Below are 69410 nucleotides of genomic sequence, written 5' to 3'. Positions count from 1 at the left end.
AATCTGCTAGAAGAGTTAATCTTCAAAGATTGCTTTGTATACTTAGATGACATCATTATATTTTCCACTTCATTGGAAGAACACTTGTTGTCACTAAGGAGAGTATTTTGAAAGTTGAGAGACGCCAACTTGAAGCTACAAATGGATAAATGTGAATTCATGAAAAAGGAAACTGAATTCCTAGGTCATGTAGTCACTACTGAAGGAATAGTACCAAATCCAGGCAAAATCTCTGCCATTGTCAAATTTCCAATACCAGAAACGACTAAACAAATAAGGTCATTCTTAGGTCTGTGCGGGTTCTACAGGAAATTCATTCCTAATTTTGCAAACATAGCAAAACCCATGACACTCAAACTAAAGAAAGGAGCTGTCATAGACCCCAAGGAAGAAAAGTACGTCGAGGCATTTGAGAGACTAAAAGTACTCATCACCTCAGACCCTATCCTTGCGTTCCCAGACTTTGACAAAATGTTCACGGTAACAACCGACGCTAGTAACATAGCATTGGGAGCGGTTTTGTCACAAGAACACAAACCGATCTGCTACGCTAGCAGAACCCTAAATGAACATGAAATAAACTATTCAGCCATCGAAAAGGAATTATTAGCGATCGTATGGGCAACCAAGTATTTCCGTTCATACCTGTTCGGTAGAACATTCGAGATACAAAGCGATCATAAACCCTTGATTTGGTTGAACAACCTCAAGGAGCCAAATATGAAATTACAAAGGTGGAAAATAAAACTAAATGAGTTTGATTTTAAAATGAAATATCTACTAGGCAAAGAAAATCATGTAGCTGATGCCTTATCAAGGGTAAAGATTAATGAAAATCTCCTTGGAGAAGCTTCCAATAGCGTTGGTGCAACTGTACATAGCGCACAGGAAGACAATCTAAATCACATTGCTATCACGGAAAGACCAATTAACTATTACAATCGGCAAATTGAGCTAATAAAAGGCAATGAAGATAAGGTAGAAACAATTCGTTATTTTCACAAGCTAATCATCAAGATCACGTATAAGGAAATGACTAACACCTTAGCGAAGGATATAATAAAGGAATATCTATGCACCAAAAAGAGCGCATTATATTTCCATAACGAAATAGATTTTCCTCCATTCCAAAAAGCCTATTTAGAAATCATTAATTCTAACAATATAACCAAAGCTATTAAATCAAGCACGAAACTCCTAGATATTCAGAATTACGCTGAATTTAAAGAAACCATATTAAAGAATCATAAAGGCTTACTCCATCCAGGGATAGAGAAAACCGTCAATTGGTTTAGGGGAAATACTATTACCCGGATTATCAAAAACTAATCCAAAACATCATAAACGAATGTCCTACTTGTAATATTGCCAAAACAGAGCATAGAAATACGAAGTTGGCATTCGAAACTACACCGGAAATACTGAACATCAGAGAGAAATACGTCATAGATTTCTATATGGTTGGTAACCAACAGTTCCTATCATGTATTGACGTATACTCGAAGTTTGCCACTCTTGTAGAAGTAACGAGGGGGAACGTTGTGAGTTGCTGCGGAGACCGCAGCTCTACAGTTATACCCGATACTAAGTCAGTATGACTCTCCTCCGGCAGACGCCGCTAATATTAAACGACACGACAAGGAGTGCGTGCGAGAGAGACAGAAAATCAGTCTGAGCGTGACGTCGGGGGCTGCGTAGCCAGTGAAAATTGATTTGTTCCTATTGGCTATAAAAATGATCTGATCTGATAGATATGGTCATTATCTATGATTCTGCGTTTTTAGTTTTCTCGAATGTGCAATATTGTGGATGCAACCGATTTTCGTCCTTTGCGGGGGCGGAAGGGGGTGTGGCGAAATTTGGACACGAAACGGTCAAGGTCCGATATCACAGGAGTGTGGATAACAAATTTGGTTGCTCTGGCTCTTATAGGTTCTGAGATCCTTGAACTCATATTTTGCAATTGACAAAACCGACCATGAAACCTGTGTGTTAGAGAGAGACAGAGCGAGAAAGAATGAAATTGTTTTCTTGATTCTGGATAAAATCATTATACGATCTGGTTCAGATTTTGCACTGTAGAAGATATGGTCATCCTCACCGATTCTGCGTTTTTGGTTTTATCGTATCTTTAAAAATGTGGATGCCACAGATTTTCGTTCTTTGTGGGGGCGGAAGTGGGCGGGGCGAAGTTTTGAAATATTTTTGTAGCAGTGACATATCACAGAAGTCTGGTTCCAAAACATCGTTGCTCTAGCTCTTATAGTCTTTGAGCACTAGGCGCTGAAGGGGACGGATACTCATTTTGAGTATCGGGTATAAAAAGTCGTGACTGGTTAGAAGCAAAAAGAGCCATAATAAAAGTTTTTAACGGGATGGGCAAACCAATTGAAATCAAAGCCGATAAAGATTCAGCTTTTATGTGCACAGCATTGCAAGCATGGCTGAATGCGGAAAACGTCAAAATAGAGATCACTTCCAGCAAAAATGGAATATCTGACGTAGAAATATTTCATAAAACAGTAAATGAAAAATTAAGAATAATATCTAGCGAGGATAACCCAGAAGATAAATTCACGAAGTTTGAATTAATTCTTTATACTTATAATCATAAAACCAAACATTATACCACAAATAGGACACCAGCTGATATATTCATTTATGCAGGCTCACCTGATTATGACACCCAACTAAATAAAGTGACTAAAATCACTCAATTAAATAAAAACCGCATAGAGTATGAAGTAGATACCCGCTATAAACTATCACCTCTAGTTAAGTCTAAGGTAACAAATCCTTTCAAAAGGACGGGCGAAATTAGACAGGTAGACGAAAAACATTATGAAGAAAAGAATAGGGGTAGGAAAATAACTCATTATAAATCAAAATTCAAGGAAAAGAAGAAATCTAATAGAAGCAAATATAATAATTCCAGAGAAACCGAGGAAGTTAATGGAATCGGCGAACTTCAACACAATTAAAATCCTCATCTTCCTCATAATTACCATCGTAATGGCACAGGGCCAAAACATAGAAATAAATCCTATAAAATCCCAAAACGGATATATGATATTCAAAACTGGATCGATTAACATACCTATCAATTACGAATACCATTATCTAACTGTTAATGTAACTAAAACCGAAGAACTATACCAAAATTTATTAATGCAAGCCACTAAATTCCAGGACATAATCCAAATAAAATATCTAGTAGACAAATTGCAAAGAGAAATGAACGGGCTAAAAATAACCAAAAGAAATAAAAGGAGGCCTAATCAATATAGTAGGAACAGCCAACAAATATCTCTTTGGAACACTAGATCAAGAAGATAAAGTCGATTTGGAACAAAAAATATAACATTTAGCCAGCCATAGCATTCAAATGAATGAACTAAATTTGGTAATAGATGCAGTTAATAGCGGAATAAACGTTATAAACAAACTAAATGAAGAAAAAGACAGGAATCAACAAATAGAAATTTTGATATTCAATCTACAACATTTCACAGAATATATCGAAGATATAGAACTAGGTATGCAATTAACTAGGCTCGGTATATTTAATCCAAAATTATTAAAACAAGACTACCTGGAACAAATAAATTCTGAGAAAATACTAAATATAAAAACCTCCACATGGCTAAAATCCGATACCAACGAAATTCTAATAATTTCCAACATTCACAAAGACATTACAAAAGTACCAATCTATAAAATCGTTCCGTATCCAGACGAATTAAATAACATGTTAACAGATATGACATACGACAAGTACCACATAAAAAATGAAGAAGTATTTGTTAAAGAAACTAGCTTGAAAACCAATGACAATTGTATAAAAGGAATTTTAATGCAATTTCCCACTAAATGTCCATATTCCAAAACTTTTCAAAACTTTCAAATAAACTTTATTGAACCCAATATACTAATCACATGGAATCTTCCAAAAACAACGCTAAACCAGAATTGTGTAAACCAAGAAATCATAGCGGAAGGAAATACCATTATAAAAATCTAAAACTGTTCAATCCAATTAAATGAATTTACAATATCAAACACAATGTTAGATTTTGCCCAGAATGTTTATGTCAACAACAACATAACTAAAATAAAACCACTGTCGTATGTCCAAACTAATGAAATAATTATGCAATACACCAAATATAGTAACCTATTACAAATAAGTCTACTAATTTCATTTGTCATAATTATATTAGTACTACTAAGTTATGTAGCTGTTAAATTTAAGAAAACTTCTAAAAGAGTCACGGTTAAATGTATTAACCCTATAATAGAAGCAGAAGAGGAACCAACCTCAGCCACCGCACTTGACACCCCGTCACTATACCCGAGGGTAATCGCCTAGGGACAGGCTAATAACAAACGTTGGGGGAGTGACATATCCATAATTCCCCACATCCCATACACATTATGTTTATGTACAATTCATCCACCCCATCCACACAAGTAACAGGTCCCCACTCAAGAGTCAATAACTGTTTCTTCCCATACTCCAAGCTAGGGCCCCCATAATATAAACAATGGACCACATTGTTTCATCAACATTAGAATCACGCCACTCTCGAGAAATCGATTCTTTAGAATCACGCCACTCATGAGGACCAATCAAAGCTAGACATAAAACCAAGGAGTATCACATTCCTAGCTCCGTCATGTAATGCAACACCGATCGCCAGCAGTGGATGCCTTTCATCAAAGCCGACGCATCCCCAAATATCGATCCAGGCACGTACGCCACCGACACGAAGATGCAGCCGAGGAAAGCAACGCCCGAAGCCAGAGTCGGGAGTTCCAAGAGAAGGGCTCATGGAAACTAGCCAGCAGCAGAGAGATCAGTTCCGTTTGAGACAAGCAGACGTAAAGTTAAGTCGGGGAATTCAACCAATCTTGTGACATAAAGAAATTAAGTACTAAAAATAAAATCTTTTTTAAAAACTAAATTTCGAGTTGCGGATATTTAACTGGCGCAGTCGGTAGGATTTCGTTTAAAATTAACCCCTGTATTTCGGTAATGGTCAGCTTGTGTAATTTCTAATTACTGTGATCACGTAATCCCGGAATCGTTAATAAAATTGTGAAATCCGCCAAAGAACCTATGTGTTACGAGCACATACGATTTGCAAAACTAAAATTAAGTGAACTGAAGTAAGCGGAGATGGTGATCCACCAAGAACAGTGAAACACTAAATACAAAATCAAAAAAATTACAAGTGAACCAAAATAAAGTTAAAAACTACTGAAAACAAAACAAAACCCAATCAACACCAACAACATGGCGTTACCACCACTATCATTGAGCGAAATCCACTTGAACCAGGCACTGCTGTCGATCAGACAAATACCTGCCTATGACGGTTCATCTGGACAGCTAAGCTCATTTATCAAACGAATCGAATATGTATGCGGATTATATCCAACTGAAGATCTTCGCCAACAAAGGATCCTATTTGGAGCGACCGAGATCCAACTGTCAGGAGAGGCACAACGCATATCGCAAATGATACAACCCAACACGTGGCTCGAACTGAAGACGGCGCTGATCAACGAGTTCAAAAATCACACACCATATGAAGAACTCTTACGACAACTATACACCACCAGATTCAACGGCAGTCTTCGTAAGTTTATAGAAGAATTAGAGATAAAAGCATTATTAATAAACAATAAGCTAAACTTAGAAAACATACCAGAGAATAATGTCATTTATAAAAACGCTTTGAACAACACAATTAAAGATGTCATTACTCGAAAACTTCCTGACAGAATGTTCATGACCTTAGCAAGAAAAGATATTACCACATTGTCTAATCTTAAGAAGGCAGCACAAGAAGAAGGATTGTACGAAGCTAGTACAACAGATTCAGGTACAAATAAAGATCAATCGAAATCGTCTCAATCAAATCGAAAGAATGTTGGAAACTATTATCCAAATTATAATACTACTAACTATCACAATCAAACTCAGAGTTCATCTGGAACAGGTCAGACTAATCGAACAAAATCAAAATTCCCAAAATCCTGGATTATACAATGAGTTCAAAAATTCCTTGAATCAAGGTAGGGCTCAGAATCCATTCAATCAGCAAATATCTCAAAACCAAGCTAGTGGGAGTGGACCCAACCAACCTACTAAAAGAGGGAGGGAGAGCCAGAGTGGCCAAACGAAGATGGACGTAAATTTTCATCAAGCCGCCTCGGAAGAAACCGAGGAGGACCCTATATAAACATTACCATTAATAAAAGAATATTAAGGTGTATCGCTGACTCGGGATCATCGATCAACATCATGAAAGAAAATTATCCGAGATAAAAGACGATAACCTTACGGTCCATACCATTAATGGACCTGTCCGTTTAACTTAGAGTATAATGAGGAATGCGAACAAAACTTGTCCGTCCGAACAAAAGTTCTACATACATAACTTTTCCGAAAATTATGATATTTTATTAGGAAGAGAATACTTGATGGCAAGTAAAGCCGTCATCGATTACAGAAATGACACTGTAACACTAGGAGCTAGGTCGTACCCAATCATTCAGAGTGGAGAAGCTATTGAAGCCGGCAAGACCGCACAGAAGTGCACTGATCCCTCTACAAAAGAAGAGAAGATCGCACCTAAGTGCCTTGACCCATCTCCAGAGGGAGATCAATACTTCGCTTCCGCTCTAGACAGTGAATTAAGGGAATGTAATTAATTAAGATTGGAACACTTAAACGACGAAGAGAGGGAAGAGTTAAAGAAGGTCTTATATGAGTTTAAGGATGTGCAGTACAGAGAAGGTGACAATTTGACTTTCACAAGTACAATCAAGCACGAGATCAAAACCCCAACATGAAGACCCGGTCTACAGACGACCATACAAATATGCCCAGATACATGATCAGGAGGTAAACCAGCAAATCAAAGATATGATCAGGCAGGGAATAATTCGAAAGTCGAATTCTCCTTACTGCTCGCCCATATCTATTATTCCGAAGAAGATAGATGCTTCAGGAAAGCAAAAATATCGAATGGTAGTAGACTATAGAAGTCTAAATGAAATAACAGTTAAGGACAAATTCCCAACTCCACGAATGGATGAAATCCTAGACAAACTAGGTAAATGTCAGTATTTTACGACAATCGATTTAGCAAAAGGTTTCCATCAAATACCCATGGAACCTAGCTTAATCCCCAAAACTGCGTTCTCCACTAAGCATGGACATTACGAGTTCATTCGTATGCCCTTTGGGCTAACCACTGCCCCAGCTACCTTCCAAAGATGTATGAGCAATCTGCTAGAAGAGTTAATCTTCAAAGATTGCTTTGTATACTTAGATGACATCATTATATTTTCCACTTCATTGGAAGAACACTTGTTGTCACTAAGGAGAGTATTTTGAAAGTTGAGAGACGCCAACTTGAAGCTAAAAAATAAATACAGTGAATTCATGAAAAAGGAAACTGAATTCCTAGGTCATGTAGTCACTACTGAAGGAATAGTACCAAATCCAGGCAAAATCTCTGCCATTGTCAAATTTCCAATACCAGAAACGACTAAACAAATAAGGTCATTCTTAGGTCTGTGCGGGTTCTACAGGAAATTCATTCCTAATTTTGCAAACATAGCAAAACCCATGACACTCAAACTAAAGAAAGGAGCTGTCATAGACCCCAAGGAAGAAAAGTACGTCGAGGCATTTGAGAGACTAAAAGTACTCATCACCTCAGACCCTATCCTTGCGTTCCCAGACTTTGACAAAATGTTCACGGTAACAACCGACGCTAGTAACATAGCATTGGGAGCGGTTTTGTCACAAGAACACAAACCGATCTGCTACGCTAGCAGAACCCTAAATGAACATGAAATAAACTTTTCAGCCATCGAAAAGGAATTATTAGCGATCGTATGGGCAACCAAGTATTTCCGTTCATACCTGTTCGGTAGAACATTCGAGATACAAAGCGATCATAAACCCTTGATTTGGTTGAACAACCTCAAGGAGCCAAATATGAAATTACAAAGGTGGAAAATAAAACTGAATGAGTTTGATTTTAAAATGAAATATCTACGAGGCAAAGAAAATCATGTAGCTGATGCCTTATCAAGGGTAAAGATTAATGAAAATCTCCTTGGAGAAGCTTCCAATAGCGTTGGTGCAACTGTACATAGCGCACAGGAAGACAATCTAAATCACATTGCTATCACGGAAAGACCAATTAACTATTACAATCGGCAAATTGAGCTAATAAAAGGCAATGAAGATAAGGTAGAAACAATTCGTTATTTTCACAAGCAATCATCAAGATCACGTATAAGGAAATGACTAACACCTTAGCGAAGGATATAATAAAGGAATATCTATGCACCAAAAAGAGCGCATTATATTTCCATAACGAAATAGATTTTCCTCCATTCCAAAAAGCCTATTTAGAAATCATTAATTCTAACAATATAACCAAAGCTATTAAATCAAGCACGAAACTCCTAGATATTCAGAATTACGCTGAATTTAAAGAAACCATATTAAAGAATCATAAAGGCTTACTCCATCCAGGGATAGAGAAAACCGTCAATTGGTTTAGGGGAAATACTATTACCCGGATTATCAAAAACTAATCCAAAACATCATAAACGAATGTCCTACTTGTAATATTGCCAAAACAGAGCATAGAAATACGAAGTTGGCATTCGAAACTACACCGGAAATACTGAACATCAGAGAGAAATACGTCATAGATTTCTATATGGTTGGTAACCCAACAGTTCCTATCATGTATTGACGTATACTCGTAGTTTGCCACTCTTGTAGAAGTAACGAGGGGGAACGTTGTTAGTTGCTGCGGAGACCGCAACTCTACAGTTATACCCGATACTAAGTCAGTATGACTCTCCTCCGGCAGACGCCGCTAATATTAAACGACACGACAAGGAGTGCGTGCGAGAGAGACAGAAAATCAGTCTGAGCGTGACGTCGGGGGCTGCGTAGCCAGTGAAAATTGATTTGTTCCTATTGGCTATAAAAATGATCTGATCTGATCCAGATTCAGCAATCTGATAGATATAGTCATTATCTATGATTCTGCGTTTTTAGTTTTCTCGAATGTGCAATATTGTGGATGCAACCGATTTTCGTCCTTTGCGGGGGCGGAAGGGGGTGTGGCGAAATTTGGACACGAAACGGTCAAGGTCCGATATCACAGGAGTGTGGATAACAAATTTGGTTGCTCTGGCTCTTATAGGTTCTGAGATCCTTGAACTCATATTTTGCAATTGACAAAACCGACCATGAAACCTGTGTGTTAGAGAGAGACAGAGCGAGAAAGAATGAAATTGTTTTCTTGATTCTGGATAAAATCATTATACGATCTGGTTCAGATTTTGCACTGTAGAAGATATGGTCATCCTCACCGATTCTGCGTTTTTGGTTTTATCGTATCTTTAAAAATGTGGATGCCACAGATTTTCGTTCTTTGTGGGGGCGGAAGTGGGCGGGGCGAAGTTTTGAAATATTTTTGTAGCAGTGACATATCACAGAAGTCTGGTTCCAAAACATCGTTGCTCTAGCTCTTATAGTCTTTGAGCACTAGGCGCTGAAGGGGACGGACGGACAGACAGACAGGGCTCAATCGACTCGGCTATTGATGCTGATCAAGAATATATATACTTTATGGGGTCGGAAACGATTCCTTCTGGACGTTACACACATCCACTTTTACCACAAATCTAATATACCCCAATACTCATTTTGAGTATCGGGTATAAAAAGTCGTGACTGGTTAGAAGCAAAAAGAGCCATAATGAAAGTTTTTAACGGGATGGGCAAACCAATTGAAATCAAAGCCGATAAAGATTCAGCTTTTATGTGCACAGCATTGCAAGCATGGCTGAATGCGGAAAACGTCAAAATAGAGATCACTTCCAGCAAAAATGGAATATCTGACGTAGAAATATTTCATAAAACAGTAAATGAAAAATTAAGAATAATATCTAGCGAGGATAACCCAGAAGATAGATTCACGAAGCTTGAATTAATTCTTTATACTTATAATCATAAAACCAAACATAATACCACAAATAGGACACCAGCTGATATATTCATTTATGCAGGCTCACCTGATTATGACACCCAACTAAATAAAGTGAATAAAATCACTCAATTAAATAAAAACCGCATAGAGTATGAAGTAGATACCCGCTATAAACTATCACCTCTAGTTAAGTCTAAGGTAACAAATCCTTTCAAAAGGACGGGCGAAATTAGACAGGTAGACGAAAAACATTATGAAGAAAAGAATAGGGGTAGGAAAATAACTCATTATAAATCAAAATTCAAGGAAAAGAAGAAATCTAATAGAAGCAAATATAATAATTCCAGAGAAACCGAGGAAGTTAATGGAATCGGCGAACTTCAACACAATTAAAATCCTCATCTTCCTCATAATTACCATCGTAATGGCACAGGGCCAAAACATAGAAATAAATCCTATAAAATCCCAAAACGGATATATGATATTCAAAACAGGATCGATAAACATACCTATCAATTACGAATACCATTATCTAACTGTTAATGTAACTAAAACCGAAGAACTATACCAAAATTTATTAATGCAAGCCACTAAATTCCAGGACATAATCCAAATAAAATATCTAGTAGACAAATTGCAAAGAGAAATGAACGGGCTAAAAATAACCAAAAGAAATAAAAGAGGCCTAATCAATACAGTAGGAACAGCCTACAAATATCTCTTTGGAACACTAGATCAGGAAGATAAAGTCGATTTGGAACAAAAAATAGAAAATTTAGCCAGCCATAGCATTCAAATGAATGAACTAAATTTGGTAATAGATGCAGTTAATAGCGGAATAAACGTCATAAACAAACTAAATGAAGAAAAAGACAGGAATCAACAAATAGAAATTTTGATATTCAATCTACAACATTTCACAGAATATATCGAAGATATAGAACTAGGTATGCAATTAACTAGGCTCGGTATATTTAATCCAAAATTATTAAAACAAGACTACCTGGAACAAATAAATTCTGAGAAAATACTAAATATAAAAACCTCCACATGGCTAAAATCCGATACCAACGAAATTCTAATAATTTCCAACATTCACAAAGACATTACAAAAGTACCAATTTAATAGATCGTTCCGTATCCAGACGAGTTAAATAACATGTTAACAGATATGACATACGACAAGTACTACATAAAAAATGAAGAAGTATTTGTTAAAGAAACTAGCTTGAAAACCAATGACAATTGTATAAAAGGAATTTTAATGCAAATTCCCACTAAATGTCCATATTCCAAAACTTTTCAAAACTTTCAAATAAACTTTATTGAACCCAATATACTAATCACATGGAATCTTCCAAAAACAACGCTAAACCAGAATTGTGTAAACCAAGAAATCATAGCGGAAGGAAATAACATTATAAAAATCTACAACTGTTCAATCCAATTAAATGAATTTACAATATCAAACACAATGTTAGATTTTGCCCAGAATGTTTATGTCAACAACAACATAACTAAAATAAAACCACTGTCGTATGTCCAAACTAATGAAATAATTATGCAATACACCAAATATAGTAACCTATTACAAATAAGTCTACTAATTTCATTTGTCATAATTATATTAGTACTACTAAGTTATGTAGCTGTTAAATTTAAGAAAACTTCTAAAAGAGTCACGGTTAAATGTATTAACCCTATAATAGAAGCAGAAGAGGAACCAACCTCAGCCACCGCACTTGACACCCCGTCACTATACCCGAGGGTAATCGCCTAGGGACAGGCTAATAACAAACGTTGGGGGAGTGACATCCATAATTCCCCACATCCCATACACATTATGTTTATGTACAATTCATCCACCCCATCCACACAAGTAACAGGACCCCACTCAAGAATCAATAACTGTTTCTTCCCATACTCCAAGCTAGGGCCCCCATAATATAAACAATGGACCACATTGTTTCATCAACATTAGAATCACGCCACTCTCGAGAAATCGATTCTTTAGAAACACGCCACTCATGAGGACCAATCAAAGCTAGACATAAAACCAAGGAGTATCACATTCCTAGCTCCGTCATGTAATGCAACACCGACCGCCAGCAGTGGATGCCTTTCATCAAAGCCGACGAATCCCCAAATATCGATCCAGGCACGTACGCCACCGACACGAAGATGCAGCCGAGGAAAGCAACACCCGAAGCCAGAGTCGGGAGTTCCAAGAGAAGGGCTCATGGAAACTAGCCAGCAGCAGAGAGATCAGTTCCGTTTGAGACAAGCAGACGTAAAGTTAAGTCGGGGAATTCAACCAATCTTGTGACATAAAGAAATTAAGTACTAAAAATAAAATCTTTTTTAAAAACTAAATTTCGAGCTGCGGATATTTAACTGGCGCAGTCGGTAGGATTTCGTTTAAAATTAACCCCTGTATTTCGGTAATGGTCAGCTTGTGTAATTTCTAATTACTGTGATCACGTAATCCCGGAATCGTTAATAAAATTGTGAAATCCGCCAAAGAACCTATGTGTTACGAGCACATACGATTTGCAAAACTAAAATTAAGTGAACTGAAGTAAGCGGAGATGGTGATCCACCAAGAACAGTGAAACACTAAATACAAAATCAAAAAAATTACAAGTGAACCAAAATAAAGTTAAAAACTACTGAAAACAAAACAAAACCCAATCAACACCAACAACATGGCGTTACCACCACTATCATTGAGCGAAATCCACTTGAACCAGGCACTGCTGTCGATCAGACAAATACCTGCCTATGACGGTTCATCTGGACAGCTAAGCTCATTTATCAAACGAATCGAATATGTATGCGGATTATATCCAACTGAAGATCTTCGCCAACAAAGGATCCTATTTGGAGCGACCGAGATCCAACTGTCAGGAGAGGCACAACGCATATCGCAAATGATACAACCCAACACGTGGCTCGAACTGAAGACGGCGCTGATCAACGAGTTCAAAAATCACACACCATATGAAGAACTCTTACGACAACTATACACCACCAGATTCAACGGCAGTCTTCGTAAGTTTATAGAAGAATTAGAGATAAAAGCATTATTAATAAACAATAAGCTAAACTTAGAAAACATACCAGAGAATAATGTCATTTATAAAAACGCTTTGAACAACACAATTAAAGATGTCATTACTCGAAAACTTCCTGACAGAATGTTCATGACCTTAGCAAGAAAAGATATTACCACATTGTCTAATCTTAAGAAGGCAGCACAAGAAGAAGGATTGTACGAAGCTAGTACAACAGATTCAGGTACAAATAAAGATCAATCGAAATCGTCTCAATCAAATCGAAAGAATGTTGGAAACTATTATCCAAATTATAATACTACTAACTATCACAATCAAACTCAGAGTTCATCTGGAACAGGTCAGACTAATCGAACAAAATCAAAATTCCCAAAATCCTGGATTATACAATGAGTTCAAAAATTCCTTGAATCAAGGTAGGGCTCAGAATCCATTCAATCAGCAAATATCTCAAAACCAAGCTAGTGGGAGTGGACCCAACCAACCTACTAAAAGAGGGAGGGAGAGCCAGAGTGGCCAAACGAAGATGGACGTAAATTTTCATCAAGCCGCCTCGGAAGAAACCGAGGAGGACCCTATATAAACATTACCATTAATAAAAGAATATTAAGGTGTATCGCTGACTCGGGATCATCGATCAACATCATGAAAGAAAATTATCCGAGATAAAAGACGATAACCTTACGGTCCATACCATTAATGGACCTGTCCGTTTAACTTAGAGTATAATGAGGAATGCGAACAAAACTTGTCCGTCCGAACAAAAGTTCTACATACATAACTTTTCCGAAAATTATGATATTTTATTAGGAAGAGAATACTTGATGGCAAGTAAAGCCGTCATCGATTACAGAAATGACACTGTAACACTAGGAGCTAGGTCGTACCCAATCATTCAGAGTGGAGAAGCTATTGAAGCCGGCAAGACCGCACAGAAGTGCACTGATCCCTCTACAAAAGAAGAGAAGATCGCACCTAAGTGCCTTGACCCATCTCCAGAGGGAGATCAATACTTCGCTTCCGCTCTAGACAGTGAATTAAGGGAATGTAATTAATTAAGATTGGAACACTTAAACGACGAAGAGAGGGAAGAGTTAAAGAAGGTCTTATATGAGTTTAAGGATGTGCAGTACAGAGAAGGTGACAATTTGACTTTCACAAGTACAATCAAGCACGAGATCAAAACCCCAACATGAAGACCCGGTCTACAGACGACCATACAAATATGCCCAGATACATGATCAGGAGGTAAACCAGCAAATCAAAGATATGATCAGGCAGGGAATAATTCGAAAGTCGAATTCTCCTTACTGCTCGCCCATATCTATTATTCCGAAGAAGATAGATGCTTCAGGAAAGCAAAAATATCGAATGGTAGTAGACTATAGAAGTCTAAATGAAATAACAGTTAAGGACAAATTCCCAACTCCACGAATGGATGAAATCCTAGACAAACTAGGTAAATGTCAGTATTTTACGACAATCGATTTAGCAAAAGGTTTCCATCAAATACCCATGGAACCTAGCTTAATCCCCAAAACTGCGTTCTCCACTAAGCATGGACATTACGAGTTCATTCGTATGCCCTTTGGGCTAACCACTGCCCCAGCTACCTTCCAAAGATGTATGAGCAATCTGCTAGAAGAGTTAATCTTCAAAGATTGCTTTGTATACTTAGATGACATCATTATATTTTCCACTTCATTGGAAGAACACTTGTTGTCACTAAGGAGAGTATTTTGAAAGTTGAGAGACGCCAACTTGAAGCTACAAATGGATAAATGTGAATTCATGAAAAAGGAAACTGAATTCCTAGGTCATGTAGTCACTACTGAAGGAATAGTACCAAATCCAGGCAAAATCTCTGCCATTGTCAAATTTCCAATACCAGAAACGACTAAACAAATAAGGTCATTCTTAGGTCTGTGCGGGTTCTACAGGAAATTCATTCCTAATTTTGCAAACATAGCAAAACCCATGACACTCAAACTAAAGAAAGGAGCTGTCATAGACCCCAAGGAAGAAAAGTACGTCGAGGCATTTGAGAGACTAAAAGTACTCATCACCTCAGACCCTATCCTTGCGTTCCCAGACTTTGACAAAATGTTCACGGTAACAACCGACGCTAGTAACATAGCATTGGGAGCGGTTTTGTCACAAGAACACAAACCGATCTGCTACGCTAGCAGAACCCTAAATGAACATGAAATAAACTATTCAGCCATCGAAAAGGAATTATTAGCGATCGTATGGGCAACCAAGTATTTCCGTTCATACCTGTTCGGTAGAACATTCGAGATACAAAGCGATCATAAACCCTTGATTTGGTTGAACAACCTCAAGGAGCCAAATATGAAATTACAAAGGTGGAAAATAAAACTAAATGAGTTTGATTTTAAAATGAAATATCTACCAGGCAAAGAAAATCATGTAGCTGTACTATTACCCGGATTATCAAAAACTAATCCAAAACATCATAAACGAATGTCCTACTTGTAATATTGCCAAAACAGAGCATAGAAATACGAAGTTGGCATTCGAAACTACACCGGAAATACTGAACATCAGAGAGAAATACGTCATAGATTTCTATATGGTTGGTAACCAACAGTTCCTATCATGTATTGACGTATACTCGAAGTTTGCCACTCTTGTAGAAGTAACGAGGGGGAACGTTGTGAGTTGCTGCGGAGACCGCAACTCTACAGTTATACCCGATACTAAGTCAGTATGACTCTCCTCCGGCAGACGCCGCTAATATTAAACGACACGACAAGAAGTGCGTGCGAGAGAGACAGAAAATCAGTCTGAGCGTGACGTCGGGGGCTGCGTAGCCAGTGCAAATTGATTTGTTCCTATTGGCTATAAAAATGATCTGATCTGATCCAGATTCAGCAATCTGATAGATATGGTCATTATCTATGATTCTGCGTTTTTAGTTTTCTCGAATGTGCAATATTGTGGATGCAACAGATTTTCGTCCTTTGTGGGGGCGAAAAAGGGTGGAGCGAAATTCTGAGATATACGTTTTATAGTAAGATCTAACAGAAGTGCGGATACCAAATTTGGTTACTCTAGCCTTAATAGTCTCAGATTTGTGGATGCCCAAGATTTTCGTCCTTTGCGGGGGCGGAAGGGGGTGTGGCGAAATTTGGACACGAAACGGTCAATGTCCGATATCACAGGAGTGTGGATAACAAATTTGGTTGCTCTGGCTCTTAAAGGTTCTGAGATCCTTGAACTCATATTTTGCAATTGACAAAACCGACCATGAAACCTGTGTGTTAGAGAGAGACAGAGCGAGAAAGATGAAATTGTTTTCTTGATTCTGGCTAAAATCATTATACGATCTGGTTCAGATTTTGCACTGTAGAAGATATGGTCATCCTCACCGATTCTGCGTTTTTGGTTTTATCGTATCTTTAAAAATGTGGATGCCACAGATTTTCGTTCTTTGTGGGGGCGGAAGTGGCGGGGCGAAGTTTTGAAATATTTTTGTAGCAGTGACATATCACAGAAGTCTGAATCCAAAACATCGTTGCTCTAGCTCTTATAGTCTTTGAGCACTAGGCGCTGAAGGGGATGGACGGACGGACAGACAGACAGGGCTCAATCGACTCGGCTATTGATGCTGATCAAGAATATATATACTTTATGGGGTCGGAAACGATTCCTTCTGGACGTTACACACATCCACTTTTACCACAAATCTAATATACCCCAATACTCATTTTGAGTATCGGGTATAAAAAGTCGTGACTGGTTAGAAGCAAAAAGAGCCATAATGAAAGTTTTTAACGGGATGGGCAAACCAATTGAAATCAAAGCCGATAAAGATTCAGCTTTTATGTGCACAGCATTGCAAGCATGGCTGAATGCGGAAAACGTCAAAATAGAGATCACTTCCAGCAAAAATGGAATATCTGACGTAGAAATATTTCATAAAACAGTAAATGAAAAATTAAGAATAATATCTAGCGAGGATAACCCAGAAGATAGATTCACGAAGTTTGAATTAATTCTTTATACTTATAATCATAAAACCAAACATAATACCACAAATAGGACACCAGCTGATATATTCATTTATGCAGGCTCACCTGATTATGACACCCAACTAAATAAAGTGAATAAAATCACTCAATTAAATAAAAACCGCATAGAGTATGAAGTAGATACCCGCTATAAACTATCACCTCTAGTTAAGTCTAAGGTAACAAATCCTTTCAAAAGGACGGGCGAAATTAGACAGGTAGACGAAAAACATTATGAAGAAAAGAATAGGGGTAGGAAAATAACTCATTATAAATCAAAATTCAAGGAAAAGAAGAAATCTAATAGAAGCAAATATAATAATTCCAGAGAAACCGAGGAAGTTAATGGAATCGGCGAACTTCAACACAATTAAAATCCTCATCTTCCTCATAATTACCATCGTAATGGCACAGGGCCAAAACATAGAAATAAATCCTATAAAATCCCAAAACGGATATATGATATTCAAAACAGGATCGATTAACATACCTATCAATTACGAATACCATTATCTAACTGTTAATGTAACTAAAACCGAAGAACTATACCAAAATTTATTAATGCAAGCCACTAAATTCCAGGACATAATCCAAATAAAATATCTAGTAGACAAATTGCAAAGAGAAATGAACGGGCTAAAAATAACCAAAAGAAATAAAAGAGGCCTAATCAATACAGTAGGAACAGCCTACAAATATCTCTTTGGAACACTAGATCAGGAAGATAAAGTCGATTTGGAACAAAAAATAGAAAATTTAGCCAGCCATAGCATTCAAATGAATGAACTAAATTTGGTAATAGATGCAGTTAATAGCGGAATAAACGTCATAAACAAACTAAATGAAGAAAAAGACAGGAATCAACAAATAGAAATTTTGATATTCAATCTACAACATTTCACAGAATATATCGAAGATATAGAACTAGGTATGCAATTAACTAGGCTCGGTATATTTAATCCAAAATTATTAAAACAAGACTACCTGGAACAAATAAATTCTGAGAAAATACTAAATATAAAAACCTCCACATGGCTAAAATCTGATACCAACGAAATTCTAATAATTTCCAACATTCACAAAGACATTACAAAAGTACCAATCTATTAAATCGTTCCGTATCCAGACGAATTAAATAACATGTTAACAGATATGACATACGACAAGTACTACATAAAAAATGAAGAAGTATTTGTTAAAGAAACTAGCTTGAAAACCAATGACAATTGTATAAAAGGAATTTTAATGCAAATTCCCACTAAATGTCCATATTCCAAAACTTTTCAAAACTTTCAAATAAACTTTATTGAACCCAATATACTAATCACATGGAATCTTCCAAAAACAACGCTAAACCAGAATTGTGTAAACCAAGAAATCATAGCGGAAGGAAATACCATTATAAAAATCTACAACTGTTCAATCCAATTAAATGAATTTACAATATCAAACACAATATTAGATTTTGCCCAGAATGTTTATGTCAACAACAACATAACTAAAATAAAACCACTGTCGTATGTCCAAACTAATGAAATAATTATGCAATACACCAAATATAGTAACCTATTACAAATAAGTCTACTAATTTCATTTGTCATAATTATATTAGTACTACTAAGTTATGTAGCTGTTAAATTTAAGAAAACTTCTAAAGGAGTCACGGTTAAATGTATTAACCCTATAATAGAAGCAGAAGAGGAACCAACCTCAGCCACCGCACTTGACACCCCGTCACTATACCCGAGGGTAATCGCCTAGGGACAGGCTAATAACAAACGTTGGGGGAGTGACATCCATAATTCCCCACATCCCATACACATTATGTTTATGTACAATTCATCCACCCCATCCACACAAGTAACAGGACCCCACTCAAGAATCAATAACTGTTTCTTCCCATACTCCAAGCTAGGGCCCCCCATAATATAAACAATGGACCACATTGTTTCATCAACATTAGAATCACGCCACTCTCGAGAAATCGATTCTTTAGAAACACGCCACTCATGAGGACCAATCAAAGCTAGACATAAAACCAAGGAGTATCACATTCCTAGCTCCGTCATGTAATGCAACACCGACCGCCAGCAGTGGATGCCTTTCATCAAAGCCGACGCATCCCCAAATATCGATCCAGCCGAGGAAAGCAACGCCCGAAGCCAGAGTCGGGAGTTCCAAGAGAAGGGCTCATGGAAACTAGCCAGCAGCAGAGAGATCAGTTCCGCTTGAGACAAGCAGACGTAAAGTTAAGTCGGGGAATTCAACCAATCTTGTGACATAAAGAAATTAAGTACTAAAAATAAAATCTTTTTTAAAAACTAAATTTCGAGTTGCGGATATTTAACTATATGTATACACCCACAAATTTAAAAGCTGTAAATGTGCAACCCAAATAACAATTGTTTTATTTGTGTTGGGACCCCTGGGACAGAATTCTATGGAACCATACCGCTAAGCCACTACGAAATAAGGGTATGGAGGGAACTGCAAAGCAAGTTCCTTGAGCAGAAGTTGGCTCAAATGGACAGGTTCCTATCCGGTTACATACCGTAAATCTACGATGTTAAGCCATAAGCCTGGAGAACGTGAAGATGACCCTGAGTCGTATCGGCTAATAAGTCTGCAGTTCTTCCTTATCTAAGGTGTCAGAGAGGCTTATTGTCAATCGACTTGGTGATATTATAAATAATGCCGATACTAGCCGGATCACCATTCGGGAGAGATACGGGACCGTGGAGCTGGTCCACAGATTGGCAAAGCACATCCTACAGGCCTTTAATGATATAGAATACTGCCTTGCAGTCTTCATTGATTTATTCGATGAAATTTGGCATGCATGCCGGTCTACTGAACAAAAGTAAAAAGCTCTTTCCAGCATAATATTACTGTGTCCTATGATCATACTAGGAAGCAATCCCTGCTGAAGCCTGAAAGCACTCATCGAACACACCCTACCTATACAGTTGGGAGGGAATATTTGTGAATATTTTTAAGTCCTCTTGCGCAAAGCATGAGATTTGGTTTTGTGCTTTATCATTTTTAACTATTTAACAAAAGTTAAGATACATTTAAAAAGCGCGCCAAGTCAGTGCTGTGCAATGGGGTTTCACTGTGCATTTTTGAACACTACTCATCGCTGGAACAGCTGTTTGACTTATCATCTGCAAAAAGGAAAATTTGGGAGACAATTTAATTTAATAATATAAAAAGTCTACACGCACAACGCACACGCTTAACGCACAATAAGAACGGATTGAAGATGATTGTGTTGCGCTTGACATTTCCACTCCAGGCTGCAAAGCAGGTTGCCCGCAAAGCTGCAGGCAATCCTAGCAACAGCATCATCCAGCGTCGCCACATGTCGGGTGTGTATTTCCGCAGTGGGGCCCTCAAGCCAAAGCCCGACGAGATGCCCTTTTGTGCCGTTATACCAGGACTCTTCATTGGCGCCACTATAAGCAAGAATGTGGCCAACTTTTTGGAGGAGAACGATCTGTTTGTGCCCTCCGATGACGACGACGATGAGGACTAATCAAACCAAGCTCACCTCACCGACTGACGAATTCTGACGGGAGTCTGCCCTAGGCGTGATGAACAACTATAACCAATGGTGGTTCTTCCTCCTTTTGCACTAAGCCAAATGTTTATTCATTTATTAGCTATTTATTCAATGTAAATCTCCACTCTTAAGATCCCAAAGCTCTCACATTTTATACTCTTGTTTGTATGTACTTACCACATCCTGCTTTAAAATGTTTCGATGTTAGTTCAATAAATAAAAAGTTTATTTGCCTATCGTAATGTGATATTCCCCCAATATGTTTGACAATCTCCAATTACATAATGGCCAGCTGGACTGGACCAATTTGTGGGCTGACTAAAATTTAGTATATAAATATACATACATACATACATATGTATATGTTTTCAGCCCACATTTGTTATTCCCATTCCCCAAAAAAGCAAACATGCCGAAGTGGAATTTTATTGTAATTAAATTTGGGTGTACAAAGGTTTTTCTCTTTACTGAATTTTGCTCTCTGGCGACTATTACATTTTTCTGAGATTGCTTCAAATTTTAACAATTCTATTTTCTGAATTAAACAAATTGTGGTTTATATCGCTTGAATACATATATATCTGCTATATATATAATTGTGTGGTTTGCTTTTCTTTTCTGAAAAGTAAGAGTTCCATCTCGCAATTTGGATAACTCCAATCTTCAGCAAATCACTGAAATATCCTCCAGTTCGGATTTTTGGGTTTTTTTTATAGTTTGTTTTCCTTTCTTGTTCTTGGTTTTGTTGTTTGCGTTTTTTAAATATTTTGCATTTATTGCGTATAAATGTTTTTTGTATTTTGCAATTTTTTCAAAGATTTTTTGTTTTTAGTTTGTTTAATAAAAAAATATGAATTTCACATCCCCGACAGACACTTGGAGGCGTGGTGACCTATCTGTTTGCATTAATATATCGTATGAATGGTGTAAAAACAGTATTTATTTATATTCAATAATCTTTTTTCTCGCTATACCAGAAGTCTGACCGCAATTAGGGACCTTGGCGATCGCCTGGCCCGTTTTCGTTCGTTAAATATTTTTTGCAAATTGTAATAAAGGTGTGTGGTGTGGGTGGGGGGGTCCCCTTTTCTCGGATAAACACAAAATCCGGCTTGCAATGGATTTATTTTGCCTCTACTTCTACTTGTAGTCTCTTTCATCCCCATCAGTATGCTCTCCCTCCGTACGGGGGTTGCGCTTTAGCGATTTTCTTTATTTTTCTTTGTTTTTGTTTCCGTATATGTTTTGTTTTAATATGTGTGTTTGTGTCTGTGTTGGTTGTGTTGGTTTGTGTATGTGTGTATATAAATTTTCTTTTTTTTGTGCTTTTACATAGTTTTGCAATTTTTTTTGTTGGTTTTTCCACTTATTTTATACGTGTCGCGTTCATTTTTCAACATATGTTCTCTCTTCTCTGCTGTTGGTATTTGTATTTTTCTATCTTTTTCAAAGTAGCAAAAACTTGTCTCTCATATTCTTGCGGCTTGCGTTTTTCCCTTTTCTTCGCTTCTTTCTTTACATTTCTGTTCTGTTCTGCTCGCAGTTTTCTTTCACATTTTTTCGTTTTTTATTTTAACATTTTTTGCAATTTTTTTGTGTTGTTTTTCTTTACTTTTTTAAAAGTGTGTGTGGGTCTTTTGCTTTGCTTCTTTCGCTTTTTCTAAACACAAAGCTTTTTTAAAGTTTTGATTTTTGAGTGGGAAATAAAGAAAAAATTACATTTCGCTTTCGTGTTGTTTTTGTTGTTGAAGTGTTGACGAAAAAGTGTACGACAAAAAAAGGTTTTGAAAAAGCTAGAAACTGGTCTGAATTTTCACACGTATCTTGCCACAATCTTTTTGCTTGAATTGTGTTTATTTTTCATTTATTTATTTACGCATATACAGAATAAAATTGAAACAATTTAAGCAATGCCAAAAAATAAATGTTCAATTCGCCTTTTGTTCTCTTTTCTTCTTTGTTGTTCTATAAAATTGCAAAAATTGATTTTGGGGATATTCAAATCGATTTGCGGAATACGTGTTTCTTGCTTTTCTTCCTTTTTCTTCGTGTACTTGCGTAAATGCGTTCGAAATTAAATGATTCTTTTAAGTGGTTTCTGGGATTGAGAAAAAAGGCTGTAGCTCTTTGCGACGTGCCAACCCATAAGTTGTTCTGTGTGTTCATTTTTTGTCCTTGGAAGCCGTGCATTCTTTGCACGAGAATTATTGAATGCGAATTGTTGCTGTTAATGAATTGAAAGTAAAGAGGAAAACTGCAAGAGAATGAAGTGAACATTATAAACCACGGCCCAAGGCTTTCAAATGCGGAAATACATACTTTTTTGGGTGTCGAGTGTTCTGTGTAAAATTTTCATCCGCTTTTTGGTGTTCGAGCTTAGTTGGCGGGCTCGCTAACGCGATGCACCTGGAGCACGGCCACGGCTTCCTCCACCTTGGCCTTGAGGGCCTCCTTATCCTCCAACATGTGCAATAGCTCAGAGTTCTCAATCTCCAGCAACATGCCAGTGATCTTTCCGGCCAGGGCTGCGTGCATGCGCTCAATCATCGGGTACAGACGCTCGCCCAGGATCTGTTTCTGCTCCTGGGGATTGGCATTAGCCAACAATGAGGCAATGAGCTTCTCAGAGTCTGAAAGAAGTGAGAAGAGAAATAATAACGCGTGTCCACAAGCCTTTTTGGTGCGTCTTTTCAACTTACTCTTGCCCTGCAACTGCTGCGGCATGGGCTGCGCCTGCTGCATCTGCTGCACAGGGGGATTGCGCATGTTCGATGTGTACTTGTAGCTGGGAGCACGCTGCTGGGCACCGCCAGCGATCTGGGCACCAGCGAGTTGCAAGTTGGGGGCAGCTGCTGTCTGCTGGCCGGTGATGGCTCTGGCTCCAGTGTTGCGCATGTCGTTTGCAGCCGCGGCAGCAGCGGCGGCATGCGTGCCCTGCACCTGTTGTGGCTGGGCACCACGTGCACCGGCTGCAGCCGAACGGAACTGTGTGGTCACCGCTCCGGCTGCACCCTGGAAGCCTCCAGCAGCGGCGGCGGCAGCGCCGGCCTGCAAGCTCTGCACGGTGGCAGCTGGACGCACCTGAGGAGCCCAGCGAGGGGCGTTACGCATTTGGGTGGTCATCTGGGGACCGAAGAAGCGCTGGCTCGGAGGTATGGTCGGAACAAAGAACCCGCCAGTGGTGTTGGGCTGGAACATCTGTCCAAGCTGCTGCATCCGCATACCGGTCATGTGGCGCATGTACTGCGATGCGAGGTGAGCCTTGCGCTCCTCCTTCCTCTGGGCCAGGGCCACGTACAGAGGCTTGCTGCCGATGACGCGGCCATTCAGTTCTGTCACGGCGCATGTGGCCTCATTGGGTGAAATGAAGCAGACGAACCCGAAGCCCTTGGAGCGGCCCTCTTCGTCGGTCATGACCTTGGCCGAGGTAATTGTTCCATACATGGAGAAATCCTTGCGCAGACGCTCGTCATCAATTGTGTCGTCCAAGTTCTTGACATACAAGTTGACACCGAAGACAGAGTCGTGGCGCTTCTTCTTCAGCTCCTCAAACTTACGCGTGAGCTGCTGCTGGCGCTCAGCCTTTTTCTGTGCACGAGCCACATACAGGGACTTGCTCTCGCCCATATCCTTGCCGTTGAGAGCCTGAACGGCGGCTTCGGCAGCCTCTGTAGTTTCGTAGGCCACAAACCCGAAGCCCTTGCTCTTACCATCTTCCTTGGACATGACCTACAAGAGTTGAACAATAGAAATTGTATAAGGTCCGGATCACCCGTTGCGCCGTTGCGAATCACTTACCTTGTAGCTAGTGATCTTGCCGTATGGCTCAAAGAATTCCTTGAGCTTCTCGTCATCAAAATCTTCGGTGAAGTTCTTCACGTACACGTTGGTGAAGAGTTTGGCCTTCTCACCCAGCTCCTTCTCGCGCTCCTTGCGGGGAATGAATTTGCCCACGTACACCTTCTTGCCGTTGAGCAACATGCCGTTGACCCTGTCGATGGATATGTTTGCTGCCTCCTCAGTCTCGAAATGGACAAAGCCATAGCCCTTGGAGTTACCCTTCTCATCGATGGCGACCTTGCAGCTCAGGATATTGCCGAAGGCAGAGAAAGTGTCGTAAATGGCTTTGTTGTCAATGCCCTTGTCCAGGTTCTTAATGAACACATTGCCAACACCTGAGCGGCGCAGGGAGGGATCGCGCTGAGACCACATTATGCGAATGGGTTTGTTGCGGATCAAGTCGAAATTCATTGTGTCCAGAGCACGTTCAGCTGCGAATGAAAGAATGTGAAAAAACTTGAAATCGGTTTCAAAAATTAAAGGATTATATAAATGACATTTAATGCTCTTGTGACTCTTCTACTTCTGCCCTGGCTATGCTCGAAGAGCAGCCTAGTGCATGGTAAGTAAAGCCTGGACTTTGATCTGGCAACTTTGAATCTTAGTCGGATCAACGATGAATGATAGTTTGACCAACCAATGGGTAGAAGTTGCTATAGAGGATGCAGGTGCTACAAGATATTCTGAATGTAATGCTTCTACTTCTGTCGATGGCATGAGGACCCATCTACATGGTAACTTGCATTCCTTTCTCTGGCAACTTTGAATCTTAGTCGGATCAACGAGGAATGCTAGTTTGACCAACCAACGGGTAGAAGTTGCTATTTATTATTTATTTCGACCAACCCCAGCAATGCATTGACGCCTCGCCCTAACCTTATATTGGGAGTTCAGTAAACTGGATGGAATGCGCCAAGCTTTCACAGAGCAGCGTAATCAGTACCCCATCCACATGCCGGGCCCCATCCACATGCACGGCCCCCAGCCGTGTGCTTAATTCAATAAATATAATGTGAGCGCGGACAACACAGCCGAAACGAAGAAGCAGCAGCTATGCGCAGTGAAAGTTTGTTTTCTTATTGTTGAAACAAGATTTCCATAGGCGAAAGGCATGGAGCAAGGGGGAGGCGAGGATGGCGGCTTGGTTCAGTGTCATGTCAAGAATTTGGAAGTGTTAATGAATTAAAGCGGAAAAGACATGAATGGGTACGTGCCATATGAAAGTGAAAGCAAAACAAAAATAAAACATCGTTATTCGGCAATCAAAGAAAGCATGCAGAAATGTAGCCATTGGAATATAACCTAAAATGATGGGGAGTCGAAATGGTTTAAACAATCAACACATGTTTATGGAAGAGCTCACACACATGCAAGCGCGTTAATTTCACACACACCAACACGGAAAGATATTGACAATTGAGCGCATGGCTGTGTGCGTGAGAGTTTATGCCGCTTGGAAACAACACAAAACAGCCAGAGAAAAAATCCGGACGAACGATGAAACACAATGAGGACTGGTGCGGGGTGGGGCTGTTATAAGCCCGCTGTGTGCTGTGTGGATCCATATTATGCCACAGTCATTATTGCATTTTTTCAGTATGGAGACTACGCTATTCAGAAGTTTCTAGTCGAATGGGTGATTTGATTGGCAAAAGCCAGCTGTTTTTGCCGCCCCTTTTCCACTTTCTTTCCATGTACAACAACACAAATGGAATTGACATGTTCACATATAGACACCCACACAAACACATACAGTTAGCAGGCGAAGATTCCGGGTTCATTTTTACTTTGAAACGTGGACTCCAATGTTCGTTTTCAAGAATTTTGTCATATAATCTACATATGTACATTTTCAAAATGATGAAACCCCTGTGCGGTGGCAGATATATATGTACATATACGTCTCTGTGTGTGTGCAAAATGTGCACACGTGTTTTCTTTGTTTCGAGCGGGAGGGAGAACTACTGGATGCCTTCTGAGGGGTGCAGTGCAACTACGTGCACATTACTTTACTGCCTTTCTTTGGACGTTGACATGCAATGACTGCATCTTTCAAGAGGCGATGCAGTTACTGCACCGTTAAGTGGCCCGTGTGACACCAGCAGAAGGCTGTTACGCGCGGATCCCAGGCAAAACCCAGCCCTCCTCCCGCCCAACCGACCGAGGGGCGCTGCCGCATGACGCGCGGCGGATTTTTGTGGCGGATTACTCACCATCGGCTGGCTGCTGGAAATTCACGTAGGCATAACCCAATGAGCGACGGGTAATCACATCGCGGCAGACGCGTATGGACAGAACTGGACCTGCAGTCGAGAACTTTTCAAAAAGTCCAGCTTCGTTGATATCCTGGTGCAGATCACCGACGTATAGTGAGGCCATATTTGGTGATCGGGTCTACCTGTAATTTAAATAAATTATTTTACGTTTCACATATATATTTCTGGTTTTTTTTCTTTATGTTCGAACCGGATGGATTCGGCAAGGCAGGCAGAGAAATAGAAAGAAAAAAAAAGCGGCGTGGCTTTTGCTTTTCGGTTCGTCTTTCTGTCTGTGTGTATGTGTGGCAACTCTGACGCATGTGACAGTCGAACGGGTCGACATTGTTGTTTGCTGGCCCTCTTCGTCTCTCGCACCAACGCAGACACTCGCGTAGAAAAATTTCCACACACACAAACGCACAAGCACACAATTAGACACGTTTTGCCTAGTCGAAAATATTAGATTTAGCTTAAATTTCAGCGAAATATTCGAACGTCACCACGGGGCTGGGCCCTTTCATGCTTTTCAGAGCAAAAAATCACGTTTTCACATCGCCATCTTGCGTCGACGTTCATCGAGCCACATTTCACAACAAAATTCCGCATTCTCTGTGCCCCTGCTTCACCCGTTTTCCGTCGTCTTCATTTCTGCTACTTACGCTTAAACACTTGCTCGAATTTTTTGCTACTTTTTACAATTTTTTTTGTTAATTTTTATGTTTTTAATTTTTTTTTTGTTTTTTAAGGTTTTTTTCTTCACAAAAAATATGTGATAAGCCGTGTGCTACAAGCGAATCCACGACCGCTCACGTAAACGGACTCTGACGACTCGACAGTTCATCGATACATATTGTGTGTGGATAATATGTGTGGTGGCGATGCGATAGTTTACTGGACTGAGTATGTGGATATTTTTGTGGGGTACATAATCCGTACTACTTTTGGAGCAAGCAGATACTATTTTTTCACGGTTTCACGTTAGTTTAGATCAGATATATCCACAATCGCATCCCTATATTTAGTTGGCGCCAAAAAATGAATTTTAAAAAACTTCAGAAACATCGGTGTCTCCGGCTCATCTCTAAGTTGCGTAGCTGACGTAGGGCTGGTGCAATAGGAACCAGGGCTAAAAAAAAATGTCCTTCGTTGCAAAATTGCACGTTGAAATGCCGCTTGGGGCGTCTCAGACCTCCCCGAATACGAATTCATTAAAACGCAGACCGATTGAGACAATAAAATCAACCGACATGACCAACAAATGTTTCAGACATTTGACGGGTTTATAGCCGTCACTTTTGTGTAGTTGCCATGTAGCAGAATGACGAATAAAAAATGTTTCTCGGACTATGTGCGCATGCTCACTTTGATTTATCTTTACTTCAATAAGTTTTCACGGCGGCCGCGCCGTTTGCTACGAAATATAAATTTAATTTAAAGAAGCTTGGTGGCTTAACCGAATTCCCTCAAAGACTTCCACTTAGCTTAAATTTGTATGCGTATTTGACGTTGTCTTAACTTATTGGTGTACTCTTTGTTCAAAACTTACCTAATTCAGCGGTAACGGGAAATTAACACTTCACTTCGACAGAGTTTTCGTTATTGAATTTTTTTTTTTTTTTTTTGATTGCCTTTTATATAAGAAATTAACAAAAATCTAATAAAACGTCACCGAACGAATTCATAAATGAATATTTTGTTGTAGTTTTTCCGGCAATATGTTTTTTATGTTATTCCTTGGCAGCTACGCTCCGTGCTATCCTGTTGGGATACGAGTACCTAATGAAGTCTCCTAGCCAAAATTGACACGACGTCAACTAAAGTGTCAAAATATGGCCTATTGGGGTGGTTCTAAAAACGGAAGGATGATGAACAAGAAAGCATGCTCTTCGAAACATTTATTTGGGCACTATATACTTTACAAATTTTCATATTTTGTTCCATTTTATTCTAATAATAATATAAGTCTGCAATGCGCAAATGCATGAGATTTAGTTTGCGTTCTACTCGATTTTGATTTCGTGTAGCTTTTAATACTTAAACCTTATGGGTATGTATGTATTCCTTAGTCATGAAGTTTCGTCTAGTGTATGGATAGATTTATTAGGTAATTATATTATTACTAAATTTGTTTAATTTTGTATGGTATACCTCAAGTATTTTTTGTATGCATAACATGATTTGTGAGCGTGGTTTCCGTTTCCTTCCAACATATATTTTTCGAAAATATACACGGGCTAAACTGAATCGAATTCTAATTGAATTCTAATTTAATACGTTCTCTTTCAGCAAAGAATTTTAGATTAGCTTCCAGTTAAATCTTCTAATACTGCGACAATTTTGTGGTTAATTCATATTTTTCTTGTTGCAACAATTAACTGCCATTGCACAATAAAAACCTGTATTCAGTTGCGTGTTTTGCATTTTTCGCTTTAACATTGCATCGTTTTGAATGCTGATCCAATATTTTAAACATTCTTTAGCTATTTTGGCAGTGGATCGGTAATCAACTTTAAACAGTAACAAAAATAATGAATAATGAAAAATAATGAAAAAAGCCAAAAGCTAGCAGTAAACATTCTCGTCTTAAAAAACTAAAAAAATATAAACATAAAAAAATGATAATGATTATAGTCTAGAATGGATCTAAATAAAATGCCAATAGGTTTAGACTCCATTTGTCGTTGTCGCTGCATCTCCACCCCATTCCACAAGGTACTGAACCTGACCATTTCCCGTGCGGCGTTTGGCTCGGATGGCAAACGGTTCACCGGCATCAATGCGATTCATGGCGCCACCAAAGTACTTGTTCACAGACTTCTTTAGATCCAGTATCGAATGTCCATTGCCAGCACTGCTGCTTCCACTGGTTGCCGTCGAGCTGTTGGAATTTCTGCGACTCTCGATGGGAGAGCTGCGAGCGGACTTTTGCGGCCGTTGGCGCAGTAGACGGCCATGCGTAGGCTTTTCTGTCGGCGGCAGCGAATCTTTGGCATATAGGGGAAAGTATGGGCTGGATAAAGGATTGATGGTCGTCGTATTGATAATCTATATACAAAAAAACAACAAATTTGTATGATTCAAGTAGATCAGATTTCAATCGTTCTGGGCTCTTACCTCGACGGTTGTCATGCGGCGATTCCAACGCTTGCGCACCTCCTGGTTGGGGCCTATGGTTATATCTTTGGCACTCAGTCTTCGCTTTATGGTGCGCAAGACGCGCGGCTGATCCATTCCGCCTCCCTTTAGCTTAAAAATTCTGTTGATGACGCCATCGACTCCAATGCCCGTTCCCGTTCCCAGCCCGAATGCTAGGCTGCTTTTCCCTTGTGATGATTTTTTCGGTGTGGCCATAAGAAACGGATTGTTGCGGCCTCGAAAATTTACTGGCGGCGGTATAATGAGGTCCAGGGAGCTGGTGCCCCGACTGCTGCTTGAATTCTCATCGGACGAAAGATCACAGTGGTTTCGTCTGCTGTCGTAGCGCTTAGACAAGTGGAAAGCCTTCCGCTTGCGGCTGCTCTTGGCGTTTGGTTGCGGTTGAATAGGTGCTGGAAACTTTCCATGGTCACCATCGTTGGCATTATCATCGGCTAGGTCGAGTGTGTCCAGTTTATCGAGGTGCTTCTGCTGCAGCTCCTGCTCTTCAGGGGTTTTGTTGGCTTTCTTTTTCGCTTTCTCAATGATCTGCTTTATCGGTATCTCATCTTCGCTGGTATTGGCTGCCTCCTCCTCATCCGTCCGGAACTCGTACACATCTTTGGACCCACTCTCACTCTCTTTCCCTGGCATTAGCAATATGTTGAACCTATTCACCAGAACCGCATCACAGACCTCCTCGTGCGGTTGCAGCCACACTTTTGGTGTCACGGGTGGCCCACTGTGCCGCAGGGCAAAAAAGCTTGGATCCCGCTTGAACTCACGTCCGCACACAAACCTCCCTGTGTGATCCTTCAACGTTTGCTTGATGCGTTCCATTAGTGCCGTCTCTGGCAGACTCTTCCATTGCTCGGCTATGGGGAGCTTGTGGCGCTGCTCGAGGACGAATGGCAAGATGTCTAGCAGATGATGATACTTCTGATTATGATGCTTGCGCAGATTATAGAGCGCAATGTGGAGCATATCCACCCAGTCGATTTGAAGGCGCCGCACATATTCCACGCCATCGTTGCACACCGTGCAGAAGAATACAAAAAATCTGCAAAAAAAAAAAATTAAATTACCATTAGATGCTGGTTCTCAGTGAAACGAAAGTGAAAAGCGTTCTCCTTACGTGTCGCCCCGCAGCAGTTTTTCTTTAAAGTTCTGCATGCACTGAGTGTGGAACCAGTTCTGACATTTGCAACACTGCAGCATGTTGTGATTGAATTTTCCTGGCTTGCCGCAGTAGCAGTAGATTTGCTCCTCGTTAACCCGATGCTTCTCATCCCAGCTGAGTTTATCCGCCTGAGAAACGAACCAATAATAATCAATAATTCTGTGCAATAATCCGTACTCTGCATGATCTACTCACATGATAGGGCAACTGACGGCAAATCCCTGGAGGCTTCTTCGCTGTTTCATAATTCAATGGCTGTTGCATTTTCATGGGCTTCGCGCATCGCTTGCAACTCCAAATTCCACTGCCATGGGCTATTTCGGTGGTACAGCCACGATGGTAGCCCCGGCCGCAACGTTCGCAGATTTCAACGACATCCTGTTGGTCCAAGCGCTTGCAGGCCACACACATGGGTCCACTAACCGAGGCATTAGAATAATCCGAGCCACTGCCGGCTCCTCCATCGCCACCTGATGAGCCGGCGCCCAGCTTCCGTAGCTTGTCCAGCTCATGCCACTGTTCCGATTTGTCATCGAACCGGATTAGAAACTGATCGGGTTTTTTACAAACGATGGTTCCCAAATACAGTCTTCCATCGTCGCACTTAACGAATACATCCTCCTGTAGCGAGTAGCTAATAGCGGGGGGCGACGGCGTTGGAGGTGTCGGCGGCGCTGAGTCGGTGCTCTTGAAGCTCGGCTTCATTTGGCTCGACACTTTAAGCAGCGTCGGTATGGGTATGGGTATGGGTGTGGGTGGTGGTGGAGGCGAGGGCGAAGACTTTCCGGGAGAACTCATTGTCTCCGGTGTGGTTGGCGGCGTTTGAGGTGTCGTTGTGGTGGAGTCCGGTTCATCTATGACTATCACAGCGACAGTAGCTGTCGTCCCTTCACCAGAGCTGCTGCTGGAAACGGAACTGCTGCTACTGCTGCTGCTATCGGCCGGACTGCTGTCAATGAGCGACAGGATAGACTGGGCCTTGTGCTGTATAGCTGGGATGATGGGTGAAGGCTGCTGGGCCGTGCCAAGAGGTGTGGTGAGGTTGGTACTGGCGGCGTCTGCATAGTGATTGTTTATGCTTATGTTGATGCGGTCATAGACCGCATGCGGCTGGTTGTGTGACGAATGGACCACTTGCTCCCGGGGTGGCGGTGGGAGGTGTTTGCCAGTCACCAGGCCTTGATTCAGCTGCTTAGTGGACGTGGGTGCCCCAGCCTGGCGTGGTGTCAAATAGTAGGATTGAACGGGTGATGATTTATTACGACTGTACACACTGGGAGCAGTGGATATAATGCGTATGTTGTTAGCATTAAACGGGTTGGAATTGGAAGTGGATGAGCTGGCAGCCTGCTGCTTGTTCGGAGGGTTCTGCTGGCCATAGCTGTTATTTATTTGTATGGTTCTGGGATGCGTTAGCTGCGTTGTGGTTGCATAATATCGTTTCGGTCTATTGGTAGGTCCGCAAGGGGCGATTCCCTGTGTGGATGGCAGGATTTGAAAAGTCATCCATTGGGGCTGCTGTACATGCTGGTGCTGCTGCGGCAAGTAGCTGTAGGTTGGAGCTGGGGTGGGAACTGGTGTGGGAGCTGTGAGTGGCGGCTGCTGCTGCAAGTACGGCTGGGCAACATTTTGTGGTGTGTGCTCATGTTGCATGTGAAAATTGTTGTTCATCTTTGTTGTTGTGTGAGTTTTATGTGCGGATTATTGTGCGCAGTCTTATCTGGAAAGGAAAAGAAGCATCCTTCGATTAGTACAGCCGGCTTTTAAATTTTCTTTCGCGTTTGATTAATTATCACCGGGCTCAGCTCAGCAATCTGGCGACTTTTTCAATGAATTTGTTGTTGCTTTGCCCCAATACACGCTCACTCAAATTACACGTATAGAAGTCTAGAAGCGGGCCCTTTTGTATTCTGTCTTTCTACAATCGTATTTTTCCACACGCACGACGGGACACATTTGCAATGGCGATGTTACCCACCTTTCAGTGTGTTTCAACGCATGGATTAAATTAGCAATGCATTGAAATACATTCAGTTGTAGGTTTTAAGTATAGTTGTGCATGGTTCATCATTAATACACGCAAAAATGCACTAAAACAATCACTTGCTTCGGCAATTAAAAGAGTCAACCATTTTTCAACATTTCCACAAAGTAACGCAAAAAAACGCCAAACGCGTGAATGGTCTGTTTTTGGCTAAAGTTATAGGCTATTCACACTGACGACCATCCACCATACACCATCCATTTCGGGGATGGTCCGTAATAGGCTATTCACACTGACGACCATCCACCATCCATTTCGGGGATGGTCCGTAAGGTTTTGCCGCTCCGAAAATTTCCCAGTTAGTCCACCATCCATTTTGGATGTTCCTAAACCGCACGTTTCTATGCGATAGTTAGCCGATGGTTTTCAAATGCAACTCTGAATAATTGTCATTCACAATGGAAAAATGGTATTCACTGCGAAAACGTAAACAATGATTGTGACAAAATTAACAAAAAACAAAAACAACAACAGAACAGCTCGAAAGGACAGCAGACCAAATTTTCGAAAAACTTATTAATAAAATGGATTTAGTGCCAGAAAACTCCTCCAGTGGTACGTTGAATAGATATATTTGTTTTTTATTGTTTATAATATATAATATTATTACACAATGCAGCAAACAAGAGAACAACAGCAGTCGGCAGGGTGAAATGGAGTGCCGCGCTTGAGAGCCTGCTGATTGACATATGGAAGGAGAAAATTGAAGATTTGCGCGGACCACGCAAAAAATCACATGTGTAAATTAAGTTGTCCGTATGTCCAAGTAGCCTTAGCTGCTTGATGCGGTGGTCCTCGTGCGGGTTCCGTGGTATAGAATCCTTTATGAAGATTATGTTGGAGAGATAACTGTCTCTCTTATCACTGGCCTTGTGGTACAGTGGTATAGAATTAATAATTCAAAGTGTTTACGGCTGGTTGCCGGAGCAAGGTTTATTAACAAGCGTTAGCTTTCGTTATAAGAACAGAACTAAAACTAGGAGCCACCAGCAAGCTGTGGCATAAGCTGAATCAAAAGTATTTAATTGCCAAAGAATGCAAAGCTACAAAATATATGTACTTAGAGCTACAAAGCTACAGTCGGTAAGCCGACTTGGCATAAGCGATAATGCTGATCTTGCGGCATGTGCCGCTGATTTGGCATCTTGAGTGCAAACAACATGGAGCAGAGCACATTTGACAACGACAGTAAGTTTTATTAATTTAATGCTAAAAAAATATATTTCATTTAAGGTGTTCATTGCAGATCCTGATGAGTACTTTTCGGATATTATTGAGATGGACCTGGACGGATCTTGTAGCTCCAGCACCTTGTCTGGGCGTCCGCCAAAGAAAAAGAAAAAGACCGACATTTTGTGGCTGGCAGAGATCGCCCAGGAGCGTCTCGAACAACAAAAGGACCACCACAGAAAGAAGGAGGAGCACGACGTTAGGCAGGAGAAGATGGTGGAGGACTTGATCAGCACCCAAACAAAATTCCAGAACTACATTAGAAGTTTTAAAAAATAAAAATAAATAAGTTTTTAATTTTCATTACGGTCTACACAATATTTTGCGATTGCAGATCGTATCTGTTCTGCTGACTGATTAAAGTCAGCAGAACTGTTGCTGGTATCGGGCTGTTCGCGCTGCTCATTTGTTGCAAGCTCCCAATTTTCATTAATCGCGCTGTTGTGCATATTTAATATATTGTGTAAAATACAACACCTCATTATTATGGCGCTATTATTTTTGTGGTGGCTATCAAGACCTTTTCCGATTATTCGAAATCTGGCTTTTAAATGCCCAAATGCATTTTCCACCACTCGCCTAGCTTTGGAAAGGTTGTAGTTAAACGTGCGCTGTTCCAAAGAGGCGACTGTGGAAAACGGGTAAGGTTTCATCAGCTTTTTAGAAAACCTAAATGCCGAGTCCCCGATAAGCATTACAGGGACGTTTACTCCGCTTATTTCCTTGGCTTTCTCTTGGAGTAATGCCGATGCTTCGATATGTTTTGCAAGGCTTGACTTCTGGTATATCATCGAGTCATTGCACCATCCTGCAGAGCCGATATTTACATATGTAAATCTGTATCTAAAAAGAATCGGATTTAAATAATTTAGGACATTAAACCAACTTGCTAAATACATATTTTTGTGCAAGATATTTGCATACCTATAATCCACTAGGGCAAACAAGACTGTGGAATACCAGCCCTTATAGTTATGGTGGTCTACTGCCTCAGGTGCTGGTGGTTTTATTTCGATGTGGCATCCATCTAGAATAAAAAGTAAGTTTAAAAACCAATTTATATATAAACATATTGCTGAAGTTCTTATTGATTTCCTACCAATTGCACCTAGGCACTGAGGAAACCCAATTGCCTCGAATCCCTTTACGCACTCATCAATTTTGTCGGAAGTTAGGTAATTGGGCGACATGTACTCCTTCGAAAACTCGTCGATAAGTGCTCTGCAAAACTCGTGCAGGATATTACACACACTGTTTGGAGCTACACCGCAAAGCCTGCCAACTGTTCGGTACTCAGAGGACGAGCCCAAAGTGTATAGCGCAATGGCGATGCGCTTTTCCAAAGGAATTGCAGCTCGTCAGTTGGTGTCCTTCTTTCGCAGCACTTCAAGCCGATTCACTAAAATATCAAAGCAGGGCCTCTCCATTCGGAAACTCTCTTTGAAAAACGCCTCGTTGTTTTCTGGTACATCTTTCTCCCAAAATGTCCCGAACCGCTTCTAAAACCATAAAATATGTCCTTGTACTTTGAACTATGGTTGAAGTTAGTAGAAGTACTCACAGACGACCATAATCTTCCTGGCTTTTGTGTTTTTATGGCAGTCATCTGGGTCATCTCATAAGATTTATTAATTCTTGGTTCTTATAATGGATGATGAAGATATAGCAATTATTTCGGCTGTGGTTCAACAGCAAAATATTTTCTTTCACCAACTAATAATGTTGCTGTCAATGAATAATGATCATGACTTGAACATTGACGAGGATGAGATGACCCAGATGACTGCCATAAAAACACAAAAGCCAGGAAGATTATGGTCGTTTGTGAGTACTTCTACTAACTTCAACCATAGTTTAAAGTACAAGGACATATTTTATGGTTTTAGAAGCGGTTCGGTTCCACAGTCGCCTCTTTGGAACAGCGCACGTTTAACTACAACCTTTCCAAAGCTAGGCGAGTGGTGGAAAATGCATTTGGGCATTTCTAATAAGTCTAATAAGTCGTTCTGGAATTTTGTTTGGGTGCTGATCAAGTCCTGCACCATCTTCTCCTGCCTAACGTCGTGCTCCTCCTTCTTTCTGTGGTGGTCCTTTTGTTGTTCGAGACGCTCCTGGGCGATCTCTGCCAGCCACGAAATGTCGGTCTTTTTCTTTTTCTTTGGCGGACGCCCAGACAAGGTGCTGGAGCTACAAGATCCGTCCAGGTCCATCTCAATAATATCCGAAAAGTACTCATCAGGATCTGCAATGAACACCTTAAATGAAATATATTTTTTTAGCAATAAATTAATAAAACTTACTGTCGTTGTCCAATGTGCTCTGCTCCATGTTGTTTGCACTCAAGATGCCAAATCAGCGAACTTCAGTTCAGCGCCCTGAATGTGACGGTCAACCGGCGGTAATCTGATATCTTGCACATGCCGCAAGATCAGCATTATCGCTTATGCCAAGTCGGCTTACCGACTGTAGCTTTGTAGCTCTAAGTACATATATTTTGTAGCTTTGCATTCTTTGGAAATTAAATACTTTTGATTCAGCTTATGCCCCAGCTTGCTGGTGGCTCCTAGTTTTAGTTCTGTTCTTATAACGAAAGCTAGCGCTTGTTAATAAACCTTGCTCCGGCAATCAGCCGTAAACACTTTGAATTATTAATTCTATACCACTTTACCACAAGGCCAGTGATAAGAGAGACAGTTATCTCTCCAACATAATCTTCATAAAGGATTCTATACCACGGAACCCGCACGAGGACCACCGCATCAAGCAGCTAAGGCTACTTGGACATACGGACAACTTAATTTACACATGTGAATTTTTGCGTGGTCCGCGCAAATCTTCAATTTTCTCCTTCCATATGTCAATCAGCAGGCTCTCAAGCGCGGCACTCCATTTCACCCTGCCGCCTGCTGTTGTTCTCTTGTTTGCTGCATTGTGTAATAATATTATATATTATAAACAATAAAAAACAAATATATCTATTCAACGTACCACTGGAGGAGTTTCTGGCACTAAATCCATTTTATTAATAAGTTTTTCGAAAATTTGGTCTGCTGTCCTTGCGAGCTGTTCTGTTGTTGTTTTTTGTTAATTTTGTCACAATCATTGTTTACGTTTTCGCATTGAATACCATTTTTCCATTGTGAATGACAATTATTCAGAGTTGCATTTGAAAACCATCGGCTAACTATCGCATAGAAACGTGCGGTTTAGGAACATCCAAAATGGATGGTGGACTAACTGGGAAATTTTCGGAACGGCAAAACCTACGGATTTTTGATTTATTGAGAGTCGAGCTGTTTTAGTTTCGAAATTCGGATTCGTCAGCTATTTAAAATAGGCTGAGTTCTTTGGCACAATATGTTTTTGCGTTGCTTCATTTTCGCGCAATTCTTTCTGCTTTCTGCCATTCTAACATTCGTGTGATTCAGCCACACTTATAATCGCCGACAAAACGAATGAAATCAAAGTTTAAATCAATTCTAGCAATGCCGTATGTTTTTGAAAATAAACATTTTATAACGCCCTTCGGTGCTGTAATAGTGATGTTTTTCCTTCGTGTGGAGTTTCTCGCTCCGGCAGGTGGCTTCCAGCTTGCAGGATGGATTTCCCCCGATACTGTAATCGGAGTGGTTACTCAGGTTTTGGGCAGCATTTAAACTGAATAAAGTCAGAACCAGAACCATTCCTTGCACAACATTCTTACAGACAAACAGTCTAGTTTCAAATTAAAATCAATAATTCAGTTAAGGGAAATTGGGGTCAAAATTCAAATAATTGTGAGCGCAAGAATATGCCAGGCTAGCCGATATGTCGGCTGACGTCTGAGCAGACGCCGTCGATTCGTATAAATAGCAGCTGTGCAAGTCTCGATAGGTATTTTTTCTGACGAGCGATAGCGAAAGACGCGGGACAAAACGAAGAAGTGAGAAAAATTGTATTTTCGTGAAATTCCATAAAAGTTATAAGAACAAAGTTGAAAACATAGTAAATGTGGATTTAGTTTGGACTAAAGTGTAAAAACACTAAAGACATTTTAAGAAACGATCAAACAGTGAGTGAATTGTTTAAAGCCAGAAAATTGTTAAGGTAGGTGTAGGCGGAGAGAAAGAAAGAGAACTTGAATTAAATGTGTGTGCAGGTTTTAAGTTTGTATGACGCATTTGGCCATAATTGAAAATATCAAAGTTGCAACTTAACTTTCACATCAAATCGCATTTCGTCAATCGTGTCGTACCTGCCCCCACATGCAGACATATGATCATATCCATATATGCGCATGCAGCCACAAACACACACACACACGTAGCGCTAATGGGGCTGAACTTTGGACCAGAGTAGAGCGTGTTGAAAATTCATTGATTTAATTTGTTTCCCATTCGTTTTCGGGTATTTATTTGCAGCTGTGGTAGTGACTATATGTCCAGGCGTTCATCTGTCAAAGCCGTGCAACACAGGCACGAGTCCAGTGAGGAGGAGGACGACGAAGAGGAGCGCTCTCCGCGTCGCAATATGCATTCATTCGGGGATTCGGGCATGGGCAGCGGTGTGCCCGCATTTCTGGCCAAGCTGTGGCGCTTGGTAGACGACACCGAAACCAATCATTTGATTTTTTGGACGAAGGTAACGATTCAAAAGCCGCCATATTGATTATTTACCTTGCTTTGCTTCTCTTTCCCCATTTACTCTTTTTTTTTATTAGCATGGCAACAGAAACAACAACGAGTGCAGGTGCTTTACGCTCTGCTCTCTGCGTTTTAGCTTTCTCTCTGTCGTCGTAGTTGTTGTTGTTGTTGCTGCTGCTGCTTACAGTGTGCCTCTCTGCACGTATGCATTGTTGTTATGCGATTTGCATAGGCCACAGAAGTGCGTACGTGCGTGCCCTCTGAAAATGTTCCGCTCCTCGCCCGCTCCAGCTGTCAGTCGGGAATTTTCCCCCTCTACGGTGTATTGACTTGGTTATTCTGTTTAGCAATTACATAGATAAGAGAAAATCCAATCGTTTCTCTTACCAAAGAGTGCGACCTGATAACAGCCAGCGTCCCAATCAATCACTTGATGAAATATTTGCTCACATTATACATGCATATGCGTATGTACATTCACATGTGTGTGCTTATAATTAGATACTTATTTCTGTGACCACATACATACATACATCTGTACATGGGGCTTATCGCTAGTTTTGGACTTTTATTTGGCATACCGCAACTTTGTGTTTGATATCCACTTATCAGCGTGACTTTCCATATTACTTTCGATTCCAGGATGGCCACAGCTTCGTCATACAAAACCAGGCGCAATTCGCGAGGGAACTGCTGCCCCTCAACTACAAGCACAACAACATGGCCAGCTTTATCAGGCAGCTGAATATGTGTAAGTACAAAGGAAGCACAAGTGACAAGATGGGGATCTAAGCAGTTTTCCCTTTTATTTTCCCGTACAGATGGATTCCACAAGATCACATCGATTGAGAATGGGGGCTTGCGTTTCGATCGCGATGAGATCGAGTTCTCCCATCCGTTCTTCAAGCGCAACTCTGCCTATCTGCTGGACCAAATAAAACGAAAGATATCCAACAACAAGAATGTGGATGACAAGGCGGTCATGAAGCCGGAGGCTGTGTCCAAGATATTGAACGATGTGAAGGTTATGCAAGGTCGGCAGGACACCATGGACTCGCGCTTCTCGGCCATGAAGCAGGAGAATGAAGTGCTGTGGCGGGAGATCGCTAGTCTCCGGCAGAAGCATTCGAAACAGCAGCAGATAGTTAACAAATTGATACAGTTCCTCATTTCGATCGTGCAGCCATCAAGGAATATGTCGGGAGTGAAGCGGCACATGCAGCTTATGATCAATGACACGCCGGAAAACGCACGCGCGCGTACTACCAGCGAAACGGAGAGCGATGCGGGCAGTGGCCCAGTTATACATGAACTCAGCGAGGAGCTGCTCGACGAAGTGATGCATCCCAGCACCGGTCAATATGACCAGGAGAGCGTCTCTCCACAGTCCGTTGAGCAGCCACAGTCGATAAGCTTTGACTACTCCAATCAGAGCGTCGAGGACTTGCTCCGGACTAACAATGGAGCGGGAGGAGGAGGAGGTGCTGCCGCCGGCAGCCTGCTGCAAGTGGGAGCCGGAGCTGCCTCCCCTCTGGCCTCTAGCTTGAGTCATTCGCCGGCTGAAGAAATCGCTTACACAGTGACTGAGCTCCCGGATGCTCATGTCCCGGAGGTGTCCAGCAGTCCTGTTTACACCGATGAGCATAATGTGCTTACGCCCCTGGTGCGTGAACAGCAGCGCGAGGAGGAGCGCAAGCGGCAGCAGCTCAAGGAGAAGAACAAACAGCGGCGGCAGACAGGGGATCAGATGCTCTCAGCCAACGCCATTTCAGTCGATGAAGCGTCTCCCAAGACTGTGCGCACACGCTCCCAGCTTAAGACGAATTCCCAGCTCAATGTGATGCCGCATCCTGTATTTATCAAGACAGAGCCCGAACCCGATTCCGGATTGCTAGACCTGATGAATGGCACTGACTCGGACATGTACAACGTGAACTTTATCACCGAAGATATGCCGTCGAATATATTTGAGGTGAGCTTTAACTTTTCTGCATTTTACACTCTTATTAATAACAATTATCAAACTGCAGGACCCCTCAATGCTCTCCACTGATCTGGGAGAGGTTGACAAGCTGAATCAGCAGCAGACATTCGGCAAGTCCACAGTCAGCAGTGGAAAGTTTTCCAGCAACTTTGATGTACCCATAAGCGGCAGCAGCAGCAACTCTCTGCTAGACGCCAATCAGGCATCCACCTCGAAGGCAGCGGCGGCCACAAAGGCCACAGCATCAGCCACTGGGGGCGAGGCAGCAGCAATGGCTGTGGCCAAGTATGCTGGCGAAAACAGTGCTGTTCGGGAGGGGAGCAATGGTCCTCTGATGAGGATTAATTCAGTGTTAGTAGCTGAGAAGCCTTTATTAGTCCCCAGAGCGATAGACAATAATCTAGACCTTCTTACTGTTGCAGTGACGATGTCCACGGGCATTTGGATAATGTGCAAGATGAGCTAGAGACCCTCAAGGATTTGCTGCGTGGCGATGGCGTCTCCATCGATCAGAACATGCTCTTTGGTGTAAGTTAATTTTCCCCCCGTTTCATTTACTTGGGCTGCCAGAGAACGTGTCCGTTTGTCCGAAGTGCATTTTATAACATACGTTCTATTTCTATACGATTCTATACGATTAGGCTCTTGCCAGGACGTCCATTTTGCAGCTGACCGAAGACGACCAGTTGATAAAGGTCAGCGCAAGCGTCCGGCACTTAACCAGCCCACTAATTTCTAATATATTTCTAAGAAACAATCATTGAACTAAACTCATTCATTTATGCATATTGCAGCTCTTCAATGATTCGGAACTTCTGGACACCTATGGCCTATCGTTTCCCACTGATAGAATAAGCGGTGAAAAGAAAGGTAAGCTGAGAAAATGCTCAATTCGTTAAACCGTAAACTGAATTCAATTTCAATTATTGCAGCTTTGAGTGGCTCGGAAATGATGGCCTACCAGCCCAGCCCGTACGACCTTTCCGACATACTTGACACTGACGATAATGAAAAGAGCCAGGAGCCCATCAGTCGTCAGTTGTTTCAGACGCAGAGTTCTGTATTGAACACACCGCGTCACGATTTTTAAACGTAGAATTGAGAGAAGACTTGAATCAGCTATTACACGGATGCTCAGAAAGTGAACAAAAAAGTTGTTTTAAGTTTTCTATGTGTTGATTATCTCTTATACCCATTAGTTGATCTATATTTGTTAATCATATTAATATTCATTTCATTCATGTCTGTGTATGTATGTGCCTTTTGCACTATATATTAAATATATAGCCCTAACCTTAAGCCTAATCCTAACCCCGAACCCAATCTAGTTGTATAGACTAAAAGAAGAACCAGTTAATATTTACGATAATCAATTTTTTAATCGGTGAAAAGTGTGAGAGCCACCCACACCCACGTGGGTCTCTCTTGTAGGTAAATTTTCGCTAAACGAAGATTAACCAAATTAAATGTTACTCTGATTTGTATACAAAGGTATAAGAGCATCATCTTTTTTTGTAGTTTATAGGCTTTACACGGACTTATACGGACTTATCAGGCTGCCTCTTGGTAATAAATATATAAATACAAGTTAACTTAAGCCTATACCTAGAAACGCAGACAGACGCAGCAAGTAAAAATGCTATGTAAATGGATTAATACATAAGTGTATAGTCTAGTGTGTAAAAAAAGTGTGTGTAATCGATTGTATGCCTCAAATCAAAGGTTGTACGTATTGCATATGAATTGGAGAGACCGCCGTTCGCAGGCAGTAGTCCCTTAGGACTCGTCCTTGTACTTGGCGTCCTTTAGAATGTTTGCGAACTCGAATTTGACCCGTTCCCGCTCCGACCTGGGCATGCTGCGCAGAGTATCCACCAGTGAGAGGCAATAAAGCTCAATGGGGTCATTGATGGGCGCCAGGCTAGGCGGGGCGACCATGGCCTTGCGTTTGGCTGCATTCCCCATAATATCGCTGGCCGCCGGTCGTCTTGTGGCCCCTGACTTGTATATGGGCTCAATGGTAACTTCTCCATTCGAGAGGGAGCTGTTCTTGATGTCCTGCTGTTGCTGTTGCTGCCTTTGCTCGTCCTGTTCATACCCATTGCCCATGACCACCATTGGTGTGAGGAGGGGCGAGGAGGCTGGTGAGCTATAGTGGGTGTTGTTGCGACTATTATTGCTGCTGCTATTGGTGCCATTCAAGCCCCCCTCAATGGAATCCTCCATCTTTGGCTCCATGAGCTGCAGCTCGGGTACGATTTCATTGTCGTCGCTATTCGATCCGTCCTCACTGTTGTCCAGCTCAATGATGTCATAGTTGCAGGACGCATCGACCGTCAAGTGCTCCGGATCGGGATAAAGAAAGCTGTTGCTGTCGTTGTCACTGCTCCCATTATTGGTGGGCGCCGCAAATGTCGGGTTTTTCTTTACATTGTATGTTTGGGCGGTGTTCTGGAGAAATGACAGATCCTCCGTGAAGCGTCGTTTTCGCACATTCGGATTTACTTGGCCGGTCTCAATGGCCTTGATCTCCTGCAGATAGTTGTAGCGTATGTTTTTCCATTTGGTCTGCAGGAAGCGTGCTGTGGGGTGGGAAGACGAGGGGTGGTGGGTGGATGAGTACTATAGCTTGCGGGGGGCCGTTCGCATAAAAATTACTCACAGGAGGTGCCCAGTTCGTTGGCAATGCGATCCCATATGTCGACTCTCACAGGATTGCGGCGATAGTGCGGATGGCTGACGTCGTAGATGGCTGGATTGGCGCGGACCAGTTTTATCAAGCGATCGTCTGTGGGTTGTTTTTGTGGGAAAAATCGTTCAAATCCGTCAATCAGTCATTTCTGCTTTCTACGTTTCTTCGCCAGCAACCCCTAAGCGCGGAAGACGCGGCCGGGCAGGACAATCGTCCTGTCCTTCATTGGGGGTTGGTTTGATTCTGCAGCGCGTCTCTCTCTGTATTGTGTATTGGCAAATCCATAAATGAAACTCACCGAATTCTGGTCCTGTGGTCTCACGTTCAGCATAATAGCGTTGCATTTTGTGTTCCAGCTTTGTACTTATCATAATACTCAGTAGAGTACCTTTTAATTCAATCCGATTGTTTTCTTCTTCCTCGCTGTGGTGACGGTCACTAACTCAAATTGCTGCCATAGGCTGTTGTTCTTCTCAATTTTCCGAAATGGTCTGAGCGACGACTCCAAGGCGTTATTTTGTTGTGCACAATTAACCGTTTGACAGCGCTGCGTTTATTTCGTCTCTCTGTTTTTTCGGTTTTGTCTTACGCGCTCTGCGCATTCTCACATTGACAGACCTGCCAACTTGAACTGCTTGATGGTAAAACCTGGGGCGCTGCCACCCTAGCCAAGTTTTTGAATTACAATCGAAGTAGCGATTTCCAATCGTGTACAAGGCATATTAACCCATTGTCGACTAGTGGGTATTAAAATACACTCCACGAAAATAGTGAAAATTTAAGTTCAGGTGATCTTCGAGTTCAAGTTTTTTAAGCAAAGATAAAGGATAGGTTGGACCAACAAGAGTAAGCATTATTTTCCGCAATTTAACTCAAGCTGTTTAAATGAAGATGGCTTAAGAGGGGTAAGTTCGTTCCCCTGTCAGCTGTCATCATAAACCGCCCTTCGCCAAACGCTCTCGGGCTTAATTTGATTCGTTCCGAAAAGCAACAACACAAACACGGCTTGAGCATTTTCCACCGCTCGCGCGCCTAACACCAAACAGCACGTGTGTGTGCCATACACAGCATAGGTAACAAAATATGAACAACGGCAGATATGGCAGATTTGGAGCACTCATTGCCATTGCGTACGTGAGCGTCACCCACTGCAGATTTCTGGTAAGCCAAAAACGCACTCGTAACACATACACACACGCGTGAGTGTCTGACTGTGTGGGTAGACAGCTGACTCAATATCTATTTCCATAGATTTACTCGACAAAAAACGCCGAGGTCTTGGCCTGCCATGAGCTGAAGCTGCGGCAGATCGTCCACCAGGCCGGCTGGCTGGAATATGACCTATCGGAGATCTGGAAATACATGCAGGAGTGCATTGAGGTAGCGTATCGGGGACTCTTGCACCAGTTATATCATCAGAAACTAACCCAAACAAATAACTTCGTAGACGGCGTACAAGAACTTGGTGATACTGGAAATCGATCCGCATGACATCATCGCCGTGGGAATTGTCAATCAGCGGGGAACGTCCGTTGTGTGGAACAAGTACACTGGCCAGCCGCTGCACAATGCCATTGGTTGGTCGGACAGTCGCAGCACCCCAGTCCTGAGAAGGATCCTGCACAACGTGAAGCAGAATGTGGATTATGTGAGGGAACGCACTGGGCTCCCGTTGAGTGGTTGCTTCAGTGCCTTGAAGATTCGTTGGCTGATGGAGAATATTCCGGCTGTGGGAGGTGCAATAAATGAGGAGAAGTGCTTTTTCGGCACTCTAGACTCCTGGTTGTTGTGGAACCTAACCGGTGGCGTCCAGGCGGGAGTTCACTCGACGGACATCACCAATGTGCACTACACTTCGCTAATGAACCTGTCCACACAGCAGTGGGATGCAAAGCTGTGCCGATTCTTCAATCTGCCCATAGAAATACTGCCACGGATACGTTCCAATTCCGAAATATATGGCTACGTGCTGGACGGACCGTTGTTGGGAGTCCCTATAGCTGGGGTAATTGGCGAGCAGCCTGCCTGTTTGATGGGCCAACTGTGTATTAAGGCCGGCCAGAATGTATGCACTCTGGATGACAGCTGCTTTGTCCTACTCCACACGGGCACAGAAAAGCTTGAATCAGAGAATGGACTGATCACAGGAATAGCGCACCAGCTGGGACCCCGAGCGCGGACCAACTACAGCCTTGAGGGAGCCATTTCCAATGCCGGATCCACAGTAAATTGGCTACGCGAAAAGCTGCGCATCAATACCGAGATTAACTCCAACGACAATGTAGTGGAATCACTTAATACCTTTATCGGCGACAGCTCAATGATTTCCTCCACCTGCTCATCCTCCATGCTCAATGCTGAATGCGGTCTGGCGGCCAAACGGTCAGAGATTACCCTTGCTCCAGCCTTTCATGGTCTGTATGCGCCCTATTGGCGCTATGATGCTAGGGGCATAATTCTGGGCCTCTCCAGTCAGACTACGGCGGAGAACATCACCCAGGCTGCCTACGAGGCGACCGGCTTCCAGATCTACGAAGTTCTCGAGGCTTTCAAGCGGGACACGCCCAACTGGGATCACGCGTGCATGCATCCGGTGCTCACTTTCGGCGGCGAGTACGCAGAAGACACACACCTGGTCCAATTCATAGCGGATATCATGGGCTACATGCTGGAACGGCCGCATACCGCCTCGCCAGCTGGTCTGGGAGCTATGATGGCGGCCGGCGTGACCATGGGCGTGGTATCCCTAGAATATGCGACAAAGATGTATGCTCCACCGACAGACGTCTTCTCACCCACCACCACACCGAACCGTAAGTGCAGGGGACTAGAGTACTGTTGCATAGGTATAATGGAACTAATTTGTATTTTATTTCGCAGGTCGAGAGGTGCTCTACAGGCGCTGGGACTACGCAGTAAAGAGGTGCCTGCACTGGAACAACTTCGAGACATACGAGGCAGACATCGAGCTGTTCTCGCAGCGCGAACGTGATCCCAATCTAGCCATACGGCGATCAATACCTGGCAGCATATTCATAGTCACATCGTTTGGTCTTCTCCTGCTGGCCAGGTACCTGCACAACAATCCTCTGACCTAATGCGCATCGGAGGAGCCGCGGAAGCAGCTATCGTGTGCAATTCTAGTCAACCAAACATGTTATGCATGCGCATTCAAAATTAGTTGTTTAGTTTAGTATTTAGTCGTTCATAGTTAATTCTCTTTATGGTTAGCTTTCTTATGTATATACTCTCGTATCATTTTTTTACTTTGCCTGATTCGTAGATTAAATTTTTGTGAATTACCTTATACACAAAAACCACACAACTTTAATGGAAATGTTCATTAACTTGTGTATACTAATAGTGTGCCGATCTGTTAAATTATTCAGTTTAGCGTATTTATGCAAACGATTTGTATTATTTAAAAAACTAATGACAAATCTTAATGCTGTGAAGAGATGTAGACACAAAAAGACACGTACGTATCTATTAAACCGAGTAAAACAAAAAGAATGTAGAAAACCAGCCGTCGAGAATGCATTTTCAAGTGTCCATTGGACCAGAGGCCGTGGTTGAAGCATATCCCTGCTCTCGGGTAAAAGTGGCCAGTGTGAATAAATCAAATGAATCTGTTGATGTAGATTCACTTGATTTTGTGGTGATTGCCAATAAGACAATCGTATGCTGAAAATGTAAATTTGTATGCTACCGGTTCATGTACCAGTAACAAATGGTCGCCGCAATCGGTACTTGAACAAATTGGGCTTCGGAGATGTGAATACGACAGAGTTTTCTTTCGTACTGATTTTATTTGGTAAAATGCGAGGTTTATATACAAGTTCTATGAGTATAATTGTTTACTTAGGATATTAGGTATTTTTAATTAGTTCTGAGTATAATATTGCTAGGGAAATGTGTTATATATATTTAGGACTAAGCAATTACTACAAATCCAACAGTGGAATATTCCAAGGGTCAGATTTATGACGGTCACAATGGTTATCATGCAGATGGTGTGAGATTTGACCACATGCAGGTCATCCAGACTGTGTTTAATGATAGTGCTGTAAATATCTTAACAGTGTATGTACACAAATGCATGCAGCTGTCCGTTGTATAGTTATTTAGGTCAGTAGTGCATGTCACATATTTATATTTAGAGCATATTATCGTTTATTTATTTAGGTGGCTGTGAAATCTTTTTAAGGCTAGCTATTTGTCTAGGTCTAATCATACGATTTTGTATTTTAATTTAAATCGTACATCCTCCCGGCCGTTGAACATAGTATGCTCAACCATCATCAATATTGATTGTGAATGGATGCCTTGGTGCGTTTTCTTCACTAGCTGATGAGCTAAGTGTATGTCTCTGCTGAGAAGGGAGTCTTGCTGTGTACCACCTTTTAACCAGATGAAACATTAAAATGATCATGATCAAAAGCAGTGCAATGTATATGGCAATATGATGATGATCAATGGTTTCAAGATTGTGGGGTAACTTGAAACTTTTAGGTGGTAGCAGATTCGTTTCTATTTGATATAGCTCCTTGTAGTTCAGCTTTTCATCGTTCCTTGAAACTTTATTTGTAGAACGTTCAGTTGATGTTTCGTTGAGGTCACTATCTCCGAAACGAGCGTATGATAACTGCAGATTAGTTTCCAATGTGCTCTGACTTGTGACAGTCATTAGCGAATTCCGAATGATGCATCCAGGTTCGGCGATCAATATTCCTGAGTGTTGTAGCTTGATATCCGAAATGCCATCTGCACATACCGCTGACAGCTTTAATGATGACTTTGTTGCAAAAATCCATCGATTTCTTTTATGCATGCTCAACCATAAAAATGATTTTTTTGTGTTGACTAGGTGACATGATGAGTCCGTTTTATTGTGAAACATTTGTAATTCACAACTTGTTTCGGCTGAGAACATTGTTTGTTTATTATAGCAAACAAAGTCATTGTTTGCTCTTTGATGACTGTTTTTAAATTCAGTCTCTGATAGTTCAACGAATTCGTCACTGTGACTATTGATTGCCATATATGGTGTTTTTATTTCAAACATGCTTATCCCATTTTTATTTGGCACCGGAATCGCTGTCAATTTCTATATTTCCAGTTCGTTTGCTGAGACTAATGGAAATGTCACCTTGATAATTGCATGATCCTCTATTATAGTGCCTTCAGCTTTCATCATCTGGTACACCATGAGCATATTGTCGGGAGTTACTGGAAGTGATTGTCCTGGACTTAAATGATCCCGTATCTGTTCCAGTTGTTCCTTGAGTTGTCGGGGTGATATTAGCATAGGGCTAATTGTATTGTGTCGGATATCTGTCAAGACATTGATAATTTCTGCTTGCATTCGTTGAAGATTTGAAGATAATAGAGTCAACTGAGTAGACAATGTAATGTACCACTGAAAGCCGCTAAAATGATCAGCCCTTCCCTTTGACTCGGTGATAAAATCCTCAATTCGACTTAATCGTTTGGAATTTGAGATTTCATCCCGTTTTATCACATTGATTGTAGAGTCAATCAATGATGTTTGATTTTTAAGCAAGGTTAATAGGTGATCCTCGTTATCCTTAACCTTTGCTATAGTTTCCGACATTTCACGGGCATATGTTGAGTCTAGTACGCCAAATAAACTGCTTGCGATGTTTCCAATGATGTCCAGCGGTGCCCTTTGCCTCCGTGTTCTTGCTATTAATGTATTTTCAGCTTGCAGGTCCTCTTCTATATGTTTGAAGTGCTGATACATACTGGTGCATGCGTCTACTAGTTGAAGTTGTGTGCATAGATGTCCAATTTTTGTAGTCCCCATGGTGAATGTGTTCATGTCTTTCCAATAGGGCTTTAAATTGTAGTAGACAATGATGGTCCAGTCAGTTGTCGCAAGTTGGCTGGTTCCAACTCTTTCAAAGTATATACCCGGTTTTGATCCCAACTGGGTTATGTTGATTGACTGTGCCATTGCTAACGGTACCAGAAACAACATTACAAGCATTGTCATGGTTAACGACAACTTATTGGGCTGTGTCCTTTTCCTAGGTTGTCTGTCCTCGGATGATTCTTCGTTTTCTGATGGATCATCTATCCGATGTTTATGTGTGGGTTACTCTTCGTTAAATAGTGGAGCTACATGTTGGATCTCTCGTTTGAAAATCCCCTTTGCCGTTTTTACTTCCACCACTCGTACAAAATTGTCCTTGCCATGAAACAATCGAATAATTCTTCCTAGTGGCCATTGTAATACTGGTGTATTGTCTTCCTTTAGTATTACTAATGTTCCTTCCTTAATGTTAGCCGAAGACTTCCTCTACTTTTGACGCTGTTGCAACTGCTGAAGGTATTCATTGGACCATTGTGTCCAGAATGAGTGCTTCAATTTTGAAACTGCTTGCCATCGATTTCCTATCGTCTTTGGTTGCTGGGATGGCTCACTGTCAGCTTGTGCGGTTAACGGCTCTCCTATCAGGAAATGCCCTGGCGTTAGTGCTGTTACGTCGTTTGGGTTGTCAGATATTGGTGTTAATGGTCGAGAGTTTAGTATGGCCTCTATTTCGACTATAACCGTTTCTAACTCCTCATAGGTTAAATTTGCCGTCGTCACATTTTTTAAGAGGAGATGTTTGGCAGATTTTACTGCAGCTTCCCATAAACCGCCGAAGTGTGGTGCGCGAGGAGGTATAAATTTAAATTGTACCCCTTTGTTGTTGCACTCTCGTACAATGTGTTCCTTTGCATTTTCCGAGAATATGGCTTCTTCTAACTCTTGAAGTTTGTTCCTGGCTCCTACGAAGTTCGTAGCATTGTCGCAATGGAGCACTTGACATTTTCCTCGACGAGAGATGAACCGCCGAAGTGCCGCTAAAAATGCTTCTGTGGTGAGATCACTGACAAGCTCTAGATGTACTGCTTTAGTCGCGAAACAACAAAATATAGCTATGTACGCTGTATTAGGATTCTTTCCTCGAGTTTTATAGTGGATTTTGAATGGTCCACAGTAGTCAACACCAGAATTGAGGAATGGCCATGCTTGGGTGACTCGAAGAGGTGGCAGATTTCCCATGATTTGTTCTAGTAGTTTGGGCTTGGCTCTAGTGCATTTCACGCAGTTCTGCACAATACTTCTGGCCATGTTTTTTCCTTTGAGTATCCAGTACTGTGTAGTGACGCTTGAACCAGCCACAAAAATATTACTACAACAACAACAAAAATAAAAGAACGGAAAAAAAAAAACTAATCAAAAATTTTAAATCCAGGGAATATCGTAATTGCGTTTAGCGCCCCTATTGCTCGTGATCGACGGGTACTTTTTGGGCAGACGGTCGGACTCGGGAGAGAGTCGGCCGCGGTTATGTTAACTCGAGGGAAATGGTGGTTGGCACTTTCGCTGTTAGGAGGGTTCGTGAATGCAAGTCCAGCTACGGTCGCTCTTTTCGATTTTGGGCCCCACTTCAGAAGGTAGTGTTTGTGGTGGAAAGAGGAAATATTAGCGGAAAAACATAACTAAACCTCGCGCCAGTGCTAAATCAAAGAAAAAAAAGACAAACAAAAGAATCGTGTTGCTTTCAAATTATACCATAAAGAAATCGAAAAGAAATTTGCCACCCCAGTAAGGGGGCGTTCCATTCTGACCCCACGCCGGAGGCAAGGCATCCGAAAGTGGTCTCTTTTTTTTGTTTCGGACGGCTATTTTCCAGTTAATATAACAAGAGTGCCAATCGCCACATAGCGGTAAGTTGGACATTGGGGTTTAGGTGTCGCTAGGTAGTGTTAAATGGAACATGGGTTTTCTTGTATTACAGAATTGGAACGTTGTGCCAAGCAGATTTCCAAGGGAGAATAGCGGAAAAAGATAATTGGGATCGATGACCGAGCCGGCCGCAGCCACAACCAGCTGGCCATAGAAAGGGAAGAGAAGAGACTGCGCTCCCGAAAAAAAAAAAACACAAGAACCGATCGAATTCGCCGCTGGCGCAGAGAAGCGCAAGGCAGAGAGTCCGCCGCTCCAGCTGTGGGTCCGACTCAGTGCATCAGCAGCATCGTCGGCGCCGGGAAGCTGCGAAACTAAAAGCGGAATATTGAACATTTTTTTTTGGCCCCCAAGTTTTTTTGCGTAAATATCTTGCCCTCGGCCGACCTGGCTTAGTGAAAAAAAAGTAGAGGAAATAAAAACCCAGATCAAAATTATACCCATGAGCCAATAGGCAAGGTCTTAGTGAGTCCGAATACAAATACCTTGCTCCCCTTTCGGCAGTGTAGCGCCGTTAATTCAGTCTTGCTTTCCTTTTCCCTTAAACCGTAAGGGCTAGCCCTATGTGGAGCCCAAAGAAAAGAAAGGCATAAGGGAATAGAAATACAATATCAATGGTCAAAAGCAAAGAAAAAAAGCAGTCCTCCGAAAGCCTCTGCGCGCCTTGTTCTTTCTCTTCTTTTCTCTTTTTGTTGTTGTGCTCTCCCAATAAAATTACATTTACAGCAATTATAGCAAGCGGATCGTCTTCGACAAAAGCGCTTTTGGAGATGGATGGCACGTAAGTGAAAGAATATTGCTTTACTCTAAATAAATTGCATGCATGAGCGTGAGAGAAGGAGAGGTATAGGAAAGAAAGAGGGGGAGAGGTAAAACAGTTGGGCAGATCCACATGCCGGAAGAGATAGCAAGAACAGTAACCATGGGTTTTTTGTTGTTGTCACAAATGCTCTGTTAAATTTGTATGCCAGTTTAGCGGCTACCTCCTATATACATATACTGTTTTTTTATTATATACACATTTAATTCTTTTTTTTCTATTTAGTTATAATTCTTCTATTTTAATTATTATTAGTATTATTTTAATTTCCAACCTGGAATATTCTCGAATCCTGTTGTTCGCTAAAATAGTTATTGAGTCAATTGGGAGTTTAAGTAAAGTAGGGAAATGCCCCTGTTTCAAGTAATAAATAAGTTTTAAAATGAAATCGATAATGAACTAAATTATTTTAGGGCGCCATGCCGAGTGGATTATGGAAATGAAGTGAGTCTGGGGGATTTAGGGATCATCGGCCACTAATATGGCTTTGCGGCCCAGATGGTCAAGGTAGGGTGGGCAAAACGCTGCTACACCTACAGCTACTCAGCAGCCCAACCCGTACTTCAGCATGTTCTGTTTTCTTTGCAGAGCAACCTCTATGTGTGCATAGCTTGTCACTCTTGGTAGTTTCTTTTCTGTATGGCCAGTCCGATCGATCATGTGTTAGGGAGGAAAACAGCACGCGAAATCAATATTATTATATGTATCCAATGCGAGCAGGTAGCACAGTGGTAAATCCTCACCCCCCCTTGCCGACGACAAAGAGAAGCCGGAACCAGCGCGTGCTCCTCTGGTCGCTACAATAAGATCAGCTCGTTATGATAGCGTATCGCTATACGTTGTATGCTACAGTTCTAACTTATAGATATATTATAATCTTATTTGGCGCCCAACGTGGGGCTCGAAGCAGCCATCCTGGCTGACCCCAACCGATAGTCTTCATTCTTATCAATTACATCTGATAATATAGTTCCTAACACTTGTTCGATTGGTTCTCGGTTCCTTGTTCTGTTAATGGTTAGAGCTCTATGGAGATAGCTAAAGCTTAAAATTGCTTTACTACCTGGACTCCACTAAAACAGTTAACTCATGTGCTTTATGGAGAGTTTCTGGAAGCGTTATAACTTTAAATGGTTATAACTCCAAAATTTAATAGTATAAAGTCATTAGAATCCTTGGGTGGATTGTTCATACTGCATAGTAGGCGTTGCTTATTGGTTACACGTGGAGTCAAGACCTACGGCCATCCCGTTTACCTTTGCTTGAGGACAATCATACCTATCAGTTGCATTTGGAATCGTGATACCTTCTCAGGAAAGTTCACTCCTATGTAACATATCTCCCTTCCTTCTTTGCTTCCTTTGTGTTTTCACTTATGTATACTTCCTAATATTGTTTGCTGGAGCTTAGTGAGTTACAGCGTAGCCGCCACTGGCGGAAAATAATATTTTATCGTGTACTCTTTTCGTTTTCTATTCTAATCTGTACTATATTGACAAGCTCACATTAGAACAGCTGATTAAGACCGTCACAACCATATGAAACGATAGCATGGCAACCAAACAGTTTATACAAATTCCTTCTTTTATACAATTTTTTTTTGCGTTATACAAAATTAATTTAATTAAGCGAGTCAAGAGCAATGCCGGTTAAACGAAGCCCTGAAAAAGTGATTAACCTAAAAGACATTGAACGTCCCACAACTTCGAACCAAAGAGCACCGTCTATTTCTCACTCACTGACTACTAGATCGAAAACCAAACCAGTCGAAACTGCAACCATGCCTGACCCTCCACCAGATCAGGAGAATTTAGATGCTTCCACGCCGACTACGAGCAATAGAGCGGCAAGTGATGTTTTGTACACGGTGATGGCAGGCACAATTTCAGCAGAAATGGCAAAGCAAACTCTAGCCATGAGTGCAGCAATGGCACAACTAACAGAAAAACTTTCCCAAGCTATTAGTACAGGTTTACAAGCAGCTTCGACAGCTTCCTCTAGAGAGAGGTCCCCAATCCGTATAGAACAGTTGTCATCAGGGACACACGTTGAGCAGCATAATATACAGCCTTTATTGCCCAATTCACACTCGCAGGCAGCTTCGGATCAGACACGGGATTATGGTCAAATCTTTAGTCAGGCGCCACTGCCGGGTGAGGTACGTCCGGATCGTATAAGTCAAATAATGGCAAATTGGAAGCTGAGATTCAATGGCAAGGATTCTATGTCTATAGATGACTTCATTTATAGAATCGAAGCCTTAACCCACCAAACGATGAATGGGAACTTCGAACTAGTAGCCCGAAACTCGAACAATTTATTTGAGGGTAAGGCTAGTGAGTGGTATTGGAGATACCACAAAAGTGTGTCCCAAATTCGCTGGCATGACTTATGTGTAGCGTTAAGGGGTCAATTCAAAGATTCACGCACGGATCGCATAATCCGGACGGAAATCGAAGATCGTAAACAGCTCGTAAATGAGTCGTTCGATGATTTTTACAGTGTGATCGCCTCTTTGGCAGATCGGCTCACACAGCCCATGTCGGAGCAATCTTTGTTAGAGACTCTAAGAGCAAATCTTCTTACTGAGGTTCAGCGAGAAATATTATATGAGCCAGCTTCCACCATTGCTCAGTTAAGACATCTGGTGCGAACACGCGAAATTTTTATGCGGACAGTCTACAAACCTTCAGTGGCGATACCGAAACCCAAATATCGCAACATTAGTGCGTTGGGACATCAAACAGACCACATTTCCGAATCCGATAGTTCTGATATTGAAGAGGTAGAGGTAGCTGCCATTGAAGCTTCCTGTTGGAATTGCGGGGCGAAGGGCCACCGTTATCAGGAGTGTCTAGCAGAACGGCGAGTCTTCTGCTTTGGTTGTGGATTGGCTGACACGTATAAGCCAAACTGCCGCCGTTGCAGCTCGAATGCCACAAAAAACTTAGCAGCGCGTGCACAACCGAAAAGTGCACGCAAACAAGTTGTCTCGAGGGGGACGAATACAGATTAGATGAGACTCCAAAATTGCTACATAACTTATTACCGGCCGCGTCATATCACCCTGACTTACAGCAATCCATTAATTATTCCACTCCCGGCAAAAGTAGCACTCGTTCGCGATTGCGTAGGATCGCCTTCAACCGTCAAACTAGGGCCGAACGCAAGATGCTATTAGAGACAGTAATTGGGAAACTCCATGACTTCCGCCCATATGCCCAAGTCACTCTACTGGGTAACACGGTAGTCGGCCTTTTGGACACCGGTGCGTCCGTGTGCTGTATTGGCGGTCATCTGGCGAAAGACGTAATGGAGAAAACGGAATATAAGCGTTTATCGGCCACGGTGAAGACGGCCGATGGAAAATCGCAGGATATTATTGGTCGACTGACGACAGAGGTTAGCTATCGAGGCGAATCCAAGAAGATAACCTTTTTCGTAGTCCCATCTTTATCGGGAGACCTTTATTTGGGTATAGATTTTTGGAAGGCGTTTAACTTGCTTCCAGTTTCTCTTTTAAGTGAGCAACTATCGGTTTTGTCAGTGAGCGATCCCTTAAGTAGGTCATTAACTGTACATCAACAAAAAACACTAGCAGCTGCCATTCTTCTGTTTCCCTCCTTTGCTATCAAAGGTTTAGGACGCACCACCTTGATATCGCATTCGATTGATATAGCTGACGCAAAACCAATCAAGCAGCGTCACTATCCAGTTTCACCTGCTATAGAGAACCTGATGTACAATGAATTGGATCGAATGCTTAAGCTGGGGGTAATCGAAGAATCAAATAGTAGTTGGTCCTCACCAGTAGTATTAGTGCGCAAACCTGGCAAAGTTCGACTATGCATCGATAGCAGGAAACTCAACGACTCTACAGTAAAGGACGCATACCCTATGCCGCTTATCGATGGTATTTTGGCGAGATTGCCCAAGGCCGAGTTCATTACAAGCTTGGATCTAAAAGACGCATTTTGGCAGATACCGCTCGATAAGAAATCGCGGGATAAAACGGCGTTTACTGTTCCCGGGAGGCCTCTTTATCAGTTCACCGTGATGCCATTTGGGCTAACGAACTCACCTCAGACCATGTCAAGGCTCATGGATAAGGTTATCCCCGCAAATCTCCGAAATGAAGTTTTCATCTACCTTGATGACCTCTTGATCGTGTCTGACACATTTGAGCGGCATCTGGAGGTATTAGGAATTCTAGCTACTCAATTTAAAATAGCAAATTTAACCCTAAATGTTGAAAAGAGTCATTTTTGTATAAAGGAGGTCAAATATTTAGGTCACGTAATTGGTAATGGCACGATTAATACCGATCCAGACAAAATAGCAGCTGTTACCGATTTTCCAGTACCTCGTTCAATTAAGCAAGTTCGACGTTTCCTTGGCTTAACTGGATGGTATCATAAGTTCATCCGGAACTATGCTGCATTGGCCGCCCCGTTAACAGATACTCTAAAGCAAAAGCGTAGCTTTGTTTGGAGCGAAGAAGCACAAAAGTCGTTCGAATTATTAAAGGAACGTATGAGCGCAGCCCCAGTTTTGCATAGCCCGAATTTCAATATACCATTTAGCATACATTGTGATGCAAGTGACTCAGGCGTGGGGGCCGTGTTGATGCAGACCAATGAGGACAAGGATGAAGTACCTGTGGCTTTCATGTCACGGAAGCTAAATAAATGCCAACGGAATTACACAGTGACCGAAAAAGAGTGTTTGGCAGCAGTTTTGGCGGTTAAGAAGTTTAGGGCTTACATCGAAGGGCAGGAGTTCATCATCATAACAGACCATGCATCCTTAAAATGGCTAATGACCCAGTCTGATCTCAGTTCACGGTTAGCTAGATGGTCCTTAAAACTTCAGGGGTTCCCGTTTAAAATCCAGCATAGAAAAGGTAGCCAAAACGTAGTCCCAGATGCTCTTTCGCGCACAAATACCGAAGACTTATCGGCATTAGTTTTGTCCAGCATTGTTGACCTTCAGTCAGAAGAATTTAGGTCGCCGGAGTATGTAGCCCTAAGAGACAAACTCGTTGAAAACGCGTCCAAGACTCCAGATTTGAAAATCGTAGAGGGGTATATATACCGACGCGCCGAGCACGCGGCGGGAGACAAGGTAGCTGACGATTTATGTTGGAAGCTTTGGATACCACGAGGATTAGTCGAGGAAACCTTAAAAGACGCTCACGAAAACCAGCTATCAGCTCACTGTGGGATAAACAAAACATTAGAAAAACTTAGGCGTTTCTACTATTGGCCGAATTTGGTGTCCGACGTAAGGACATATATAAATAATTGCCATGTATGCAAGATCACAAAGCATCCCAATCATACCCTTCGACCGCCTTTAGGGAACATTGGTACATCGGATAGGTTTTTCCAGAAACTGTTTGTCGATTTCCTGGGGCCGTATCCCCGAAGTCGTTCTGGGCATATAGGGATTTTTATTGTGGTTGATCACTTGTCGAAGTTTCCTTTCTTAAAGCCAGTAAAAAAGTTTACTGCGGATGTCGTGGCACGGTATCTGGAAGAAGATTTGTTCCATTGTTTTGGGGTTCCTGAAACAATTGTTTCGGATAATGGTGTACAGTTCAGGTCGGAGGTGTTTAATGCGCTGCTAGGGAAATATCATATTGTGCACAGGTATACTGCTGTTTACGCTCCGCAGGCAAACGCATCAGAACGAGTAAACCGATCGGTGATAGCTGCAATGAAATCATATGTCCGCCCTGATCAAAAGAATTGGGATGAGCAGCTCAGTAACATTTGCTGTGCGCTGCGTTCCTCGGTCCATTCAGCCATAAATACGACTCCTTATCGCCTCGCTTTTGGCCAGCACATGATTGTCGATGGAGCCAGCTACAGGCTGTTAAGAAATTTACAGATGCTGGAAGATCGCACTGTACAGTTTGGTAAAGAGGATTCGTTTGACCTCATCAGACATAAGGCAAAGGATACGATGCACGCACAACACGCTAGGAATGAAAGAACATACAATTTGCGCAGTCGGCAGGTGTCATTTGTGAATGGCGAGGAGATATATCGGCGAAATTTCCAGCAAAGCAATTTCGCGAAGGGCTTTAGCGCTAAACTAGCACCAGCGTTTATAAAAAGTCGGATACGACAGAAGCTAGGAAATTGCTACTATGAGGTGGAAGATCTGCAGGGTAAATTAATAGGGAAGTTTCACGCCAAGGATTTAAAACAATAACTTCTCTTTTAATAGCCGTTCAAGCGAGGATCCCACTTTTGGTGTGGTTCCCCCAAAGTGTGATTTTGGTAGGGGGGAATTTGTAGTGACGCTTGAACCAGCTACAAAAATATTACTACAACAACAACAAAAATAAAAGAACGGAAAAAAAAAACTAATCAAAAATTTTAAATCCAGGGAATATCGTAATTGCGTTTAGCGCCCCTATTGCTCGTGATCGACGGGTACTTTTTGGGCAGACGGTCGGACTCGGGAGAGAGTCGGCCGCGGTTATGTTAACTCGAGGGAAATGGTGGTTGGCACTTTCGCTGTTAGGAGGGTTCGTGAATGCAAGTCCAGCTACGGTCGCTCTTTTCGATTTTGGGCCCCACTTCAGAAGGTAGTGTTTGTGGTGGAAAGAGGAAATATTAGCGGAAAAACATAACTAAACCTCGCGCCCATTCTAAATCAAAGAAAAAAAAGACAAACAAAAGAATCGTGTTGCTTTCAAATTATACCATAAAGAAATCGAAAAGAAATTTGCCACCCCAGTAAGGGGGCGTTCCATTCTGACCCCACGCCGGAGGCAAGGCATCCGAAAGTGGTCTCTTTTTTTTGTTTCGGACGGCCATTTGCAAGTTAATATAACAAGAGTGCCAATCGCCACATAGCGGTAAGTTGGACATTGGGGTTTAGGTGTCGCTAGGTAGTGTTAAATGGAACATGGGTTTTCTTGTATTACAGAATTGGCACGTTGTGCCAAGCAGATTTCCAAGGGAGAATAGCGGAAAAAGATAATTGGGATCGATGACCGAGCCGGCCGCAGCCACAACCAGCTGGCCATAGAAAGGGAAGAGAAGAGACTGCGCTCCCGAAAAAAAAAAAAACACAAGAACCGATCGAATTCGCCGCTGGCGCAGAGAAGCGCAAGGCAGAGAGTCCGCCGCTCCAGCTGTGGGTCCGACTCAGTGCATCAGCAGCATCGTCGGCGCCGGGAAGCTGCGAAACTAAAAGCGGAATATTGAACATTTTTTTTTGGCCCCCAAGTTTTTTTGCGTAAATATCTTGCCCTCGGCCGACCTGGCTTAGTGAAAAAAAAGTAGAGGAAATAAAAACCCAGATCAAAATTATACCCATGAGCCAATAGGCAAGGTCTTAGTGAGTACGAATACAAATACCTTGCTCCCCTTTCGGCAGTGTAGCGCCGTTAATTCAGTCTTGCTTTCCTTTTCCCTTAAACCGTAAGGGCTAGCCCTATGTGGAGCCCAAAGAAAAGAAAGGCATAAGGGAATAGAAATACAATATCAATGCTCAAAAGCAAAGAAAAAAAGCAGTCCCCCGAAAGCCTCTGCGCGCCTTGTTCTTTCTCTTCTTTTCTCTTTTTGTTGTTGTGCTCTCCCAATAAAATTACATTTACAGCAATTATAGCAAGCGGATCGTCTTCGACAAAAGCGCTTTTGGAGATGGATGGCACGTAAGTGAAAGAATATTGCTTTACTCTAAATAAATTGCATGCATGAGCGTGAGAGAAGGAGAGGTATAGGAAAGAAAGAGGGGGAGAGGTAAAACAGTTGGGCAGATCCACATGCCGGAAGAGATAGCAAGAACAGTAACCATGGGTTTTTTGTTGTTGTCACAAATGCTCTGTTAAATTTGTATGCCAGTTTAGCGGCTACCTCCTATATACATATACTGTTTTTTTATTATATACACATTTAATTCTTTTTTTTCTATTTAGTTATAATTCTTCTATTTTAATTATTATTAGTATTATTTTAATTTCCAACCTGGAATATTCTCGAATCCTGTTGTTCGCTAAAATAGTTATTGAGTCAATTGGGAGTTTAAGTAAAGTAGGGAAATGCCCCTGTTTCAAGTAATAAATAAGTTTTAAAATGAAATCGATAATGAACTAAATTATTTTAGGGCGCCATGCCGAGTGGATTATGGAAATGAAGTGAGTCTGGGGGATTTAGGGATCATCGGCCACTAATATGGCTTTGCGGCCCAGATGGTCAAGGTAGGGTGGGCAAAACGCTGCTACACCTACAGCTACTCAGCAGCCCAACCCGTACTTCAGCATGTTCTGTTTTCTTTGCAGAGCAACCTCTATGTGTGCATAGCTTGTCACTCTTGGTAGTTTCTTTTCTGTATGGCCAGTCCGATCGATCATGTGTTAGGGAGGAAAACAGCACGCGAAATCAATATTATTATATGTATCCAATGCGAGCAGGTAGCACAGTGGTAAATCCTCACCCCCCCTTGCCGACGACAAAGAGAAGCCGGAACCAGCGCGTGCTCCTCTGGTCGCTACAATAAGATCAGCTCGTTATGATAGCGTATCGCTATACGTTGTATGCTACAACTGTTGTCGTGATGCTGTCAGCAATGCCTGGGAACCGCAATGCATGCTTTCCTTGTGTATCTTACCAAGGATCAACTTCACAATTGGATCGATGTAGGGAAGGAGGATTGGGAGTTTGGCGTCAAATGAAATATTTGCCGCTTCCAGTCGACCACCTACTCGTAAGATTCCCTCCTGATCCATGAATGGTTTTAGAGAGTTTATTGAACTTCTCTTTTGTGTTTCCTTATGATTTGTTAAGTGACGTATGTCTTCTTTGAAGTCATTCTGTTGTATGTTACGTATGACAATTTTCTGAGCTTCTTTCATCTCATTGAATTGGACAGTCTTGCTTGTGTGCGTTTTCCTCCTATTCTCAATAGCTTGTTGTATGAGTTGTTGTGCTTTATTTTGTAGATTAAGTCATCCTCCTGAGTGATAGTCATAATTGATGACTGACCAATCTTTTGGGGATTTGTACTCATCAATTCCTCTTTTGTAGCCACAAATGATGGTGGCCATGTAGATGTTGGGCCGTGTAAAAATAGTGGTCCATAAAACCACATGCTATGTTTTGCGAACTTCGTCGCCGTCATTCCTCTGGAGAGTACATCTGCTGCATTATTTTCTGATGAGACATGCCTCCACTGTCTTTGTATCGTCAATTCTTGAATCGTAGCTACTCTTGTAGCTACGAATTTGTCTCGGATGGATGACGACCAGTTAATTCATGATTCCGATTCTCTTTCGTAGTGATCAGACGTGTTTTTGTTTTGCGCTCCGCATTTTTTCCTTTTGTTTTGAATAAACAGCCGGTGTTTTCCTAACTAAATTCTAATTATACTTTCTAACCAGACCACAATCTGGAAACCTATTCTATTACGCGAGTGCATGCCTTTTGATTTGTGTTAAAACATTATTTAACTTTTTATTTTTCGGCTTGTGCTTGTGCTTGTGTTTGTGTTGTTGCAGTGAGTGAGTACGCATAACATTGCATTGCAGTCCGCTCTCATCTGGTAGCTTTTGTTGTTTTATCACTCTCTCGCTATCACCTCAACTTCAATAACTGTTCTTTATCTCTCGCTCTTTAAACTTTCTGAGCAATAGCGCTCTCTGCTTAGTAGCTCTCGCTATAACCGCTCTCCACTCTGCTCTCTTTTTTTTACCAATTCCGCTTTGAGCGTTGTCTGGCACATTGGTCTGATACCAATTTGTTTTGCAAATAATAGTGTGGAGATAATGTTTTTTATCCCCAATCGGCCGACTAATTATTTCGAATTAAATAAAACTCGGCGCAGAAATAAAATTACGATATGTTCTTTAATGCGTGACATCCAAATTGCAAGTGTGGCTTGCCTGCCCTTTACATTGCCGCTCCGATCGCTAAGCGCAGCTTCGCTCGGCCGACGTCGGTAGGCAGACGCAAAGCGGAGATAGCGAAGAGCGAGCTGGCAGAGAGCGTTTAGCAGGGCAAGCAAGCGCAAAGCTTTAACAAACAAATGAGTGACATAGACATAAGTAACAAACAAATTAAGCGGCTGAGGGCCAAGAATTAGGTGCTATTTGGCAAGCAGCTAATCGGCTGGGTTCTGCTCCGAACATTCACCCCCCGTTGGAAGGCAAAGGCTTTCAACAGATCCATCCTGAAGGGGCAGAACCGCTATTTTTCCAACGGCCCTCTTGAAGATGCTTGCTTGGGCGCAGCTGGCGGCTACGCTGGGATGATCGTCGAACGCAGCAATCGGCGCTTCTTTACGAAGGCGGCTTGTCGTGATTACGTCTTGATCATCGGGAACCTCTGTAATTGTATAGAATGGCAGGAAATTTGGCAATGTAGAAATTGTTGAAAGTTGAATTTCATTTAGCGTGGATATGTAGGTTTTTAATATATGGAAAAGTTCGCGCTGCAGTTCCTGATTCTCCGATCGCAGTTTTTCCACTTGCACCTGGCACTCGAGCAGCTGCTTCCTGCATTGCTGCTCTAAGTTTTGGTACTCCAGCGTTGTGGGTCGAAAATCGTCAATAGAGATGCACGAGGAATTTTCAAAAGCGGCTAAAGCTGCACGCTTATTCTCCGAGCTATCAATGCTTCCTGATACTATCCAACCAAGTTTTGTCTCCTGCAATGTTGGCAATTGGGCTGATAGTCGAATCTGTCCGACGCACATTAAATCGAAGAACAAACCAGAACCTATCAACAGATCGATACGTTGGGGCTTGGAGAAATTAGGATCAGCTAGTTTTAGATTATTCGGCATTGGCCAATCCTTTGCGTCTACGCCGAAGTTAGGCTGCATTTCCGTAATTGAGTTGGTGACAATTGCAGCGAAGGAAGCTCGATAGCTTGCGTCCTGGGATTGTACAACTATATGTACAGACTTGCTCGAAGGTAGAATGGAATCTCCGATTCCAGAGATGTGAACATAAGACGAGCGATGATCCAACTGCAACTGATCAGCAAGTCTAGATGTTACAAAGTTTGCCTGTGATGCAGAATCCAAAATGGCACGACATGGGATAAGTGCTCCATAACGATCTGTTACATGGACGAGAGCAGTAGGTAGCAACACGTTCTGGCTAGGCTGAGATTTCTGGATCGAGGGGGAGGGCTGGAACACCCGCTTGCTAGAAGCACAGTCGCGGCCTCTTGCTGGATCGATTCCTCGGCCGGTGAAGAGGAAGATGAAGCACCAGTTCCCGATGGAATGTGGAGTAGCGTGTGATGTTTGGCCTGGCAATGCCTGCAAAGTCCTGACCTGCACCTCTGCAATTCATGGCCTTTGTTGAGGCAGTTCAAACACAAGCGGCTCTTCTTTGCTTCTTTGTATCGTTCAAACGCAGAGAGATTCAGGAATGCCTGACATCTAGATATGTAATGCTCGGAGGAATTGCAATGGTTACATATGGGGTTAGGATGGTCGTTACTGGAGGTGATAAGGGTGACAGGATTGTCTTCTCCCACCTGTTGACTAGGACTTGTTGCCATGGCTGATCCCAAATTCTCCAGCATCCGACATCTCGCTTCCAAAAATGAGGCCATGCTTGACCACCGAGGCAATCCTGACGTCGGCAAGTTCTCTTCCCATTTCTCCTTTGTTTTGTGGTCCAGTTTCGTGCCTATGATGAAGATCAGCAACCCATCCGAAATCTCCTGCGGGGTCGCCAAGGTCTGAAGTGCACGCAAGTGCGAATTGATTTTGTCGCTGAGCGCGCGCAAGCCGATAGCTGAGCCCTTCTCCACCCCTTGCAGCCTGAAAATAGCCTTGACGTGTGCCTGAAAATGTAACAGTTTATTATCGAATCGCAACATTAGCAAAGTCAACGCCTTGTCGTAATTCTCCTCAGAAAGTTCCAAGGAATGAATCGTATCCAGCGCAGCACCATCTAGACATCCACGAAGATATTGGAATTTTTCGATGATTGGTATACGATGGTCTTTGTGCACCATTGTCGAGAACATTGAGTGGAATTCTGGCCAATCCATGTAGTTCCCCCCGAATCGCGGAAGCTGCAACTCGGGCATTCGAGAACGGCCTATACTATTATAGGCGAACAACGACGAATTCCCCTCGAGAGTATGCCGAGCCGTTGAATTGGCAACATTTACCGTGCGAGCAGCCATCAACTCCCGCGACAGCCTGGACCTAACCTTGACATACACATTCGAAAAGTCCAGCCGGGCATCATGGGCTAACTGCAGGAAATCCAGCCTTTCAAGGCTCGTTTGAGCGGCATCGAAATCCGCATTCATTCGCTCGATTTGCTCTAAGCGAGCTTGAAGTTCTGCCTCATCTAACTCGGCAAGCTCTTCCTTGGTGAGAAAGCGATCCATGGCCTTTAGTTGGCGCGCGATGGACTCGGCCTTGTGCTTGTAGAAATCTACATCACTCGGCATTGCTGCGTTCGCGACATTGGTAGGCTCAGGTGCTGCCATGTTGAGGTTTTAAAAGAGTCACTCAGCACGACCGAAAAAGACACCCTGTATACGTATAAACGTGGGAACCGAAAGCAAAGGGATTACAGCTAATGCCTTTAGCTGTGCGGCTGTGCGAGCTGTCCGATTCCGCTTTGTACTCCGCTTGTGTGTATTAGTGAGTTCGCTGCACTGCCTACCGCACTGCACTGACCGAATTGTCGCGACAGAGAAATTAATAGCCAGCAATGCGTGTATGTAGGTGTATGTAAGTGTGTTTTAGCACCGAATTGTGCTAGGGCTAACGATTGTCGATCGCGAATGATTATTAATTGACACTGCAACTCAGAGATCACGTCGGGGTCACCAAATTTTATGTGGAGATAATGTTTTTTATCCCCAATCGGCCGACTAATTATTTCGAATTAAATAAAACTCGGCGCAGAAATAAAATTACGATATGTTCTTTAATGCGTGACATCCAAATTGCAAGTGTGGCTTGCCTGCCCTTTACATTGCCGCTCCGATCGCTAAGCGCAGCTTCGCTCGGCCGACGTCGGTAGGCAGACGCAAAGCGGAGATAGCGAAGAGCGAGCTGGCAGAGAGCGTTTAGCAGGGCAAGCAAGCGCAAAGCTTTAACAAACAAATGAGTGACATAGACATAAGTAACAAACAAATTAAGCGGCTGAGGGCCAAGAATTAGGTGCTATTTGGCAAGCAGCTAATCGGCTGGGTTCTGCTCCGAACAAATAGTAAATAAATAAATAATAAAATGGAATACGCTGTGGTCTGTGCCAAAAAAAGCTGTAAGAAGCAGATCACCCACGATCAGCCGAATGTCCCCTGCTGGCTCTGCGACAGCGTAGTGCACGCAAAATGCCCTGGATTTTCTGGCCTCGTGAGTGATGCTATAGCCAAACGTAATGGCTTGCATTACAGTTGCGAGGCATGCCGTGCGGTGGAGAAAGACATGGTGGCTTTTATGAGGCAGACGCGGAGTGGCTTTAAGGAGCTGACCGTTGGTTTTAAAAACCAATACGATCGGCTCCTAGCCATGGAGGCTCAGTTTAGCGGTTTAAAACTGCTGAATGAGTCTCCGAGGCGCAAAAAGGTCACTCCGCGGGATCTGCAATTGCCAACCATCACTCAGCCGTGCGCCGCCGAAAAACTGACTCCGACCACTCCAAGTGTGCAGCAGTTGATCTCGTTTGCCACTCCAAAGGCAACGACAGCTGCTGGCGATGCAGATTCGGTAGCCGAATTCATCGCCTCGGAGAATATGCAGCCAAGTACGTCTGCAGCGTCCGTGTCCGTGGTGTCCGCAAGTTCGCTAGTTGTCCCGTCTATCCCGATCCCACCAGTAAATAGACCACAGGTACTAGGCCTGTGGTGACTAAACCACTGGTGGGAGTCCCACCAAAACGACAAGTTTTTGTTTCACGGCTGGCCCCTGACCTCACATCTAATGATGTAATTGCTTTTATTCAAAGCAAAATAAAAGCCGTGGGTTTAAAGGTTGTGATGTACCTATTTCAGGCTGAGGTAAGCTCAGTCCCGTCCAGGGGTCAATCCACAAGAAATTTGTAGAAATGTGATGGAACCTTAAGGGCGGCGTCAGGGGGCGGCCTGTCGTAGAGAGGTGGATCGGGGCTAGAATGGGCATCGCTCGTCGTGTATACGAAACGACCGTGTAGACTCGGGGCGGGGCGACGTCGGTGCCTCGGCCAATTGGGGTGAACTTACGCAATCGTGTGTTTTTACTTGGATAATTTGACACTTTATTGTATTTCTTAGCGTTTTAAATGAACTAATTTTTATATGGGCGCCGATGTCTTCTGGTGAGTTCCGGGTACCGCGTCTGTACTCTGGGCCGGGTCTCTGCGTAAGTCTTGGTATCACGACCGTACTGTGAGCCGGATCTCTGCGTAAGTTGTTCTTTGGTTCTCGTCGCCGTCTTTTTATAGGCCCGTATTGCTGACTCCGCGGGTTCGAAAGTGCACTTCCGCGTCGGGGTGCACTTCGCCGTTTTTGGTGACCGTCTCAGGTCACACGAGCTTTCCCCCACTCCAGGCCAAGCCATCGGCCAAGTGCAGACTTTCGCGGTGTCATCTTTCCGCAGTCGATGAACCCGGAAGTCTGCACTTGGCCGATGGCTTGGCCTGGAGTGGGGGGAAAGCTCGTGTGACCTGATGTCTTTGGTCATCGTTCTAGAGTTGGCGCGTGTTGATCGTTGGTTGCTTGCGGAGGGGGCGCTGGTTGTGGGGTGCGGTGCGATGTGCCCATTATAGGTCGGTGGACGGATTGTATCGAAACCTTTTAGGTTCGTTACACCCTCCCCTTTCTTCCCCGGCGAGAGTTACGAGGGCTCGCGGGTCGGGCTCTTGTGGTTTCTTCTGTGGTCTGCGCTGGGGTTTCCTCGTTCTCTTCGCTTCGTCAGCGGATTTGTGGGGCGCGCGGTCGTGAGCGTTACGTTACTTCTCTCGCTGGCGTCAGCGCTGTTCGATTAATTGGTGGTCGCGCGGTTCGCTGCGCTTGCGTTCTTGGCGGTATTATGCCATCGGGCTCGTTTTTTTTGCCGGTGTTGTCTTTTGGCCGGGTGTCCCGGGTTTCGCTGACTCAGTGGCGCCGTGGTTGGGGCGTCGGGTTGAGGTCTCGTTGCTTTCTTCGTGGATGTCAGCATTCTCGAGTGGGTCCGTGGGTTCTTCGGACTCGGGATCGTGGAACTCTCTCAGGTCGTTGATATTTGCGGTTTTGTGTTTCCGGCTTTCGCAGTGTTGTAATTTGGCGATGTTTGGTGATGGAAAACTCTTGACCCGGTAGGGGCCGTCGAACTTCGGGGCTAGCTTTGCCGCAAAGCCCTCGGCGGCGTTCGAGAGGTGGTGTTGGCGTAATAGTACCAACGATCCGACGGCGGGGCGCCATAGTCGCCGGCGGAGGTTGTAATGTCTCCCTTGCTCTTGACTGGCTCTCTGGATGTTGTTCCGGACGATGGCGAATACTTCTTTCAGCCTCGTCGCTTTGCTGGTGGCCGTCTCTGGCGTACTCCCTGTCCCGGGCGTGACTTCGTCGTAGAGGGCGCCGGGGAGTCGGGGCTCTCTTCCCTGCAGGAGGAAGGCGGGGCTGAATCCGGTCGTCTCGGAGACGCTGTGTGTTGCAGCTCCACGCCTGCGCTTCGCATGAATGTTCTAAACGATCGGCTGGTGAACTGGGTTCCGTTGTCGCAGACGAATAGTTTTGGCACGCCGAAGCTGCTCAGTATTCGTTCTCTGAAGGCTCGTTCGAGGTTCGCCGTTGTCGCTTTCTTGAGGGGTACCAGTTCGACCCACTTGGAGAAAGTGTCGAAGAATACCAGTTATAACGTTACGGCTACGGGCTGGTTAAATCTTATTGGCAATGCAGCCTCAGCAGGAAAGGGAATCGGGGTTAGTGCACTATACTGCGCTCTGGGCTCAGCTCGCCGGATGGGGTCGGGGTCTTTCCTATCCCTATACTTCCTTGTTCTCGCCATATTATAAAAATTTAAGTGCACTGACACAGAATCTACTTTGATCAAAACAAAAAAAAACAAATGTAATCAATCCCCGGTCGGCATAGATGGCAAGAAGGAATCCGGTAGTCGCGTATTTAATTTAGTGACCCTATGTGTAGGAGATAACTAGTTCCTCTATACCCTCCCTACCTTCGGCAATGCGTGGAACGATGTTGGCATGGCCCCTAACGTAACTACCGCTGCATTATTACACTCGATGCATCATTGGCATTATGTACTTAGACAGTATGGTTGTTATTTATTCCAAATTCATGTTAATTCAAAATAGTTATATTAATCAAGATTAAAAAGATTCATATATAACAAAAGGTTCGGTAGCTGTGGAACAATATTAATTATATAAAAATAGTAAAGAATTAGAGAATGACATTTTGGCCGACATTGCCAGAGTGAATCAAGGCTTAACATTGAGTTGATTAGGAAAGGACTTAAGACATATGATAAAGAAATTAATTCTATAGGAAAGATATTCCTTAATATAACTGTATATGTTTATATGATTATATTATTAAAGTCAAATTTAATTGAAGTGCAAACACAAGAATGCAAGCAAAAGAAAAGAACAAGACAAAGCAAAGAGAATGTCGATGATCAAATTAATGCACGTTTATATGTGTGTGCATACGCACGCATATGTCCGAATTCTCTTCGAACGAAAGCTCGCTCTTGGCGTGTGAGCTATCACGCTCTCCCTTTCATTACGCTGCACCGCTGCTATACCCTGCTATTTCGCGGGTATGTTCGTACTCACGAATCGATGATCACATGTTGTCCACGACACAGGTCACCCTAGATTCCGATTCCTGATCTTATATTCACATCTTCTGCACAATTTTAGCTGACATAAATTTCCACTTTAATTCCTAGGCGTTGTCGATTCCGCATCAAGGATGTTGAGTTGCATCTCGCCAGATACGATTAGAGGGCATTCAAAAGTCGATACAGATCGTCCGTACAACGGAAACGCTGGTAATTCGAAGCGGCCAAAAATAAGACACTGGAGGTTGCGTGGGGGGGTTAGGCGTGAGAGCGCCAAAGCACGGCAGACCTCCAGTGACCAAGAGATTCTGTAATAGATTCGGAATTCAGTGAATATACCAAACCTGCTTCCCTCTATAATCACCTTCTTTT

The 69410-nt window shown here is 42.4% G+C and overlaps 8 protein-coding genes across 10 annotated transcripts; 3 read left to right on the top strand and 5 right to left on the bottom strand.

Moving 5' to 3' along the window:
* The first annotated feature begins 20299 nt into the window (after positions 1 to 20299).
* Positions 20300 to 20949, top strand: LOC117191051 (essential MCU regulator, mitochondrial-like). Its single transcript, XM_033396022.1, has one exon. It carries the CDS (start codon positions 20408 to 20410, stop codon positions 20678 to 20680), a length of 273 nt encoding a protein of 90 aa, XP_033251913.1. The 5' UTR covers positions 20300 to 20407; the 3' UTR covers positions 20681 to 20949.
* A 1072-nt stretch (positions 20950 to 22021) lies between these two features.
* Positions 22022 to 27613, bottom strand: LOC117185751 (polyadenylate-binding protein-like). 2 transcript variants are annotated; one of them, XM_033396017.1, is made up of 6 exons: positions 27465 to 27613; positions 26761 to 26945; positions 24506 to 24978; positions 23407 to 24436; positions 23027 to 23337; positions 22022 to 22961 (listed from the first exon to the last, which is right to left on the bottom strand). In XM_033396017.1, the coding sequence occupies exons 2-5, from the start codon at positions 26924 to 26926 to the stop codon at positions 23084 to 23086; spliced, it is 1923 nt and encodes a 640-aa protein (XP_033251908.1). In that variant the 5' UTR covers positions 26927 to 26945; positions 27465 to 27613; the 3' UTR covers positions 22022 to 22961; positions 23027 to 23083. The 2 variants fall into 2 exon arrangements, with proteins under 2 accessions (XP_033251908.1, XP_033251909.1); XM_033396018.1 differs by lacking the exon at positions 27465 to 27613 and adding an exon at positions 27014 to 27097.
* Positions 27614 to 28685: 1072 nt separating this feature from the next.
* On the bottom strand, positions 28686 to 33191 carry LOC117191046 (polycomb protein Pcl-like). The gene is made up of 5 exons (XM_033396014.1): positions 33099 to 33191; positions 31316 to 32840; positions 31076 to 31248; positions 29920 to 31000; positions 28686 to 29850 (listed from the first exon to the last, which is right to left on the bottom strand). Exons 2-5 carry the CDS (start codon positions 32789 to 32791, stop codon positions 29470 to 29472), a joined length of 3111 nt encoding a protein of 1036 aa, XP_033251905.1. The 5' UTR covers positions 32792 to 32840; positions 33099 to 33191; the 3' UTR covers positions 28686 to 29469.
* Positions 33192 to 34684: 1493 nt separating this feature from the next.
* Positions 34685 to 35746, bottom strand: LOC117191050 (protein ALP1-like). The gene is made up of 3 exons (XM_033396021.1): positions 35494 to 35746; positions 35319 to 35421; positions 34685 to 35237 (listed from the first exon to the last, which is right to left on the bottom strand). The coding sequence occupies exons 1-3, from the start codon at positions 35582 to 35584 to the stop codon at positions 34688 to 34690; spliced, it is 744 nt and encodes a 247-aa protein (XP_033251912.1). The 5' UTR covers positions 35585 to 35746; the 3' UTR covers positions 34685 to 34687.
* A 507-nt stretch (positions 35747 to 36253) lies between these two features.
* Positions 36254 to 37009, bottom strand: LOC117191049. The gene is made up of 2 exons (XM_033396020.1): positions 36695 to 37009; positions 36254 to 36636 (listed from the first exon to the last, which is right to left on the bottom strand). Exons 1-2 carry the CDS (start codon positions 36720 to 36722, stop codon positions 36269 to 36271), a joined length of 396 nt encoding a protein of 131 aa, XP_033251911.1. The 5' UTR covers positions 36723 to 37009; the 3' UTR covers positions 36254 to 36268.
* A 1785-nt stretch (positions 37010 to 38794) lies between these two features.
* On the top strand, positions 38795 to 42494 carry LOC117191047 (heat shock factor protein-like). 2 transcript variants are annotated; one of them, XM_033396015.1, is made up of 8 exons: positions 38795 to 39014; positions 39659 to 39767; positions 39838 to 40988; positions 41047 to 41351; positions 41423 to 41528; positions 41642 to 41695; positions 41795 to 41870; positions 41933 to 42494. In XM_033396015.1, the coding sequence occupies exons 1-8, from the start codon at positions 38811 to 38813 to the stop codon at positions 42088 to 42090; spliced, it is 2163 nt and encodes a 720-aa protein (XP_033251906.1). In that variant the 5' UTR covers positions 38795 to 38810; the 3' UTR covers positions 42091 to 42494. The 2 variants fall into 2 exon arrangements, with proteins under 2 accessions (XP_033251906.1, XP_033251907.1); XM_033396016.1 differs by lacking the exon at positions 41642 to 41695.
* On the bottom strand, positions 42485 to 44287 carry LOC117191048. Its single transcript, XM_033396019.1, has 3 exons — positions 43991 to 44287; positions 43663 to 43788; positions 42485 to 43582 (listed from the first exon to the last, which is right to left on the bottom strand). Exons 1-3 carry the CDS (start codon positions 44061 to 44063, stop codon positions 42777 to 42779), a joined length of 1005 nt encoding a protein of 334 aa, XP_033251910.1. The 5' UTR covers positions 44064 to 44287; the 3' UTR covers positions 42485 to 42776.
* Positions 44288 to 44474: 187 nt separating this feature from the next.
* LOC108158550 (glycerol kinase) lies at positions 44475 to 47811 on the top strand. The gene is made up of 4 exons (XM_017290964.2): positions 44475 to 44853; positions 44944 to 45072; positions 45140 to 46505; positions 46573 to 47811. Exons 1-4 carry the CDS (start codon positions 44776 to 44778, stop codon positions 46788 to 46790), a joined length of 1791 nt encoding a protein of 596 aa, XP_017146453.2. The 5' UTR covers positions 44475 to 44775; the 3' UTR covers positions 46791 to 47811.
* Positions 47812 to 69410: the final 21599 nt, after the last annotated feature.

This window comes from Drosophila miranda (assembly GCF_003369915.1).
Source record: "Drosophila miranda strain MSH22 chromosome Y unlocalized genomic scaffold, D.miranda_PacBio2.1 Contig_Y1_pilon, whole genome shotgun sequence".
Lineage (NCBI taxonomy): Eukaryota > Metazoa > Arthropoda > Insecta > Diptera > Drosophilidae > Drosophila > Drosophila miranda.
Note: the sequence above shows the minus strand (reverse complement) of the source record. Positions and strands in the feature narration are given on the sequence as shown.

Coding starts and splice junctions, on each gene's coding strand:
- LOC117191051 (XM_033396022.1), top strand. CDS start 20,408: ATGATTGTGTTGCGCTTGACATTTCCACTCCAGGCTGCAAAGCAGGTT.
- LOC117185751 (XM_033396017.1), bottom strand. CDS start 26,926: ATGGCCTCACTATACGTCGGTGATCTGCACCAGGATATCAACGAAGCT. Junction 24,979..26,760: donor TTTCCAGCAGCCAGCCGATG/GTGAGTAATCCG, acceptor TTTCATTCGCAG/CTGAACGTGCTCTGGACACA. Junction 24,437..24,505: donor GCAAGATCACTAGCTACAAG/GTAAGTGATTCG, acceptor CAACTCTTGTAG/GTCATGTCCAAGGAAGATGG.
- LOC117191046 (XM_033396014.1), bottom strand. CDS start 32,791: ATGAACAACAATTTTCACATGCAACATGAGCACACACCACAAAATGTT. Junction 31,001..31,075: donor AAACTGCTGCGGGGCGACAC/GTAAGGAGAACG, acceptor TTTTTTTTGCAG/ATTTTTTGTATTCTTCTGCA. Junction 29,851..29,919: donor GCCGCATGACAACCGTCGAG/GTAAGAGCCCAG, acceptor TTTTGTATATAG/ATTATCAATACGACGACCAT.
- LOC117191050 (XM_033396021.1), bottom strand. CDS start 35,584: ATGTCGCCCAATTACCTAACTTCCGACAAAATTGATGAGTGCGTAAAG. Junction 35,422..35,493: donor TCAGTGCCTAGGTGCAATTG/GTAGGAAATCAA, acceptor TTTTTATTCTAG/ATGGATGCCACATCGAAATA. Junction 35,238..35,318: donor TTTGCCCTAGTGGATTATAG/GTATGCAAATAT, acceptor GATTCTTTTTAG/ATACAGATTTACATATGTAA.
- LOC117191049 (XM_033396020.1), bottom strand. CDS start 36,722: ATGGAGCAGAGCACATTGGACAACGACA. Junction 36,637..36,694: donor GAGCACATTGGACAACGACA/GTAAGTTTTATT, acceptor TGTTCATTGCAG/ATCCTGATGAGTACTTTTCG.
- LOC117191047 (XM_033396015.1), top strand. CDS start 38,811: ATGTCCAGGCGTTCATCTGTCAAAGCCGTGCAACACAGGCACGAGTCC. Junction 39,015..39,658: donor ATTTGATTTTTTGGACGAAG/GTAACGATTCAA, acceptor TTTCGATTCCAG/GATGGCCACAGCTTCGTCAT. Junction 41,352..41,422: donor CTGATGAGGATTAATTCAGT/GTTAGTAGCTGA, acceptor TTACTGTTGCAG/TGACGATGTCCACGGGCATT.
- LOC117191048 (XM_033396019.1), bottom strand. CDS start 44,063: ATGATAAGTACAAAGCTGGAACACAAAATGCAACGCTATTATGCTGAA. Junction 43,789..43,990: donor GACCACAGGACCAGAATTCG/GTGAGTTTCATT, acceptor AACAACCCACAG/ACGATCGCTTGATAAAACTG. Junction 43,583..43,662: donor CAACGAACTGGGCACCTCCT/GTGAGTAATTTT, acceptor CCCACCCCACAG/CACGCTTCCTGCAGACCAAA.
- LOC108158550 (XM_017290964.2), top strand. CDS start 44,776: ATGAACAACGGCAGATATGGCAGATTTGGAGCACTCATTGCCATTGCG. Junction 45,073..45,139: donor ACATGCAGGAGTGCATTGAG/GTAGCGTATCGG, acceptor ATAACTTCGTAG/ACGGCGTACAAGAACTTGGT. Junction 46,506..46,572: donor ACCCACCACCACACCGAACC/GTAAGTGCAGGG, acceptor TTTATTTCGCAG/GTCGAGAGGTGCTCTACAGG.